This window comes from Ochotona curzoniae, unplaced genomic scaffold, assembly GCF_017591425.1.
Source record: "Ochotona curzoniae isolate NIBS_2020 unplaced genomic scaffold, NIBS_Ocur_1.0 contig_4516, whole genome shotgun sequence".
Classification (NCBI taxonomy): domain Eukaryota; kingdom Metazoa; phylum Chordata; class Mammalia; order Lagomorpha; family Ochotonidae; genus Ochotona; species Ochotona curzoniae.
The window spans coordinates 2,544,434-2,606,142 of NW_024466313.1; the positions used below are offsets into that span (position 1 = coordinate 2,544,434).

The 61,709-nt window shown below is 59.7% G+C and overlaps 1 protein-coding gene across 2 annotated transcripts; it reads right to left on the reverse strand.

Moving 5' to 3' along the window:
• Positions 1–14,421: 14,421 nt before the first annotated feature.
• PRDM15 (PR/SET domain 15) lies at positions 14,422–46,581 on the reverse strand. Of its 2 annotated transcripts, none has more exons than XM_040986649.1 (23): positions 46,532–46,581; positions 45,444–45,537; positions 43,803–43,956; positions 42,384–42,636; positions 41,077–41,178; positions 38,515–38,736; positions 36,425–36,563; positions 35,709–35,890; positions 34,898–34,992; positions 34,668–34,755; positions 32,038–32,205; positions 30,142–30,236; positions 27,432–27,563; positions 26,473–26,607; positions 25,913–26,076; positions 25,532–25,611; positions 24,844–24,963; positions 21,873–22,004; positions 21,299–21,382; positions 20,248–20,423; positions 17,817–17,897; positions 16,765–16,974; positions 14,422–15,443 (listed from the first exon to the last, which is right to left on the reverse strand). In XM_040986649.1, exons 1-23 carry the CDS (start codon positions 46,566–46,568, stop codon positions 14,946–14,948), a joined length of 3,441 nt encoding a protein of 1,146 aa, XP_040842583.1. In that variant the 5' UTR covers positions 46,569–46,581; the 3' UTR covers positions 14,422–14,945. The 2 variants fall into 2 exon arrangements, with proteins under 2 accessions (XP_040842583.1, XP_040842584.1); XM_040986650.1 differs by having other exon boundaries at positions 35,694–35,890.
• Positions 46,582–61,709: the final 15,128 nt, after the last annotated feature.

Sequence of the window (61,709 nt, forward strand, 5' to 3'; positions counted from 1 at the left end):
GGGCATCCCTCCCAGGGAGAGTAGCCAGCCGCATCCTTTGCCTCCTAACTTGGAAATTACATTAGTTTTCTGAAGGCTGGGAGTGTTGATTTGTAGCTTTGCATGTATACCAGCATTGGGGGAGTTTTGGATGAGTTGGGGTAACTGGGAAGTGAGTCCAGTATTATGTTGGGAAGGGAAGAAGTGACCCATTCACCCCCTTCCTGGGGTTCAGCGCCCCTAGTTTCCCCACTTGAGTTGACAAAGCCCCCCTTCACCAGCCAAGTAACAGACACTCCAATATCATCGTTGAATCATCTGTGTGCTTCACAGGACAAGCAGTTCTGGGGGGGAGTGTGTGCAGATCCGGTGCAGGGCTCCAGGACGGGGAGCCAGAGCTGCCTGGCTCATGTCCAAGGGGAATGGAAGGCAGCAGCTCATTTGAAATGCTCCCTGGGCCCACAAGAATGCAGTTCAAAGCCCGGGTCTCCCGTGCGATGCAGGGGCTCCAGCACCCGAGCTGTCCTCTGCTGCTTTCCCGGGTGCCTTAGCAGGGATAGGAAGTGGAGCAGCCGGGACTTGAACTGGCGTCCCAGGTGGGGGCTTCACAGGGAGCAGTCTTACCAGCTTTACCTGCCATAACACTGGGCCCCTTCCTGGCCCCTTTCCGGATCCCCCCAGATGAGTCTCCGTGGGTGACCCCCTCAGGCTCCAGCTCTTAGGGTGAGTACCTCCCCCGCAGCCCACCCAGCAGACCCACGCCTGGGATGCCACCGCCACCCCCGCCCCCGTGTGGGCACCACACCAGCCTTGCAGACGAGGAGGAGACAGTAGGAAACCCTGGTTTTGCAGCTGTCTAGCCTAGGATAACAGTAGGTGAGTTTGTCTGTCTGAAAAATGGGGAGATGGCGGCTGTGGGGCTCCACAGGAATGATCGAACTTGTGGGTGAAGGAGAGGGAGACGGAGATGGAATGAATAGATGTTTATTTTGGCGCAAAAGAAACGTAAACTGGGCCAGCACTGTGCCATGGTAGTGGAATCCTTTGCCTGCAAATGCCTGCAATCCCATATGGGCACTGAATTGTGTCCCCTCTTCCCCACCTCCCTTCCTGTTCCCTGCCCGTGGCCTGGGAAAGCAGCAGAGGACGGCCCAAAACCTCGGAACTCTGCACCGGCGTGGGAGACCCGGATGAGGCTCCTGGCTCTCAGGTTTGTCCTGGTCCAGCCCTGGCCGTCACAGCCACTTGAGGAGTGGACCAACAAATGGAGGATCTCTCTGTCTTGTTTTAAACACTGCCTTTCAAATGAAAAGTAAATGCATCTTTAGAAAGCATTTAAACTAGAAAAAAAAAAAAACCCACAGTATATAAAATGATAAAGACATTAATAACAGATCATAATAGAAACAAGAAAATAAAAGCAAAAGCATTTAAATGCACACATGTCTGCATCTTCAGTGGTTTTCATGAGCCAAGTGCGGATTCCTTGGGTATATAAATTTCCGATTATTTGGCACCAAAATAAATTTGTCTTTTAGCTTCGTTTTCCTCACGTCCGCTCCGGGTGGCATTCTTCCCTTTGTCCTCCTTAGGGTCCCTCTAAGTGAGGGACCACGGGGGCTGGTGGCCCTCTCCTGGTCCAGGGGAAGCAGCTGGGGGGGGGGGGCACCGCCTCCTGGCCACGCCCACCAGACTGGGGTGGAGCCGGCGAGGTGCCCAGCCTCCTGGGGAGACCGCCCTCCACCAGCCTCCTTTGGCCCTACAGGGGACACCTGCCAGGACTTGCACGGCTGTACTTAAGAATTCCGTGCGTGTTTTGGGTGCTGTTTGCAAAAAAAAGCATACGGCTGGTTCATGGTGGGGAGGGGAGGGCGGGGAATTCTGAAAAGTTGATTTGGGAGAGAGGAAGAAGTTAGCTTCCCAGGCCATGGGCCACCTCCGGGCTGCTGCGGTAGGGGAAGCCCCCACCAGGGCCCAATTTCCGAGGAATATTTTCTGTTTACATAAAACACTCCCTCTTCCGAGGCACCTCCTCCTTTGGCCGGCATTCGGCTTTCCCACGGTCTTCGCTCAGGGCCCCGGGGTGCGGCAAGAGCTGAAATCTCGCCCTCCTGCAGCTGGTGATTAGCGGTGGTAGGCCTGGGCGAGGCGTGTGGCAGTGGGAATAACCACGGTAAGAAGGCCGCCCCTGCACCTACAGCCTGTCTGTGTGGGGGTTCCTAGAGGCTGAACCTGGGCCCCACCCAAGACCGCTCCTTTCTGTCTGCGCCTGGCTTCCTCCACTCAGCAGAGTCCTGACTTGACCTCCCACCCCTACCCCCCAGGGTGTCCACCTGATTCTCGCTCCAGTCCCATTGAATGGGATCCTGGATTCAGCCGTCCAGGATGGTAGGAGCTGCTTCCTATTTGAAAGTTTGTTCCCACAAGATCCAGCCCTTCCTATCCGGACAGGCAGTGGCCACCCCCCCACCCTCCGCCCGACTGCATCCAGAAGAATTCCTGTCCAGCCCCTGTATTACCTGCATGTCCACCCCTGGCCCTCGAAGGTTCCCTGACCTTGGAATCCCCAGTCCTGGGCTGTCTCCCCTCTTTCCGGGCTGGCCACCTGCTGGTCAGAGCACCCAAGTGTGACCAAGAGAAAACTGTGGTAGGGCACATGTTGGGGCTCACACACCACATCGGACACACCTGCAGGCAGCCCCAGGCAATGCCTCTTGCCAAGAGGAGAGCTAGGCTGGGAGCCAGTGCAGGCTGCTGGGGTGCTTTGCCCAAGCTTCACAGGGCACCCAGGGCCCAGCTGGGACCCAGCAAGGCCCAGCAGACACATGGCTCCTTCACCTCCCTTCCTTCCAGGCGCAGCTGTGTACCCGAGCCAGCCCCAGGGCCTTGGTGGTGGCCACGCTGCGACGATGGCCTGTCTCCAGTCTGCTGCTCACACCCTGTGTGCAGAAGGGTCTGAAAGTGAAGGTCTGACCTTGTATGGCTTCTACTGCATGGAAACAGAGCCCACCTGTCTAACCTGAGCCTTAGGGGTCACTGCTGCTCCCATCCCATCCTCTAACGCCCCTTCCCCACCCAGGCTCCTCCCATGCCATCCCTCATCACCCCTTGACCCATCTTGAGGGGTTCTCCCCCAAGCCTGAGCCTTCATCACACTGCTGTGGCTGGGTGTGTCCTTGCGCTTTAGAGGATTGGTTGATCAGAGAGTGGCTGCGCCCCACGAGACCCCAGGAGCGGAGCTGGCCTCCGCCGGTCCCCACACCACTGGCTTGCTGGCCTCGGCCCCACCCTGCGCCTCCGCCTCCATTGTTCAGTCACACTGGTGGTCCTTCTTGTCTTTCCATGGCCCAGACACCCTGCAGGTGGCTCCTTCTTTCTGGCCCCGCCCTCCTGCCTCTTCCTCTGCACATTCCTCTTCCAGGTACCCCGTGCATCACAGCTGGGACATCAGCCAGACACCTGCCCTAAATCCTGCTTGCATTGCCTCCAGAGCACCCTCTCAGGAGACTGATGGATACAGCAGGTGCTCGGAGAGCTTCTCCCGGGCCTCCCATGCTCAAGGACTGGAACCACCATCCACTGCTTTCCCAGGCCACAAGCAGGGGGCTGGAAGGGAAGCAGAGCACAGGGACTTGAACCGGTATCCATATGGGACGCCAGCATCACAGGCAGAAGCTCAACTTGTCATGTCATAGCAACGACCACCATCACCTTCATTCCTATGCCCCTTATGTCCTGTGGGATGGCAGTTCCTGTTGGGTCCTGCACAAGTCCCAGTGGGGACAAGTTCCACTCTGCGACTCTCCTGTCCTACCCTGGTCGTCATGAAATAACGCTTTGTGATCACAGTCACCTCCAATCCAAAGACACACACTGTGCTGTGGCCCGGGCTGCGTGTATAACCTGCAGCTGGGCATTCACACACTTCCCAGGAGATTTTGCTAGTTCCCCCCGAATGTGGAATAGCCTGCAGAGTAGGGGTTCTGCGTGCTGCACCAACACACCCCAGCCAGGAGCCGTGACCCTTGGCTCATGCTGAGCTGACTGCCAAGTGAATTGAGGGCAAGGCCTCAACATGACCATCTAGGGGGCTGACATGCTGGCTCAACTGGCTGATCCTCTGCCTGTATGTGCCAGCATCCCGTGTGGTCACCAGCTTGAACCCCAGCTTCCCCATTTCCAACCCAGCTCGCTGCTGAAGGCCTGGGAAAGAAGTGGAGGGGAACTCAAGTGCTTAGGACCTTTCATCCAGGTAGGAGATCTGGAAGAAGTTCCTGGCTTGGGATGCAGCAGCCCCAGCCACGTGGCCATTAAGGGAGTCAACCGAGATGGGAGACATCTCTCTCCTCTGTAACTCTGCCTTTCCAAGAAAAATAAAAGACAGAGAGAAACCTGTAGGCTCGTCTCGGTCTCCGAGGCAGCCAGCCTGTGTCCCACCTGTCTACCCTGGCCAGGCGGGTGCTGTCCAGGGCATGTCGCGATGCCAGGCTTACATTTTTCTATTACAACACAAGCACGAGACAGCCGGGCACTGCTGCTCCAAAGACAGAAGAAAGAGGCACATGACCAGCTCTGGGTCATGGAGCTTGGGTGCAAAAATGAGCCCCAGGGCCCAGCGTGAGAGCCTAGCACCTAGGGTCCTCACCTTGCCCATGCCGGGATCCCATATGATCACCTGTTCGTATCCCGGCAGCTCCACTTCCCATCCAGCTCTCCCGGATGTGGCCTGGGAAAGCAGTGGAGGATGACCCAAAGCTTTGGGACCCTGCACCCATGCAGGAGATCCAGAGGAACTTCCTGCCTTTGGATTGGCACAGCTCCGGTCATTGCCGTCATCTGGGGAGTGAAGCAGCAGGCAGAAGATCTGTCTCTCCTCCTCTCTGTATATCTGACTTCCTCCCCCCGCCCCCCAAAAAAATCAGCCCCAGAAATTCCACCCAGGGCTTCCTGGGCTCTGCTCCTGGGTCCAGCTGGGGCGACAGCAGCTGGCCAGCAGCCAACAGCATCTGGGGCAGAGCGCTCAATAGGAAGCAGGCCCCCTGGGTCACAGATCCGGCCACTTCCCTGGGTTACCTTCCCTAACAGGCTGTGGCCTAGGAGCAGGCTATGAGGGCTGGTCTGTGCAGAGGAGGGGGCGGAGCCTGCCCTGTACCTTCTAAAGGGTAGAGGAGTCCCCCCAGCACTGCCCTTCCAGCCCCCAGCTTTGCAGGGGTCTATCTGGGCCTGCTTAGGGGTGAGGTTTGTAGTCAGCGAGCTGACTGACCCTTGCTGGTGTCTCTTCCCAAGGGGTGGATGTCATCTGACGGGAGTCCAAACAGCAGAGCGTGAAAGCCAGCTGACCACGGGCGTCCTTCCCACCAAGGCCTTTGACCTCTGAACAGGCTGGGCCATTAGACAGAGCAAAGCCACGGGGTGGGGTGCAGGTGGGGGGCTTGCAGCTAAGACACGGGATCCTGCACTCAGATCCACCCTGGAGCACCTGAGTTCACCTGGCAACAGCTGCCTGCTAGGCAGGAGCTAGCAGGTGACGGCTCAGGTCTGGGGTTCCTGCAGCTGTGTGGGAGACCTGGCGGGGGCTCCGGGCTTTGGCCTGGCTCCTGCTGCCATGGCACGTTCTGAGGAGTGAGGCAGCAGATGGAAGCTTGTGCTCCTCCTGCCACACTGCTCTCTCTCGAACAAATTCTAGGCATTTTTAAAAACAGAAACATTGGAGTCCTGGTGCAATGGCCCAATTGGCAGATCCTTCCCTCACAAGCACTAGCATTCCGTATGGACGCAAGTTCAAGTCCCGGCAGCTCCACGTCCCATCCAGCTCCCTGCACGTGGCCTGGGAAAGCAGTAGAGGATGGCCCAAAGGTTCCGGTTCCTGCACCCATGTGGGAGACCTGGTTTCCATCTGCCCAACACTGGTCATTTGGGAAGTGACTCAGTAGATGAAAGATCTTTCTCTCTGTCTCCCTCTCTCACTCTGTCATGTTGTCTTCCAAATAAATAATAAATCCTTAAGAAAAACAAGCAAACAACAAACAAAGCAAAACAGAAACAGGAATGTTGGCTTCCGTCGGGTCCTGAGCTTGCCAGCCGTGGGCTGTTCTGGTCCCCTCTGGTCCCTCTCCCGTGTGTGTCCCTCAGGGCCTGTCCCTCTTGGTAAGCGCATGACCCAGTGCCCTGCGCACGTGTCCCTGACATACAACAACCCGATCCCAGGACTTGCCAGTTCACAAAGGTGTGACAACAGCCATGGCACTCTCACTGTGTAAGGGGATACTCACGGGCTACCTGAGCTGTTCAGCATTTCATGATCAACTCGGCTGCGGGCAGGGTGGCTGGGAGCAGCGGGCAGGGTGGCCGGGAGCGGCGGGCAGGGTGGCCGGGAGCGGCGGGCAGGGTGGCCGGGAGCGGCGGGCAGGGTGGCTGGGAGCGACCGGCAGGGTGGCTGGGAGCGACCGGCAGGGTGGCCGGGAGCGGCGGGCAGGGTGGCCGGGAGCGACGGACCAGGCCTGGGCAAGTGCGATGCCTTCCCCGCGTTTCATTTACAGTAAGCAGGCCCTGGCGCTTGGGCGCTGCTGTGTGCCTGTCCGGTCAGTCTGTCCACTGCCTGCCTGCCCCCTTTTACAAATCTGCTATCTGCTAGTGAATATTTACCATCTATGTATTATCTGTCTACTATCCTAAAAGGATATTTATTTTCATTGATTTGAACTGCCGTTACAAGAGAGAGGGAATCTTCTAGCCCCTGGTTCAGTCCTTAGATGGCTGTAGCAGCCAGAGCTGAGCCAGGTTAAAGCCGGAAGCCGTGTTCTTCGTCCAGGTCTCCCACATGCGTGCAGGGTCCACGCACTTGGGCCATCATCCTTGGCCACTTTCCCCGGTGCATCATCACGGAGCTTTGGATCAGAAGTGGAGCAGCCAGGACTCGATCCGGCATCCTTATGGGATTCTGGCATTGCCGGCTTTACTTGCTGTGCTGCTGAGCTCAGCTATCTCTGTCACGGCCAGAGTCATCACCAAGGTAACCGGTGACTGCCTCGGGGACGGGGGCTGCAGTGGGCGCTCCCCTTGGACGGAGTCTCTGCCTTTCTGGCGTGGGAGGGCAGCAGGGGCCCATTGCTGTGCCATGCTCCCTCTCTGCCCACCACTGGCTCAGGACTCCGGACTCGGCAGGGCCTGGCAGGACTTGGAGGCTTGTGTTGCTCCTCGTACCCGGCCCGAGTCCAGCGAGGCATCGCCACACAGTGCCGTCTGCCCTCTATGCGCCGCGTTGGGAACTGCAGCTGCAGCCGGCTGAGGTCATAGCAGGTGCATAAGCCTGCTTGTCCGCTGCGGGTTTCCCCAGGACCCAGGCGTGCAGCGGGGCGCTGTGTGGGCCCACGCTGCGATCTGACTGCAGGATTTCTCCCTCCGTGAAACGAAGGAGGGAAGACTACTAATTTCGCCCCGCGGGACTTAAGTTGTGCGAGGCTTCAATACAGCGCGGCTCCCCGTGCCCTGTGTGGGGGTCAGCTTCTGCCAGCTGTTAAGCCACCACTTGCCCATTGCTGTCCTACATGGACAACTGTTGGAGTCCCAGCTGCTCCACTTCTGATCCACCTCCCTGCTACTGCACCTGGGAAAGCAGCAGAGGATGGCCCAAGGAGACCTGGACGGAGCTGTAGGCTCCTGGCTTCAACCTGGCCCAGCCCCGGCACCTGTGGGCCTTTGAGGAATGGCCGGCAGGTGGAAGTTCTCTCTCTCTCTCTCTCTCTCCCTCACTCTGACACCCTGCCTTTCAAATAAGCAAAATATATATTTTTAAAAAGAATTTCTGAACATTACCTAGTGCCAATGCTATGCTTTTGTCCACAGCTGCCTAGTACAGCCCCTTGCACCAACTCTGTCAGTTTATCTCTGCACCTTTTCCCGTGGGAACCTCAGGGACCTTCTAAGCCGGCAGGTCTTCATCTTTCGGCCATCGGCTGATCAATTTGTGATGCAGTAAAGCTTGATGCCGCGCTCCACATCTGACGGTCAGCCATTCGCCTGGCAGCTGCGCCTGAGAGCCACCCAGGAGACGCCTCCGGCTCCCAGCTGTCTCCTGCGACAGGTAACATGCTTTGCGTGCAGCACACCCGACGTGGTAATCCCGCCCCACTGGCTTCCAGTGTTACGGGAACAACCTGTCCAGTATATCCCCAGGGAGTGGGCCTGGCCACACCTGGCGGCTTTGCTGCCGTCAGCACCGACTGCCCTGCAGCTCGGCATGCTCCTCTGGCCGCACAGAGAGCTTCCGGACCGTCCGTTTAACTGCAGGGAGATGAACTTACACATACAGCCACAAGCAGCGGAGGTCAAACCCGTGTTCAAGCACAGAATCCAACAGTAAGCATTTACAAGCTTGCCCACGTCTGCTACCGCAGGAAGTCATGTGAAGTGAGTCAGAGGGTACCCGGGACCCCATCGTCCATGGGCACTGAGGCATTGTCCCTCAGCCCTCAGTAGCCTCAGCGGTGTCACCACAGTCCCACGAGACGCCAGCATGCTGCCTTGCACTGTGGGATGCCGTGATCCAGGGCAGCATCCATGTCTGTCTGTCCCTGTCAGGGCTCCATCATCTCACCATCATCTCCTGTCATCGGCTCATCCGCCCTTCTACCAATCACCTACCTGCCCCTGGTCTTCCAGCTATTGTCTGCATCCATTCACTCTTCTCTGTTTATCTACTTAATTACATATTTTAAAAGATGTGCTTGGGCCTGGCACAGTAGCCTAGTGGCTAAAATCCTCGCCTTGAATGTGCCAGGATCCCATATGGGCACTGGTTTGTGTCCAAGTGTCCCCATTTCCCATTCAGCTCCCTGCTTGTGGCCTGGGAAGGCAGTGGAGGATGGCCCAAAGCCTTGGGGCCTTGCATCCATGTGAAAGGCCCAGAAGAGGCTCCTGGCTTCGGGTTGGCTTAGCTCCAGCCATCGTGGACACTTGGGGAGTGAATCATCGGACGGAGAGCTTCCTCTGTCTTTTTTCCTCTCTGTATATTTGCCTTTCTAATAAAAATAAATCTTAAAAAAAAAAGATGTGCTTACATTTATTGGGAAAACAGACTTACAGAGACAAGAAGAGGCAGAGAGAAAGACCTTCCATCCACTGGTTCACTCCCAAAATGGCCATGATGGCCAGAGCTGAGCCGATCTGAAGCCAGGGGCCAGGAGCTGATGGCTGCCCAGGGCACTGGAGACGAGGGGCTGGTCTGCCCCTCCCCCCCCCACCGACATATCTCCTAGGCTCCAGCCTGGAACAGGAGGGGCCACAGGAGCCAGTTACCGACCTGGCGGGATTCCAGTTGACCAATGGCACACCTGAATGGACATTCCTTGCATAGTTGGGACACAGACAGCCCTTTGCCCATCCACGTGTCTAGAGGGGTATAAAACTCCTCCACACGTATCTCAGACGCCCTTTTCGCTTCCCTCTTCCTTCCCCTCTGCACGAAGGGGGCCCAGGAGCAGATTTTCCAATAAAACTTCTATCTCAACTCTGAACAACTTACCGATATTATTCCACCAGTGGGCGGGCGGGCGGGCGGGCGGTGGCCATCATCTAACAGGAGCTTCTTCCAGGTCTCTCACGCAGGTGCAGGGTCGCAAGGCCTTGGGCTGTGTTCAGTCAGTTGAGTCATCACACTGGGCCCTTAACTATGTATGTTAAACACCAACAGTCAGGAGCAGGTGTTGTGGCACTGTGGGATACGCCGCTGCTACAACAGCCATGTCTCATTTCAGAGAGCCGGTTGGAGTCCTACTAGTCTATGTTGCCTGTCCAGCATTCCACAGTTGCATCTGGGAGGCCCCACCACCCAAAAGGAAGACTAGAGGTTCCTGGCAGAAAAGTTCATGGAACAATGAATGAAAAGTTGTTTATTTTGGTACAAAGAGTTTTGAATTCCACCCACTTTTTTTTCACTATTCACATTTTCCACGAACTTAAAGAAAAAAAAGATTTAGTCAGTTAGTTGAAAGGCAGAGTTACACCAGGAGGAGAGACAGAGGCTCTGCCCTCCACTGGCTCATCCCCCGAATACCTGCGATGGATAGAGTTGGGCAGGTCCGAAGCAGTAGCCAGGATTTTCTTCTGGATCTCCTATATGGGTTCCGGGTCCAAGCACTTGAGCCATCCCCTGATGCTTTTCCAGTTGCATCAACAGGGCACTGGATCTGAAATGGGGCAGCTGGAACTTGAACTGGCATCCATATGGACAGGAGGATTAGTTTGCTATGCCTAGATTTACTAGCCCAAGACACTTTTAAAAACACACACACATATGAAGGTGGGAAGCCCAGACACACCCCCAACACACACACACACACACACACACACACACACACACGGGGCTGGTCCCGTGAGAAGCAGAGGCAGGCCTAGGATCGTGTGACTGGGGGATGACAGGGGACAAGGTAACGGCTAAGGCCATGCAGGCCATGAGCTGGCCATATTGAGATCCTTGAGCCATTATGCAGAAACAAATTGGTGAGTGGCAGAGACTCCTGACCGTGGCCAGAGCCCCCTCCACCAGAAGGCTTTGAGCAGCTTCAGGCTGCGCTGGCTGGTATCAATGCAAGGCATGACCCCTCTCTCCCTGCACCACGTCATTCAGGAGTGGAGCAGGCAGTTTGGGGGCTCTGGTTTGGCTCGCCATGCCATGCACAGACAGGGATGCCCCCACGCTGGCGAGGCACAGGCAGCAGGTGCCTCTATTGGAACCAGGGCTTTGTGCCCCACCTCCCTCTCTCCCGGAGCTGAGCTGGGCAGTGGTGGACTCCCAAATACACAGCAAGCGTTCATCCGCAGAAGACACAGGAGAAGGTGGCCCCAGAGGGAGAGGGCCGGTTGCTGTTGGCGGGTGCAGAGTGGCCTGGGACAGAAAGTGCCCCCAGCTTGCTAAACAAATGGCTGCCTCTTACTGGCAGCTGAGCCAGTTGCCACAAGGCCTATGTATGGTACGAAGGGGCTGGCGCTATGGCTAAGCCGCACTTGTGACACCCCCAATCCACACTGGGAGCACCAGTTTGAGTCCTGGCTGCTCTCCTTCCCATCCAGCTCCCTACCAATGAACTGGGAAAGCACATGGCCCAAGTGCTCGGGCCCCTGCACCCACCTGAGACACCCTGCGGGAGCTCCTGGCTTCAGCCTGGCCCAGCTCCGGCCAACGCAGCCATTCGGGGAGTGAAGCAGCAGACGGGAGATCTGGCTTTCCATCTCTCCCTCTCTATGTGACTCCGCTTTTCAAATCAATCAATTTTTTAAAAATGACAGGTAGTTGACCATGGTGATCCCAAAACACATCCCTGCACGGCCATTCCCTTCCACCAGCTAGCAAACACATCATGCCAAGCCACAGAGGTCACTCCACACGGGACCCGGTGGCCTCATGCTGGCCGCAGGGCGGGGCTGTCTGGCACACGCTCACCTAAGAACAGAATACAGGCAGGCTGTTGGCAGGCCTGGGCCCCTGGTGACATGGCCCTCATTCTAGGGCACCAGACTCCCCCTGCTCTGCCTGTAGCCAGGCTTACACACCCTCCCACAGCACACACACATGCTGCCACAGCGCACACACGAGGTCCCAGGACACACACACGCTCCCACAGTGCACACACGAGGTCCCACAGTGCACACACACGCTCCCACAGTGCACACAGGGGGTCCCAGGGCACACACACGCTCCCACAATGCACACACACGAGGTCCCACAGTGCACACACACACTCCCACAGTGCACACAGGGGGTCCCAGGGCACACACACGCTCCCACAGTGCACACACACGCTCCCACAGTGCACACACACACTCCCACAGTGCACACACACACTCCCACAGTGCACACACGAGGTCCCAGGGCACACACACGCTCCCACAGTGCACACACGAGGTCCCACACACACGCTCCCACAGTGCACCCATGAGGTCCCAGGACACACACACACTCCCACAGTGCACACACGAGTTCCCAGGGCACACACACGCTCCCACAGTGCACACACGAGGTCCCACACACACGCTCCCACAGTGCACACACAAGGTCCCAGGGCACACACTCACGCTCCCACAGTGCACACATGAGGTCCCAGGACACACACGCTCCCACAGTGCACACACGAGGTCCCAGGGCACACACACGCTCCCACAGTGCACACACGAGGTCCCACACACACGCTCCCACAGTGCACCCATGAGGTCCCAGGACACACACACACTCCCACAGTGCACACACGAGTTCCCAGGGCACACACACGCTCCCACAGTGCACACACGAGGTCCCACACACACGCTCCCACAGTGCACACACAAGGTCCCAGGGCACACACTCACGCTCCCACAGTGCACACATGAGGTCCCAGGACACACACACGCTCCCACAGTGCACACACGAGGTCCCAGGGCACACACACGCTCCCACAGTGCACACAGGGGGTCCCAGGGCACACACACGCTCCCACAGTGCACACATGAGGTCCCAGGGCACACACACGCTCCCACAGTGCACACACACGAGGTCCCAGGACACACACACGCTCCCACAGTGCACACACGAGGTCCCAGGGCACACACACGCTCCCACAGTGCACACACGAGGTCCCAGGGCACATACACGCTCCCACAGTGCACACACACGCTCCCACAGTGCACACACACGCTCCCACAGTGCACACAGGGGGTCCCAGGGCACACACACGCTCCCACAGTGCACACACACGCTCCCACAGTGCACCCATGAGGTCCCAGGGCACACACACGCTCCCACAGTGCACACACACGAGGTCCCACAGTGCACACACATGCTCCCACAGTGCACACAGGGGGTCCCAGGGCACACACATGCTCCCACAGTGCACACACACGCTCCCACAGTGCACACACACACTCCCACAGTGCACACACACACTCCCACAGTGCACACACGAGGTCCCACAGTGCACACACACGCTCCCACAGTGCACACACACGCTCCCACAGTGCACACACACGAGGTCCCACAGTGCACACACACGAGGTCCCACAGTGCACACACACACTCCCACAGTGCACACACACACTCCCACAGTGCACACACACGCTCCCACAGTGCACACACACGCTCCCACAGTGCACACACGAGGTCCCAGGGCACACACTGCCCCAGGGAGTGCAGTGACCCACACTCCCCCTTCTCCACATGCAAATACTTAGCAATGAAGACCACATTAGCTGCAGAAAATTCTGACTTTTATTCAGAATTCTCACTTATGACAAAGATGACATTTAAATAAATGGTGGGACATAGCCCAGGGCCACACCACCTCCGTTTTGTGCCTTGCCACTCCGGCACGTGGCCGACCTCTTTAAAAAAATAAACTGTGATCTCAAGGCCGTGACCTCCCGGGGAGGGGGGACGATGGTGGGCCACCCTCCAGGCCTGGGCACGACCCTCAGGCCGCCGTCCTTCATCTTCAGCAAATGCATCAAGAAACAGTGTTGATTAAAAACCAAGAACAGACAGAAAGCCCACGTCTTAGGAGCCCTGGCTGTTACGCTGAGTCCACGGGTGCCAGGACCACTTAGAAGTGCAGAATGGGGAAGGGGGTCCAATAATTCAGAAAATAAGCTTCCCTCCCTCCCTAGCTCGAGTTCATGTGACGGGGTTACGTGGAAAGGAAGTTAATTGTTCACATAAATAACACAGGAACAATTATCATAAATTAAAAACATCTAATCATCGCCCAGTGTGAATGCAGCCAATAGGAGGTACCGGGGCACGTATTGCACTGCTCCCCCACCTGCCGTCCCCAAACCTGCCACCTGGCGCAGGTGCGTGCCGAGGGGGCTGTGGGCAGCACAGCATGGCCCACCTCTAGACCCAAAGTGACCAGGGCCACAGTGAAGCACAGCTTAAAACAAAAAACAAAAACAAAAGCATGGCACCAGGAAAGAAAATTCACTTCCTGTTCCCAGGGCCTCTTGGCACTGCCAAGGTCGCGAGGTGGGAGGGGCTGGCCGGCTGGAACGACCCAGGGCAGGACAGCCCCATCCCCACACCTGAAGGATGCCTGCTGAGCACTCCCTGGGGCCATCCAATATGCACACAGGAGGACTTAACAAAGTTCATGAAAACGTCATCAAAAACATTTTGCACCAAAATAATTCCATCCCTTGCCACGCGGCTTCCCGTGGGTTCTGCCACCGACCCACACTAGCACCTGCGGTTTGCAGACCCCCTGGCGGGGGGTGCATTTTCCCTTTGGTTCAGACATGCCTCTGCTTGCCCACCATCAGGTGCCAGACACCTGCGCTTCAGTGAGCTGGTCTCCAAATGTATCCACCTTCGAGTCTCTTGCCCAACGCCTCCTCCGGAAGCTGCGGCTGAACCATGCAGCGGCCCAAGGAGGGCTGCCCGTCGCCTTCCTCCTCACAGGAACATAAAACTTCAAAAAAAAAAAAAAATCACTTGCAATAGGGTCTGGTGTGCTGTTCTCAAAAAATAAAATGGGATTCGTGATAACTCATACCCGAGCGTGCAGAGGGCTAGCGTGTCACAGGCCCCATGGTGCCACTCACATATACGTGGGACCCTGGTCTGGACCCAGCAGGACCTGACGGGAATTTCCAAGGAAGGCAGACCCCTGCTGACCTCCGGCAAGGAGCAGCCACTCTGAGCGTGGCACTGAGCGTCGCGCTGAGCTCGTGGCCACATGCGGCTGGCTTCCTGCTATGTGCTACACTCTCCAGCCCTGAGTCTATGCCCCCACACCCCCGCAGCTGTGTCAGGGCATGCGGGAACAGCCAGCCCAGGCTGTGACAGCTTGCTAAGGCGTGGAGTAGGAGCAGCGGGCGGGGGGCCATGTCCCGGACGGGCTGACCCGGTGCTGGGGGCGCAGGAGTAGATGACTCTGCCAACTTTCCTCACTAGGCCGGGCGACGGGCCCTGTCCGCGGTCCTGACCGGCGGCCAGCACAGGCTCAGTAGCTGAACATCTGTGGCTGCTGCTCTGGCTGCACCTGCGACGGGGCCGGCTGCGGCTGCGGGGCTGGCGGCGGGGGTGGTGGTGGCGGCGGCGGGGTCTGCAGGACGTCGGCCTGCGGCACGGCCCGCCACGCGAGCGGGTGCTGGTCGCTGAGCTGGTTCCCCAGGGGCGTGATGGAGTTGACCAGGGTGGTCAGGTTGATGAAGTGGGCCACCGACTGCGGGTTGGAGGCTTCGGGCTGCGGGTGGAGCTGCACGTCATTCGGCCGGTTGTGCAGCATGGCCGAGCCGCTGACGGTGTCAAAAGTCACGGTCAGGATGGAGTTGTCCAGTTGCAGCTGGCGCTCGGGGGCAGTGAGGTGGCCCACAGCCACAGGCTGCAGGTTGGTGAACTGAGTCCCGGCCGCGGTGGTGATGGGAGTCACGGTGATGTTGGTCAGGCCCACCGAGCTGGACGGAGCCGTCACACTGGGGTCCCCCAACGTCACCACCACCTGGAGAGGCACACGCCGAGATATGGTGAACCGGTGACCTTGTTGTGAGGCCTACGGTGACGCCACGTCTTGCCCGGCTGTAGGAGGGGCAAAGCCCTTAGCCCACCCAATCACCATGGGAACAGCTGCCACTGGGGTGCAAACTCTAAGGTTAAATAGGGTGGGCACGTGCTGAGGGCAAAGGTGACAGACACACTGGGAGCTGGGCAGCCCCACCCACCCCGCGTCACCCACCCCATGTCACCCACCCCATGTCACCCTATAGCATATCCTGCAAGGGTTCCAGCTCTTGGTGCCAGCGACAAAGAAAGAGGTGCACTTGGGTGGGCAGCTGCCTGCAGCAGGGGTCCTGTAGACAGGACAGAGCCCTCCTACTCCCAGCCGGGGTCTGCCCCAGGAACGTGTGACCTGTCCGGAGTGCCCCTGTGAGGCGGCCTCTGGGGACAGTGATGTCCAACACGCAACAGGACACGGGGGTCGGCCACGTCCCCGCCTGCAGAGCCCGCACTCATGTCCTGATCCCGGCTGCCTGCCCAGGTTCGTCCTAGGGGGTGGCAGGTGTGGCCCCGGTGGCAGGTCCCTGTCCCCTGCTTTGGCCTGGCTCAGTTGCTGGCATACGGGGAGTGAACCAGGGGACAGGATCTCTGTCTCTCTGTCCCTCTGTGTCTCTTTCAATTTTTTTTTTCTTATTAGTGGCATCAGGCTTTTATAGACTGAGGCTCACACAGGATGAGGAGGAGGTATTGAGGTGCTTACGTGGTTCCCATAAGCCTTTCTATGGAACCCATCAACTGTTTCCACACCCTTGTTAGAAACTGTCCTTTGTTTTGTGTGTCCAATCAGGTGTCCTCATTCAAATGATTTCCTATCGCCATCCTATGCCTGCTCTCCTGTGAGTCAGTGTCCCGCTGCAAATCCCCTTTCTGTGTGTTGTAAGTCAGGCCTCAAAGGTGTAGCTATGGAGAACATGCCCTTGGAAGAGCAGAAAATGGGGAGACAAATACATTTAAAAATATATATAAGCATAGCAAACATTATGGCACAGCAGGTTGAACTGTCACCTGCAATACCAGCAGCCAAGAGAGCAGAGGTTCGAGTTCCGGCTGCTCCACTTCCCTTCCAGCTCCCTGCCTGTGGCCTGGGAAAGCAGTCGAGGACGGCCCAAAGCCTTGGGACCCTGCACCCGCGTGGGAGACCTGGAAGAGCTCCTGGCTCCTGGTTTCAGCCTGACTTAGCCCTGGCTGTGGCCATCTGAGGAGTGAGGGTCTCTCTGGCACTGAGAGGAGCGAGGGAGGTGGTCTGCACGGGGCCCCACACGGACCTGCTGGATGCTCTGCACGGCAGAGCTGGTCTCGTCGCCCACACCGCCTGTGAACTCGGCCTCTTTCTCCGAGTACTCGCTGAAGGTCGCGTCCTCGGGTCCCGGGGCCTCGGCCTCCTCCTCCGGCTTCTGCTTCCGTTTGTGGGCGCGCTTGGAGGCCTTGCTGTGTTTGCCCTCGGCCAGCTCCTCCTGCTCCAGGCTCAGCTCGGGCTGCAGGCAAACAGGTCTCAGTGCCTGCACACACTCTTCCCCTAGAGTCCCGGGGGTGCCCGGGCAGTGCGGCCACTGACAAAAGGGGACGCAAATCGGGATTCTAAAAGCCTCGCTCTGTGCCGACACATGGTGAAGGCAGATAGAGGAAGGGTTCCAGCACCAGCGAGTGCAGGCCGACACCCCAAATTTTCAGTCGGGGCACCCAGCCCCACATCCAGAACAAGACCACTGCAGCACGTACTTCTGGGTTACAATGCGGCTGTCCACAGGCCATCCCCATGCCTCCTGCAGCGGGAGTATGGCAGGCCAGCTCACTCCTCAGCTGGTTGTCTGCCACAGGCAAGGGCACCGCTGACCACAGCCAAGCCACATAACGTGGGCAGGGTGGCTGACGAGGCTCTGAGTCCAGGTCACCACCCATCAGCCCACAGGACCTGGTGCAGGCTGTGGCACAGGCCAAGGGCAAGCCTGCCAGGGCACAGTGGCACACAGGCACAGGGCGGTTGGGGGTCCCAGGGCTGACCATAGACATCCACACGCTGGCCCCTCCTAGAACCCAGTCATGCTAGCTGGCGCTATGCTCAGCCCACAGGGACAGACACTGGCTTCTGACACAAAAAGATCCTCTTTGGTAACCAATAAATTCTTAGAGCATCCTCTTGCTAAATTTCCTCTTGGCTGGGGATCAGATTGTTCCCAGCGTGAAAGCCGCCAGCACGCGTGCGCACACACACACACACTTGAACCATGAAGAAAGGTCGCTCGCAGCAGGGAGCTCTCTAAAAGGCCCTAAGAAGCTGGGAGAACGTGGGGTGCGGCCCGCGCTGCTCGTGGCTCACCTGCACGATGCCGATGGAGGAGGCGTCAATGGTGGTGGTCTCGGGAAGGTGGTCCAAGTCATCAATCCTCACCGCTAGGACCTGCGGGGGAGGAGGTGGGAGAGAGCAAAAGGGGCAATGAGTGGGGTGCACCTGCCCGACGCCCCGTTCCCGTCCCCAACCATCAGGACCCCAGCCTGCAGGCACGCCCCGTTCCCATCCCCAACCACCCTCAGGACCCCAGCCTGCAGGCACGCCCCGTTTCCGTCCCCAATCATCAAGACCCCAGCCTGCGGGCTCACGCGGGATACACCACCCGCTGCCTGGGTATGGCCATCCACAGCCCGGAGCCGTCCTTCCTGAACGCTGTCCTGGATTACATGAGACTCTCGCACCCTGAGAGGCCCTGGGGAGTCCCTTCAGGCATGTGTCTCCGCATCTCCTGGAGTCCAGGTCCTTCCCCATCCTGGGGCTCCCATGTTGGCAGGAAAAGATGGCGGGGACACCTCCCACCAGCCCAGAGTCCACACGGGCAAAGCTGAGTGAGGGGGCATGCGGGGTGGCGAGCCTGTCCCCAGAGTCACCCAACTGAGGCCCATCCCGCAGCCCCGAGCCCTCCACGTGCAGGTCCATGTGTGTGCACACACACGCATACACACACTCCCTTCTCTCAGGTTCATGGTGAAGTGACGACCCTGCCATCCCCCTTGCAGCCATGTGAGAGACGGATCAAGATATACCAAGTGAGCTGCCACCTGCTGGTCCACTCCCCGAACGCTTTCAACGGCCTGGGGACATGAAGCCGGAAGCCAGATCTGTCTGGGCAGGGACCCTACTGCCCCTCTGAGCTGGGGACCGACTCAGGCACTCAGCCATGGGGGTGCAGCCATGGGGGTTATAGGTGGGGTCTGCAGCACCCACCCCTAGGAAGCTGACCGAGGGAAGCTCCACCCCTGCCCTCTGACTGCTTTCCCCCTCAGACACCACACTCACTGCCTGCCTCCGATGGCCCTTGCAGAACAAGCCAGGCCCTGCTTGTTCTGCACCTGCGCCCCTCAGTCCCCAGCACCCCTAACACCTCACATGGAGGTGCCGACAGGGGCAGGAGCCAGGGCTTGTTCTGCACCTGCGCCCCTCAGTCCCCAGTGCCCCTAGCACCTCACATGGAGGTGCCGACAGGGGCAGGAGCCAGGGCTGTGTCATTACTTCAGGGTACAGTTTACAGCCTCAGCAGGAAGTACACCTGAGGAGGTGATCCTACTCCTTCACTCGGTGCCCCCCGCACAGCAGGCTCTACTCAGAGGAAACAGCCTCCTGGAGATGCACAGGGTCTGCACAGCGAGGCCGGCCTGTGTGCCGGTGCGGGGGGTTTGCACAATGGAAGCATGTCCTGGAGTCCTGGACCCTCCTGGACCTCTTCTGGACCATTCCCATCACCGTCACCAACTCCATCACCAAAACCATCCTCACACCATCCTCACATCATCATCCCCATCTTCATCCCCATCACCACCATCACCACCACCACCACCATCACCACCATCACCACCATCACCACCATCATCACCATCACCACCATCATCATCATCACCACCATCACCATCACCACCATCATCACCATCACCACCATCATCATCACCACCACCACCACCATCACCACCATCACCACCATCACCATCACCACCATCATCACCATCACCACCATCATCATCACCACCATCACCATCATCACCACCATCACCACCACCATCACCACCATCACCACCATCACCATCACCATCACCACCATCACCACCATCACCACCATCACCATCATCACCATCACCACCATCATCACCATCACCACCATCACCACCATCATCATCATCACCACCATCACCACCATCACCACCATCACCATCATCACCACCATCACCATCACCATCACCATCATCACCATCACCACCATCACCACCATCACCACCATCACCACCATCATCATCACCATCACCATCATCACCATCACCACCATCACCATCATCACCACCATCACCATCACCATCACCACCATCACCACCATCACCACCATCACCATCATCACCACCATCACCATCACCATCACCACCATCACCATCATCACCATCACCATCACCACCATCACCACCATCACCATCACCACCATCACCACCATCATCATCACCATCAACACCATCACCACCATCACCACCATCATCATCACCATCACCACCATCATCATCACCATCATCACCATCATCACCATCACCATCATCATCCTCACCATCCTTATCTTCCTCACCATCACCATCATCACCACCATCATCACCCACATCACCATCATCATCATCACCAGCACCATCCTCACCATCAGCACCACCACCATCACCTCCAGCAACAGCCCAGCTACAGCGGCCCCCAGGACGCAGCGGCAGTGACTGCGGGCGCAGAGCCCTACCTCAGGGTGCTTGCGGCGCATGTGCCTGCTCATGGAGGCCCGGGTGGACACCTTGGTCCCGCACAGCTGGCAGCTCTGCGCTTCCACCTTGTCGTGCGTAAGCTGCACGTGCTTCTGCAGCATGTACTCGGTCACGTACTTCTTGTCACACACAGAACACGTCCACTGCTTGCCCACTGCTCCGACACAGGGAGGGAAGAGGGAAGGACACAGGTCAGCCCTGGGACCCCCTGCCCACTGCTCCCAGACACAGGGAGGGAAGAGGAGAGACAGGTCAGCCCCGGGACCCCGGCCCACTGCTCCGACACAGGGAGGGAGGGACACAGGTCAGCCCCGGGACCCCTGCCCACTGCTCCCAGACACAGGGAGGGAGGGACACAGGTCAGCCCCGGGACCCCTGCCCACTGCTCCGACACAGGGAGGGAAGGACACAGGTCAGCCCGGGACCCCTGCCCACTGCTCCGACACAGGGAGGGAAGGACACAGGTCAGCCCGGGACCCCTGCCCACTGCTCCGACACAGGGAGGGAGGGATGGACAGGTCAGCCCTGGGACCCCCTGCCCACTGCTCCAGGACACAGGGAGGAAAGAGGGAGAGACAGGTCAGCCCGGGACCCCTGCCCACTGCACCCGGGCACAGGGAGGGAAGAGGGAGAGACACAGGTCAGCCCTGAGATCCCATGCCCACCGCACCTGGGCACAGGGAGGAAGGGACACAGGACCCACTGCCCCTTGTTGCTGGGCATGGAGATGGAGGGAGAGGCATAAGGTGACTCCCAAGCTCCGCTGCACGCCCATGACACGTGTCTGCTGGGTCAGACCATGGAGTCAAGCATGGCCCTGAGTCGACCAGGCAGGAACAGCTGCCATACCAGGGGCCACCATCCATGCCAGTGTGCCACCCAGGATACACTCTAACACCCAAGAGGGAACAAGACTAAATAAGCCAGGGGCCACCACTAAGCCTGGACCACACTCAACATTCAGGCAACACCTTCTGACATCTGTCCTTCCCGTGCCCCTCCCTGCCCTGCAGACCACGCCTCACCTACCCGTGTGGATGAGCTTGTGGGTCTCCATGGTGTTTCTCTCACTGAAGGTCTTGCCGCACAACTCGCACATGAAGTCTTTAATCCCTGCCGGGCGGGGGAAGTGTGCTTGGTCTCACACAGCTGCTGAGGACAGGCACGCCACAGCACGTGCCACTCCTGACACCCAGGGCAGCTGGGCGGCCTCACAGGAGGCCACAGCCACGCCCAGCTCAAGACGCTCCTGCTAACGTGATGTCACGTCTCAGCAGCCAAACCCTGAGTGTGCAGGGGGCCCCTATGGAATCCACGAGCATCCTTACACCTGCGGCCTGTGCCCTCGCAGCCCTGCCAGGTCCCAGAGAGGATCTGTGCGAGACCACCAGGAGCAGGCAGTGCTCTGTGGCCCATCACCACGGACAGCAAGTCTCCCCACGCAGGTACACCGTGCCAACACACACTCACTTCATGATGGCATAGTGAGCGCTCCCCGCTCCAAGTATGAGCTTTTATCACGCAGGTCGGCACAAGCACAGTGCCCTGGGTCAGGTGTGTGTGGTGCTCTGCCCTGCCCGTGCCCGGCAGTCCCGCGGCTCACCTGTGTGCCGCTTGTAGTGTTTGAGCATGTTGACCTTCTGCGCGAACTTGCGGTGGCACTCCTTGCACTCGTACTCCTTGATGCCCTTGTGCAGCTTCATGTGGTGGCGCAGGGCGTGCTTGGTCTTCATGCCTGAGGGGGCAGAGGGGGGATGTCCACATCGGTCTGCCAGACGCCCTCCCTGCCCACCGCCCCATGTGGCACTGCCCCTGCCACGCAGACGGGAGCTTGGGGCGGGTCCAGGGACAGCAGGGGGGAGCCACATGAAACTTGGGGAACGTCTGTCTCACTGAAGCGTGACGGTGACAGCCCTGGGACAGCTGTTGGTGGACTTCTGACCTGACCACCACGACCGAGTTGGACAAACAGGAGCAGAGCGTGGTGGGGCTTCAGCAGTCACTCCCACCTCCCGGTAACCAGCTACTCCCACCCAGCCACAGGGAAAGTGCCACGCCAACCCAGCAGGGGGAGCCCAAGGGCTGTGTCGCCAGGACGCTGTGTGGCAAAGGACCACTGGGACCACTGTGGCTGCAGAACTTCCAAAGGCTTAACTCAAACAGATGCCACACATGCTCGTAGGTGGGAACTACCGGTGCTAAGCGGCTGGGGTGACTGTTGCTGTCTACAAACCGGTCCTTACCAGCACACACCAGCCTCTTCCTGGTGACCTAGGACCTGCCCTTCGGGCAACATCACCCACCTGGGACCAACTGCACATGTGGCATGGTTCCCACAGCTGACCACCTCCTGCAGGGGGCACAGGGGGCACCGACGCACACCCGACCAGCAGTGCTGCCTGTAACAGCATTCCCGGGGAACCTGTACCCCAACTGAGTACCAGGAGTCAGACCAGGCACCTGCGCCTCTACTGCATGCCAGGAGCCACATCAGGTGGGAGTCCCCAGCCCCCCAGGCTCCACTTGGGGAAGAGGTTGGTACAAACAAGCCGACAGCAGAAGAGGAGACAAGGCCAGGCAGGGGCGAGTTGAGGACATGACCCTGAGGATGCTGCTGGCCCAGCAGGTGGGGGTCCCAGGGTGGCCTCACGATGGTGGAGCCATCTGCATGGCCCGGAACACGTGTGGGAGACTGCTGTGGCAACAGCATCCCGAGCGGCAGGCACAGCAGGTGCAGAGGCTCTCAGGCCAAGGCCCTGGAGACGTGGCTCAGCAGGTCCACAGGGGACCACAGTTCCCACTTCCCTGCCAATTCCAGCTTCCTGCTCATGTGCACGCTGGGACCAAAGGCCCTGGGTTCTGACCTGCCACGCGGGAGGCTTGGATGGAGCTGGACCAGGCTGAAGCCAGAAGCTTCCTCCAGGCTTTCCACGTGTGTGCAGGGTCCCAAGGCCATCAGCAGGGAGCTGGATGGGAAGTGGAGCTGCGGGGAGTGCAGCAACGTTCCGATCTGGGATCCTGCCATCACACAGCACACACCAGCCCCACAGTAAACTTGCTCCTGCTAGGCCTGTGACCGGCCACACCACACCTGCCAATCATCTTTCTGAAAAGCTGGTGTCACACAGGTTGCTCCCAACAGCTCAAGGTGCGGGATGTGGTGCAGTGGACAGCGTCCCCCCATCGGGGCACCCACACCCCACTATGCCATGGTCAAGGCAGTGTGACCGGGACAGCAACCCTACTTGGTTAACAGTTACCCATGACGGAAGCGTATCTGGGTTCCGAAACAAAACCACGGCCACGCTGCCCTGTGGCCTGGTAACGCAGATCTCCCAGGTGCTCGCTGAAAGCAACAGAGAAGCAGGCTATGCAAGGAACGGGTTGGCACAACCTTGGTCCGCAGGCCACACATGACGAGGACAGAGGCCAACCGTGCCAGCTTGCTGAAATTCCATAATGGGCACCAGCACGCCACATCGACCATTGGCAATGCACAGAAGGAACTGCCCAGCCACATGGCGAAGTACTTGGGTGGGCATCTGCCAAGGAGGCTAGGATGCCCCCAGGGATGTCCACAGCATACTCTGGTACCTGGGTAAAGCCCCAGCTTCCCACTCGTGGCACCCTGGGGGTCAACAGGGGCTGGTGATGCACCTCCTGGGTCCCCGACACCCACACGCAAGACCTGGCTTGAGTTCAGGCTCCCGGGTTTGACCCGACCCAGTGCTGGCCACGGAAAGCATCTGGGGACCAGACCAGTGGCCTCTCTCTCTCCTCAGCAACAGAGGAAAACGTGCAGGATGGCATCAAACAAGGCTTCGAGCCCACACCTCCTGGGCCCAGGTCACTCCCTGCCCCGGCCCTCTCTGCCTGCCCCCACTGTCACCTCTTACCCTGCCCTGCTCTACACCATAGCTCCTCTGGGACTCTTGTGCGGCCAAGCCCACCTTACTTTGTACAGCCACTCCCTCTGGGGGTGACGGGGAGGCAGACACTGGTGACTGATGGCCAGAGGCAGGAGCGAGTGAGGGGCTGTAGGAGTGGTTGGTGGGGGTAGGGCCATTGCAGGAGCAGGCAAGACAGCTGGGGGGGCACAGCAACGTGCAAGGAGGCTTCCCGAGGGCAAGGGGCCTCGCGAGCCTTTCCCAGCGTGTTCTGCATGCTCTCGCAGGGCCACCCGGCAGAGGTGGGACGAGGGGCCCTGCCCAGGGACACAATGAAGCCAGTGAGGGTGGCAGGTGGATGCAGCAGAGGGTTGCAACAGGGACGTCCCCTTCTTGTCTCCTTACTGTGCATACCAACGCAGGAAGTCTTCTCAGCTCTGTTGGCGGAGGCCCAGCATCAGGTCACTGGCCTGCAGCAGCAGTTTCTGTGCCCAGGAGGCTGGCACGGCCACCCTGCAGCCAGGGCCCTTACCCGGAGCTGCACAACTGCAGGGCGTCGCTCCTGCACCCCAGACGGCCCGGTGCCTGTGTGGGGGTCCTGCCTGCTCCCCAGCTTTGCTCCTAGGTGTCCCGGCGCTCTCCCTGGGGTGCAGCTGCGGTGTCTGTCTCTGGAGCTCCAGGGCCTACCTTTCCCGCACTCGGCGCACAGGTACTCCCGGATGTTGTCGTGCACCCGCATGTGCTCCTTGAGCATGTCCTTCCTGGCGAATGACTTCCCGCACTGCTCACAGGCGTGGCTCTTCACACCTGCCCACGCACACGCAGCTGCTCAATGCCAGGGCCCTGGGGGCGGGGCTCCGGGGGCAGGACTGCGTGGGGGCGGGGCTCGGGGGCGGGGCTCCGGGGACAGGACTGCGTGGGGGCGGGGCTCCGGGGGCAGGACTTCATGGGGTGGGATCCTGGGGTGGGACTTCAGCGGGGGATGGGGCTCTGGGGGCGGGGCTTCAGTGGGGCGGGGCTCTGGTGGGCAGGGCTGGCTCTGGTGGGCGGGGCTCCAGCAGGGGGCAGGGCTCTGGCCCTGGTGGGGGTTGAGCTCTGGCTCTGATGGGTTGGGGCCTTACTCTGGTGGGGGCGGGACCTGGCTCTGAAGGGGTGGGCCGTACTCTGGTGGGGGCAGGGCTCTGGCTTTGGTGGGGGCGGGGCTCCAGTGGGGTGGGGCCTGGCTCCGATGGGGGCGGGCCCTGGCTCTGGTGGGTGGGGCTCCGATAGGGGTTGGCCCTGGTGGGGGCGGGGCTCTGGCCCAGGTGGGTGGGAACTGGCTCTGGTGGGTGGGGCTCCGACAGGGGGCAGGCCCTGGCCCTAACGGGCACCCCACCTGTGTGGATGAGCTTGTGGCGCTCCAGGTTGCCGATGCTGTTGAAGATCCGCCCGCAGATCTCACACGGGTGGATGTACCTGCACGCAGAGAGCCACGGTCAGCGGCAGCCCAGGCGGGGATGGAGGAGGAGGCAGGCCCGGGGCTGCCGGGCACCAGGCGTGCAGGGCTGGAGTGGCCCGGAAGGAGGCCGACAAGGACACACACACAGGGAGGGCCTGGTGGCCTGGCTGAGCCCTCCACGCAGCCACCGAGGGTCTCCCGCCAGACAGACCACGTGGGCAGAGTCCACGCAGGGTGCAGCCAAGAGGGTGAGGAGCGAGCGTGGGAGCAGGCGTGGAGCAGCTGGCCCTGGCGCCCCACGTGGACGGCCTCACTCACTTCTGCACGTTGGGGTCGGGCAGGTTCTCGCGGTGGATGACCATGTGGGCGTGGTAGGTGGCCTTGAGCGCGAAGCGGCGGTTGCAGATGCTGCAGCCGTGGCCCTTCTCCTTGTGCACCTCCATGATGTGCCTCAGATACTCCTTGCCGCGGCCGAAGGTGAGCTGCGGGGCAGGCAGGCCACTGCTAACGTCCGCCCGGCCCCTGCACCCAGGGCTGCCTGGGGGAGGAGGACTGGGGTGCAGCCCCGCAGAAGCTAACCCACCCCTGAGCGGCCAGTCCCCACACAGCGGGACCATGGGGGCTTCAGCTCAGGGCCTCACACAAGACCCAGACTGCCAGGGTCAGCACAGGCACGAATGTGGGCTCCCAGCCCCAGGATGGCAGTGGCCAGGAAGCCCTGGGCCAGGCAGGGGGGAGGAGCCTCTTCGGGCCCCGCCTAGGGAGGGAGGAGCCTTTCCAGGTCACGCCCAGGGAGGGAGGAGCCTCTCCTGGCCCCACCCAGGGAGGGAGGAGCCTCTCGGGCCACACCTCCAGGCCACCCCCATCCCAGCGGGTACCTGGCAGCGCTTGCAGCTGTACTTGTGCGGCTCGGAGCCGGCGCTCTCATCAGAGTTGTCGTCATTCTCCTCTGAGGAGATCCCAATCTTGCCGATAAACTCTTCCCGCTGGTGGTCGTCCATGAGGGCGATGTCCTAGGGAGACAGGTCTATGCTGGACATCATCTACACAGCCTGCACTGACCCGTCCACATGGCCTGCTCTGATATCGTCTATACCGCCTGCACTGACCCCGTCACCACAGCCTGCACTGACACCATCTATACTGCCTGCACTGACCCCGTCACCACAGCCTGCACTGACACCATCTATACCGCCTACACTGACCTCGTCCCCACAGCCTGCACTGACCCCGTCACCACAGCCTGCACTGACCCCGTCTCCACGGCCTGCACTGACCCCGTCTCCACGGCCTGCACTGACCCCGTCTCCACGGCCTGCACTGACCCCGTCTCCACGGCCTGCACTGACCCCGTCTCCACGGCCTGCACTGACACCGTCTATACCACCTGCACTGACCCCGTCTCCACGGCCTGCACAGACCCCGTCTCCACGGCCTGCACTGACCCCGTCTCCACGGCCTGCACTGACCCTGTCTCCACGGCCTGCGCTGACCCCGTCTCCACGGCCTGCACTGACCCCGTCTCCACGGCCTGCACTGACCCCGTCTCCACGGCCTGCGCTGACCCCGTCTCCACGGCCTGCACTGACCCCGTCTCCACGGCCTGCACTGACCCCGTCTCCACGGCCTGCGCTGACCCCGTCTCCACGGCCTGCGCTGACCCCGTCTCCACAGCCTGCACTGACCCCGTCTCCACGGCCTGCACTGACCCCGTCTCCACGGCCTGCACTGACCCCGTCTCCACAGCCTGCACTGACCCTGTCTCCACAGCTGCACTGACCCCGTCTCCACGGCCTGCGCTGACCCATGACCCCTGACCCATGGCCCTGACCGACACCTTGAAGTGGACGTGGATGTGGTCCCTGAGCACGTCCACACGGAAGAACCTGCGCCCGCAGATCTCACAGGTGTACTTCTTGTCGCCATGGGTCAGCAGGTGCTTGTTCATGTTGCTGCGGCAGGAGAAGACCTGTGGGCAGAGTGTGGCGGCTGAGGGCTGTGGGGGACATGAGCCTGCCCCTGCCCGGGCCCCACTGGGCGAGCCCCGGCAGGCGCTGAGGCCCTGGGAGATGCCCGAGCCGCAACGCCAACGCTCGACCGACTGCTCGGCCATTCCAGCCTTCGCATGACAGGCGGCCCCACTCGCAGAGGACACACGCGAGGGGACTTCGCGACATGAGCTCATCTCCGCTCCATTCTCCGTGGACCTTTTTAAGGTCCAACTCTAGGAATGAGTCCCTCCAGGCTTTGCCATGTCACTCAGCTCAATCCTTAGCTCGCCTAACTACTCCACTAGGACAGGAGCCACAGAAGCCCCTGCTATCCTCTAACGCCGGTGACACAGGAGGCGACCCGCGGGCTGCAGGGGGCCCAGGCATGTTCACAACACCCCTCAGCTTCTGGATTTTTCCCAGCCCAGGAGCTGGACTGGCACTCACTCCCCACAAGCACGTGGCTGGGGCTAGGACAAGGCGGGCAGCTGAGAGTGCCACCAGGGCGCCAGGAGCCACCCACTGTTAGCAGGGGTCTCCGGGTGGAGCCCACCTTCACGTGTAGGTCACCAAGAGCTCAGCTGGTGGCCCGTCTGCCAACAGAGAGCTTGAGAGAAGCCGAGACAGACAGAGGGCTAACACATATGGGGCTGTCTTGGTCCCAGATTTGCCCCCCAGTACCTCGACCACCACCTAGGGATTCCGGCAGGTGGCAGGGTCAGCAGGTGGCAGCACACAGCACCCTCGCTATAGTTTCACTTTTCATGGTGTCTGCAACCAGAAGTCCACCATGGTCTAAAAAACACCAGCGGGAGAATCCCACGGACGCCTGCCCTGCAGTGTAGTGCCACCTGAGCAGCACGGTGGACTGGCCCCTGCCAGCTCCAGGCCATCTCAGGCATAAGGAAGAAGTGGGTGTGCGTGGGGCCAAGGGCTCAGCACTGCCCCTGCACACGGGGGCTGTACTCCCATGACGTCACAGGCCCGAGAGGGAGGCACCTGGCAAGAGCTCAGAATCCGAGGCTGAAACGCACTGGGTCCCACAGCCCGCCTGGACCTGGCAGAGCCAGTCCACCAACACGCGTGGTGAGATGCACCTAAGTGCTGGCCCTCGGGCCATCCAACGTTCTCCCTGGGGACCACAGGAGCGCCACACACAGAGTACACAGGCTGTGTGTCCACCTGTGCCCGGGGACCAGGCCAGCAGGCTCACCCTAGTGTCCCCCTGGCAACCCTGTGCACTCCCCACCTTGGCCCGTGGCGGAGCTCCACGCCCCATGCCATGTGGCCAACCTGCTTCCTTTCGGTGCACTCTCGGTTGGGAGGAAAAAGAAAATTGAAGGAAACTCCACGGGAAGGTGCAGCTTTCCATCGCCTCCCACACCCCTTGCCTGGGCCAGGGCAGGGGCACCCAGAGTGCAGCACTGCTCCCATCCATACCACCACGGGTGGCACGTGAGGCAATGCCCCCTCCAGCTGAGGCCAGGCAAGGGACCTTGGCTTGCAGTGCATGGTCCAGCTGCCCATTCTCAGCCTCAGAGTTGAGGCTGAGGAACAAGGGACAGCACTCCCAGCGGAGGCCAGCGGGCCAGCTGGCACACTGTCCCTGCCCCCCAGCAGGCCAGGTTAGGCTGCCGTGGGCCAGCCCCCCAGAGGCCTTGTGTCCCCTCCCTACCAGGACAAGGTTGCAGACACCTGCAAGCAGAGTGTGATCCCGAGAGGGGCTGCTGGCATGCCTGGTCCCTGGGGAACAGCACCCTCCTTCCTCACTGGCTTGCTCTGCTCCCTCCCTGTGAGGAAGTATGGAACAACAGCTGACATGGGCAAGACAACTAACTCTGGGGCAGGACAGCCAACGTGGGGCAGGACAGCCAACTTCAGGGAAGGACAGTCAACACCGGGGCAGGACAGCTGACATGGGGCAAGACAGCCAATGCCAGTGCTGGATAGCCAACATGGGGCAGGACAGCCAACCCCGGGACAGGACAGTCAACCCCAGGACAGGACAGCCAACCCCGGGGCAGGACAGCCAACATGGGACAGGACAGTCAACCCTGGGGCAGGACAGCCAACATGGGGCAGGACAGTCAACCCTGGGGCAGGACAGCCAATGCCAGTGCTGGATAGCCAACATGGGGCAGGACAGCCAACCTGACACCAGGGCAGGGTGCAGTGTGAGGAGACCTGAGCTAAAACCTCAATATGCAGGGGATGGTGCTGTGGTACAGCAGCCTAAACTCCCACCTGTGATGCTAACATTCCATGTGAGTGCTGGTTCCAGTCCTGGCTGCTCTACTTCCCTCCCAGCTCCCTATTAATGCAATGCTGGGAAGGCAATGAAAGACAGCGCCAGTGTTTGGGCCCCGGCACCCACCCACGTGGGAGACCCAGATGAAGCTCCTGTGGCCATCTGGGGAAGCAAACCAGCAGATGGCCACTCTTTCCCTATCTCTCTCTCTCTCTGCACCTCTGCCTTTCAAATAAGTACATAAATATATGAGGCAGGAAATGATATGCTTTCTGTCCCGGCTTCCCGCCTCAGTCTTGGGGCTTTACCTTGCCACACACAGGACATCCAGAAGGTTCCTTCTTGTAGCGGACCAAGCTCTCCCCGCTGGCCTCCAGGTCTTCCCGCTTCACCCGGCGCACCCCTGAAACAACAATCCCCCCGACCCCCAGGCAGAGTGAGGACACGGTGATGGCTCAGTCTGGCCAGCCCCTCCCACGTGGCGGGGTCGGCGCTGCACGGTCACTCCCCAGCGCCGTCCCAGCTGAGGAAGGAGGCTGTGAGCAGCCCTGGGCTGGGGTCCCAGGCTGGGGTCCCGGGCTGGGGTCCTGCAGCACCCGCAGCTGCCGCGTTTGGAAACCCAAGGACACGCAGCAAGACACTTCACAGCCTGTAAGACCCTGCTTTCACTTCATCCAGAAGCTTGAGACCACATGAGGATTCCTTCTGGAATTATCTTTTTAATTAAAGCAGAACCCTGGCCAAGGTGAGCCTCAGCAGGTGCTCAGGCACCAAAACCTGCAGGCGGGCGGGCACAGGCTGCACATCTTCCTGGAGGCCGCGGAAGGTCAGCGCAGGGGGACACGGAGGAGCACGGCCCAGTGCATAGCACCGCGGCTCTGCAGGGACAGGCCCACTTCACAAACAGCTCGGCTTGCCTAGTCACGTCTCCCTTCCAACAAGCATACACCCAGCTGGGTCATGTTCTCCCCAAGGCTGGCACTGTGCTGCAGTGGGTTCAGCCACTGCTTGCTATGCTGGCAGCCCACCCTGGGGCGCCTCTCAAGTCCCAGCTGCTCTGTTCCTGACCCAACTTTCTATGAACGCTTCCGGGAGGCAGCAGGTGACAGCCCAATGTGCTTTTGCCCCCGCCCCCTGTGTGGGAGACCAGGATGGTGCTTCTGGCTCCAGGCTTCGGACTGGCTCAGCCCTGGCTACTGCGGCCATCCCCTGCCCCTGTGCAGGAGACCAGGATGGAGCTCCTGGCTCCGGGCTTCGGACTGGCTCAGCCCTGGCTACTGCGGCCATCCCCTGCCCCTGTGCGGGAGACCAGGATGGAGCTCCTGGCTCCGGGCTTCGGACTGGCTCAGCCCTGGCTACTGCGGCCATCCCCTGCCCCTGTGCGGGAGACCAGGATGGAGCTCCTGGCTCCGGGCTTCGGACTGGCTCAGCCCTGGCTACTGCGGCCATCCCCTGCCCCTGTGCGGGAGACCAGGATGGAGCTCCTGGCTCCGGGCTTCGGACTGGCTCAGCCCTGGCTACTGCGGCCATCCCCTGCCCCTGTGCAGGAGACCAGGATGGAGCTCCTGGCTCCGGGCTTCGGACTGGCTCAGCCCTGGCTACTGCGGCCATCCCCTGCCCCTGTGCGGGAGACCAGGATGGAGCTCCTGGCTCCGGGCTTCGGACTGGCTCAGCCCTGACTGTTGCGGCCATCTGGGGGAGTGAACCAGTGGATGGGAAGTTGCTCTTTCTTCCCTTTGCTTTTGTTCTTTCAATGAAATCAATCCATCTTTAAGAAAATGCCTGGCAGTACGTGGGCCACGAAGTGCTGCCCATTTGAGGCTGGCCAGTGACACGGAAGCCGTTCATCACCAGAACAAAAACTCTGACCTAAGGGATGACATCATCCCGAAATCCGAGAGGGACCAGCATTCTGGTAAAGCATGTTAAGCTGCCATCTGCAACCCCAAGTATCCTAGAAGGGCACCAGTCCCACCTCTGGCTGCTCCACTTCAGATCTGGCTCCCTACTAACAAATCTGGGAGAGCAGCAGGGGATGGCGCATAGGGCTGGGGCCCCTGCAGCCACATGGGAGACCCAGAGGAAGCTCTTGGCTCCTGGCGTGGGCCAGCTGCAGCTGTGTGGAAGGTGAGCCGGTGGGTGGGATCTGTGTCTTCCTCTCTCCCTGTGTCATCCCTCTGGCCCGAGGCCAGCTGGGGGCTCACCCTCCAGGTGGCGCCGCTGGTGGTCCAGCATCACGTCCTTGCGGTAGAACATCTTGCTGCAGACCTGGCAGGCGAACTTCTTGTCGCCGTGCTTCTTCTTGTGCTTGGACAGGTTGCTGTTGGTGGAGAAGAACCGGGAGCACATCTCGCACTGGAACGTCTTGTCGTCTGCAGAGAGCAGCATACGCGCATGCACACAGAGGGCGGCGTGCCGTCAGCACAGGGACCCGGCCCGCTCGGCTGCCGCAGCAGCACGGGGCCATGACACAGCCAGCCACCGCCCGCCACCCCCACACCCAGCACCTCCAAAGCTCCCCTATCATTCAGCAAACAGGGCTGTGACCGGGTGTTCCCCAGTGGACAAGCACGAACCCCACACCCTGTACTCGGCTGTGACTCCACACACCTCACCTCTGCTCCCTCCTGCAGCCAACCGAGCACCCAGGCAGCACCCGAGCTGCGCCACACACCTGCTTTCCCAGATACCTGGGAACCCCCTGCTCACCCCCAGGCCTCCTGGCACTCACCAGGGGCCTTGTCGGCCAGGTATGAACGCACAGGGAAAGTGATGGATGTGGGAGGTACCAGTGTGGTGGCACAGGTACAATGCCCTCCCCAGGGGACAGCTGGCGCTGTATTCCCGCCTGGGCTGTCGTGGGCTCTGAGATGCGGTCAGCGTATGCACAACGCACAGATCCATGCAGCACAGGCTGTACCCTGCTTGCCAGGAACCTGCCTTCCCTGCAGGGCCAGCCCACACCGTCTCAGGACCCCTTTCTGGTCTCTCACGGCTAGCCTCCAGGGAAGGGGACCCTGTCTGTGTTGGGGAGCTGCTGGGCCTCCCCTGCCAGAGTCAGCTGGAGGCACGGAGCTAGCCCCATCTTTCCAGGCCGTGGTCCACCTGCCAGGCCTGGGGCTCAGCTGGCTGGTCATTTCACTCTAGGGACCCTGATCTGTGGCCAGGGGTTGAGCTGGGGACTGAGGAGCCATGAGGCCACAGGCAGGCCCCCAAGCACCACAGCCAGATACCCTCAGCACGGCAGGACAGGGCATGGCAGTGGGACCCCGGCCCTGAACCTCCCTGGACTGTGAGGTCACCAGCTACAGTCTGTCGAGCCCCCAAGCTTGCCTCCTGCTCAAACACACCTCTTCTCTAATTCCACCCTTGCTTTCTTCCTGTCCGGGCCCCACCGCAGGGCAGGTATCCCGTTGCCGGGGGTAGCGTTTTCATCAGCCTCTCTCTGGCTACCCCACCTGCTCTCGGCACACCCCTATCTTCCTTAGCACTGTCTGGTGCAGTAGGCGATGTAGCCACATGACCTGGGAGGTGTGTTGCTGTGACAGCTTTCACGCGGTGCTCCGTGGGGAGCACTGTGGCTCTGCTGGCACCCCAACCCTGCCCATGAATCTGGGCGCCTGTGCATTTCAGCTTCCTTCTCCACGTCCGTCTGCATGGAGAAATGGCTGGGAGCCCACTGGAGGCCTTCCCTTCCCCCGCCTGCCGCACTCCTGCATGGGACGCAGGGCCCGTCTGTCAGCATGCCCTGCGCCCAAGGGAAATGGGGCTGCACCCCAAGGTTCTTGGAAATGGAGACACTTGCAGCACACCCCAAGTTCCTCCACAAGTTTCCGAGGAGGTTGCTTCCTGCCATGCCTGCTGCACAGAACTACTGTGCCACGGGAGCAAGGCCACGTGGTGGACACAGGTGGGAGCAGTCCCAGCCTCCACTAGGGGACCTCGGGGCGAACAGGCCGATCACCAAGGACGGCACTGCAGACGTGGGCCTGTGCCACACCAGCCTTCGGTCAGCACAGGGTCAGTCTGGAACAGAACAGAACAGGCCCCGGGGGCGAGGAAGACATGTGACAGACCTCACAAGAATAGGGGGTGGCATCGAAGGCTCACCCAGTGCGTCATTAAGCCAGCTGCCATGGGGTCCCCCGCCTAGTCTGCTGTGAACCCTGGAGGCAGCAATGCAGAGACCCTGTGATGTCCCCAACCCCGCTCTTGCTCAGTAACTGCCACAAGAAGCAGCGGGGAACGGGGAGGGCCCCCTGAGGCCATGCAGAAAACTGCAGCCAACAGGCAGGGCAGTCTGGTCAGGCCTCTGTGCTGGGGGGATTCATGCCATGCACACGTTTCTGTAACTAGAGACCTGCTGGCTGCCCAGCACAGCCCACGGGCCAGACAAAGCCCAAGCAGAGTTCTCTGTCACCTCTGTACTTGGGTGGACCAAGAGAAACAGTCCCCGCCAGGCAGCATCAGCCCCTGACCTGGGTGCTGGCAGGTGCAACAGGGAAGGACAGATGGCTCACAGGTGGGTGTGTGGGGACGGAGAAAGTCTGTAATTTGCCCTTCTAGTGGAGCACAGTCCCCTACCCCATTGTCGCCTCCTCGGGCAGGTTCCCACACCCTCCCCGCGCACAGCACTTCCCAGGGCCTCAGACCCCGGAGATGGAAGAAGTCAGCAGACATGCCTTCTGGCCTACGCGCATCTGCTAGAGCGAGCAGCAGCTGCTGGGGGCAAGGCGGGCAGTGGGCTGAGCGCTCTGGCCCACGCCCTGCATCCCTGAAGCTCCGCCCCGTCCCTGCCCCTCTGGCTGCTGCCAGGACGCCAAGCGCACCTCACCTGTCCTGCAGTTGTGGAACTCGAGCGCGCTCTCGATGCGGAAGGTCTTCTCGCAGGTGCCGCAACGGTACCGGAACTCACTGTCGACCTGGTGGGACGGCCTGGCGGTGAACGGACGCCTGGCCCTGACCCCACCGGGAGTGGGCATCCGCATGGCACGCCCACGGCGCGCAGCCAGCGCCCCCTCCTGACTCCCCAGCACGCAGTCGCGGGGTCAGGCGCCCACACACCTCGTTGCGGCTGTGCTTGTAGGACACGTGCTGCTTCAGGCTCTCCTTGCGGCTGAAGAGCTTCGCGCACTCCTCACACTTGAACAGCTTGTCACCTGCGGGGGCGACGCAGACAGGTGCGTCAGGCAGGTGCGTCAACGCAGGGCGGGGCGCCCCGCAGGGGGTGGGGGCGCCCTGCTGGGTGTGGGGGCGCCCTGCTGGGTGTGGGGGCGCCCTGCTGGGTGTGGGGGCGTCCCGCTGGGGGGGGCGTCCCGCAGGGGGTGGGGGCGTCCCGCTGGGGGTGGGGGCGCCCCGCAGGGGGTGGGGGCGTCCTGCTGAGGGGGGCGTCCCGCTGGGGGTGGGGGCCCCGCAGGGGGTGGGGGCGCCCTGCTGGGTGTGGGGGCGTCCCGCTGGGGGGGGCGTCCTGCTGGGGGGGGCGTCCCGCAGGGTGTGGGGGCGTCCCGCTGGGGGTGGGGGCGCCCCGCTGGGTGTGGGGGCGTCCCGCAGGGGGTGGGGGCGTCCCGCAGGGGGTGGGGGCGTCCTGCTGAGGGGGGGCGTCCTGCTGGGGGTGGGGGCGCCCCGCAGGGGGTGGGGACGTCCTGCTGAGGGGGGGCGTCCCACAGGGGGTGGGGGCGTCCCGCAGGGGGTGGGGGCGTCCTGCTGGGGGTGGGGGCGTCCCGCAGGGGGTGGGGGCGTCCTGCTGAGGGGGGGCATCCTGCTGGGGGTGGTGGCGCCCTGCAGGGGGTGGGGACGTCCTGCTGAGGGGGGGCGTCCCGCAGGGGGTGGGGGCGTCCCGCAGGGGGCCGGCTGGGGGCGCCCCACAGGCCCTCACCGTGCGAGCGCACGTGCCGGCTTAGGTTACTGCTATTCTGGAAGACCTTGCTGCAGGCCCCACACTGGTACACGCGCTGGTGCCCCGCTAGCTGCTTGCTCAGCTTGCGCCGCAGGCCGTGTCTGTTGGACAGGATGAGGCTCCGCTTGAGGGCCATGGTGCTGCTCGGGTGGTGGCTGAACCTGCGACAGGTCAACAAGGAAGCTGGAGAGAACGGCAAAGCCGTACAGCAGCGAAACCCGCCATCTCAAACGGCGGCAAAATGGGTGCTGGTTCGCGTCCTCGTTGCCCCACTTCCCAGCCAGCCCCCTGCTTGTGGCCTGGGAAGGCAGCGGAGGACGGCCCAAAGACCCGGCACCCGTGTGGGAGACCTGGTTTTAGCCTGCCTGACCCAGCCCGGCCTGGGCAATGCAGCCATGAGGGGGAGTGAACCAAAGGAGAGAAAAATCTCTTTCAAATAATTAAATAAATCTTAAAAATAAATAAATAAAAATACACGGCAAATTATATCTTGCACGCATTTCACCAGAATAAGCAAACTTGATGTTCACATACATTTAACTCCTGAGTTCCGGAAGCTTCCTGCTTGCCCAGCATGTGTGTCCAGCCACAGGAGATGAAGCGACCGTCCCGTCCTGCTGCAGGCCTGGGCAGTGCCTCATTCCCGGAGGGCTTGGCGGCTACCATGGGGCACCGGGCTGCCAGGAGGGACTTACTTTGGCACCGTGCTGACGTCACTCGTGGTGGTGGTGGTGGCGGCAAACTTCCCGAATACCAGCTCCATGATGCGCTCGTCCGGCGTAGCGGCTGCAGGCTCATCCGGGGGCACCTCGGTGACAATCTCTGCCACCCGCTCTGTGACAAGAGGACACGACAAGGCAAGTCACTGGGGGGGGGGAGGGTTGTGACAAGTCCCCCCAGGGGGACACAGCACACCAAACCACTGGGGCAGCAGCATCAAAGCTGCAGATGCAATCGTTAAAACGAACGTGGAGACACCCTAACCTGCACACACAGAAAGCCACAGGGATGCCCACACTCCCGAGGGTCTCATGACCTCAACTTCTCTTCGGCCCAATGACAGGGGTGGCATGCTTTCACCTAGCGCTAACCCTGAGAGCCACTGAGAAGAACTTCTTTTGGAACTGGCACAGTGACCTAGGAGGCGCCGGGATCCCATACAGGCACCAGTTTGTGTCCCGGCTGCCCAATGCACTTCCCATCTAGCTCCCTGCTTGTGACCTGAGGAAGCAGTTGAGGATGGCCCAAAGCCTTGGGACCCTGCACCCATGTTGGAGACCCAGAAGCTCCTGCCTCCTGGCTGCAGATCAGCTCAGCTCTAGCCATTGGCAGCCACTTGGGGAGTGACCCAATAGCTGGAAAATCTGTCTCTATCTGTGACTCTTTCAAAAAAAGACTGACTCATGTTTAGAAAAAGGAGGCTCTAAAAAAAGAAAAAGAAAAAGGCTCTGACAGCGGTCATCCTTTTGTGCAAGGGCCCGGGATCTGCCAGCCAGTCACAGCCCACGGGGCCAGCGCTGTGAGCACCCAAGGGACCCAGTCACCGCTTCCTGTGGCTCTGCCCCTCAACAGTCCACCTGCCAGTGACCTCAGGGGGACAGCCACGTCCAAGCCCCTCTGCCCCCCACTGCCCAGAGGAGAGAAAAGGTGGGAGCTGAGCCCCTCTCCTAAGGTCTCCCTTGGGATCCTGGGCAGGATGAGAGATGGCATCTCACTCTCTCAGCCAGTGTCTGCACAGCACGGCATAAAAACCCCGGCATAGCCCCACCTCCAGACGGCAGAGAGCCACAACTGAGGCCACTGCACAACGGGTCCCGGGGAACAGCCACACACTGCACAGCGAGGCCTGGGACAGCCACACACTGCACACTGCACAGCACAGCCCCAGGACAGCCACACTGCACAGCGAGGCCTGGGACAGCCACACACTGCACACTGCACAGCAGGGCCCCAGGACAGCCACACACTGCACAGCAGGGCCCCAGGACAGCCACACACTGCACAGCAGGGCCCCGGGACAGCCACACACTGCACAGTGGGGCCCCTAGACAGCCACACACTGCACAGCGGGGGCCCCGGGACAGCCACACACTGTACACTGCACAGTGGGGCCCCAGGACAGCCACACACTGCACGGTGGGACCCTCTGGGGACAGCCACACACTGCACAGCGGGGCCCCAGGACAGCCACACACTGCACAGCAGGGCCCCGGGACAGCCACACACTGCACACTGCACAGCGGGGCCCCAGGACAGCCACACACTGCACGGTGGGACCCTCCGGGGACAGCCACACACTGCACAGTGGGGCCCCAGGACAGCCACACACTGCACAGCAGGGCCCCAGGACAGCCACACACTGCACAGCAGGGCCCCGGGACAGCCACACACTGCACAGTGGGACCCTCCGGGGACAGCCACACACTGTACACTGCACAGCAGAGCCCCAGGACAGCCACACACTGCACAGCAGGGCCCCAGGACAGCCACACACTGCACAGCAGGGCCCCGGGACAGCCACACACTGCACAGTGGGACCCTCCGGGGACAGCCACACACTGCACACTGCACAGTAGAGCCCCAGGACAGCCACACACTGCACAGCAGGGCCCCCTGGGACAGCTACACCACATTGGCCCCCACAACCGAGAATCCCGGGGTGAGGTCTCCTTCGCTAATCCCAACGGGCCCCGGACTCCGCAGGGGTCTCTGGTGGGCAGTGAGCACAGAGTCCCGGCCTAGCAGAATCTGTGTCCACCACACTGCCCCGGAGCCCAGCCCCTACCTGTCGGCTCCTTGTCTTCAGCCGGGCCTGGAGGCTGCTCGCCCCGGGCTGCCTTGGGTTTTCTGCCCCGCCGGGGCTTCCTCTTCCGCTCTGCCAAACTCCGGGCTTCAGGCACCATGGCAGCTTCCCCCCGGGGGGCATCCGTCTCCTTCTCGGGTGCCACCTCACTCTGGCCACCTGCTGAAAGGCTTCTGGCATGCTCCAAGTGGCCCAGGAGATGCTCTGCAGGGGAGACGAGCAGTGCCACAGTGAAGCTGTTCCCTCCTCCCTTGGTTTGTTAGTTTTCAATCAGCTAATGATACACCCTGTCACTGGGTGTGCGAACTGGACACACACTGTTCCTGAAAATAAAACCATGTCCACTGCACCAAAGCCAGCCACAGGCCACCTCCCTTGTGCACACGCCTGCACCAATGGGCTCTGGGGCTGGGAGCTTCCAAATCCCGGCGCGGTTTTACAGGCTGAGCATCCACAGCCCCACAGCCCAAATCTGAAATGCTCCCAAACCCTGAACTTCACAACAGCAGGTTGAGGAGGATCGTGGAACAACCTGTTCACTTACGGATCGGGGACTTTATGAACTGCTTCAACACTTTCTTTCCTTTATTTCAAGGCAAAGGGAGAGGGGCTGACGGCCTGTAGTCTCTCCTCTGCTGGTTCACTGCCCAGATCCCTGTAACAGCCAGCAGCCAGAAGCGGGCAACTCGGGGCAGGCATGGCCACCACCTGCCATCCCCGTGGGGAGCTTGGGTCAGGAGCAGAGCCAGGACTGGACCCCAGGCCCTCCAGGAGGAGACACGGCTGACCTAAGGGGCAACGTTCATCGCCAAGCCAAGGCCCGCCCCTGGACTCTGTGACAAAGGAACGTGGGTGACAAGGGCAGGGGAGACAGCATGAAGGTGGCTGCAGGGAGACTAAACACGACCACATACACACACCTGCAAGGAAAGACCCCAGAACACTTCAGAACGCCAATGCGCTTCCCTCCAAAGAATCACATTACAAGCAATTTTGATTTCCTACTTTAATCTTAATTATATTTTCTAATTTTCTGTAGTAAATTGGTAATAACTACACACACACACACTCATATAAAGATTTATTTAATTGATGGGGCCAGCATGGTGGCAGAGCCAGCTAATCTCCCACTTGCAAGCATCAGCGCCCCAAAAGGGCACCAGTTCATGTCTGGGCTGCTCCACGTCCCATGCAGCTCCCAGCTTACAGCCTGGGCAAGCAGCAGAGGACGGCCCGAGGGCCTGCGACCCTGCACCCACACAGAAAACTCGGATGAATTGGCTCAGCTCCGGCCACTGTGGTCATTTGGGGAGTGAGCCAGAGACTTGAAGAGCTCTCTGTGAAATCTGCCTTTCAAATAAAATAAGCCTTAAAAAACAAAAAGATCTTTGCTTCAATTTCAACAGAAGAAAAGTTCAGAGACCACCTAGGAACAAGAGCAAGCAAACACAGGGAGCCAGGGATGGGGTGTGGGTCTGCTCCTTCACACCCCATCTCCTCCAGGGTTCCCGCAGAGTGCAGGACTGCCCGGGCTGCTCAGGGCTCCCCATAGTCCACACCACACAGCACTGGGCTCCCCTTAGCTTGCCCAGCTCCCAAAGGGGTGCCACCGACACGCCAGCAGGCGCTGGGAGAATCCCTGGGCCAACACACGTGGCTCCCCAACAGGTACCAAGTATGCACTGGTCTGACTGCACGCGGGGTGCGCAAACTCGCCACCTTCTCACACTGACCACAAGCAAGAATTCCAGGACTTGTCACAGCGGGGAACATGAGGATACAACCTGCACAAAACAGGGGCTTCCTGGCCTGTGGGCTGAATGGCCACTGTGAGACGCTGGGTGTGCCCTTCACAGACATGGCAGCCTACCCGCTGCTTACAGCACAGCGACCAGCACAGGACACACTTACCAAGCAGAGGACAGACTGACACATCCGTCCACACATCACAGCTGAGATCGGGAGGACACCCCAGGGACGTGGCCTGAAAAGGACCCACCTGACCTGTGACAGAGCTGTCTCCAAGGAATACTCCACTTTGTCTTACTCAAGCTTATCCAGGAAGAACCAGAACACTGTGACCACTGGCCTGGTGCCATGTGCCAGAGCTGGGTGTGCTAGCCACCCAACAGTCCCCTGGGTCACATGCTCATTACCATGTTGAGACCCTGTCCAGGGCACATCCTGCACTCGGCTGAGGTCACGACTCCCTGTGCTGGGGAGTCACATTCGTCTGCACCCCATCAGAACAGGCACATGGAAAGCAACTCCCCAAGTGTGGGACAGAGTCCCCAGGGCACTGGGTGAAGGGACCTGGGGGGCCAAAGCTAAGCTCCCTCCCACCTCAGATGAGCGGTGACTGGCACCCAGCGTGGCCAGCAGAGTGAACGCGGAGGGAGGCCTGGAGCTGCCCACGGCAGACCCCGCAGCCTCTGGTCCTAGTCATGTCTCTGTGGGGAGATCGGGCCACTGTGGGGGCCAAGGCTGGGGCGCCCTGGCAGCCCAGCCTGGCCGCCCATCCCTGCTCCACACCCGGCCACTCACCATTCAGGAGCTGCAGCTCTGGGAAGGCAGCCGAGCACACCTTGCAGACCCACTGGCTGGGCTCGGGCTCTGCCAGGGCGTTGTTCTCTGGGGTGCCCGCAGCTTTAAGACACAAGCGAGAGGGGATCGTAGAGCCCAGTGAGGCTACAGCTGACGGGCTCCCAGGCACCACCTGCGCCGGCTCACTGGGCCCCCGCAACTGTCGCCACTTCCCACGTGAGGGCTGCACACAGGGACCTGGCCCCGGGGCCCCCTGCTGCAGGCTCTGTCCTGGGCTCAGACGCAAAGACCGCAGGGGACCGCAGCACTTTAAGAATGTACATAGTGCAGATCTCCTCAAGGGGTACACACCGACACAGCAGTTGGACCCCGTGCCAGGCGTGGCTGGCCGCAGCCTGGCACTAGGTGTCAGAACTCCATGCTCTGTAACAAGATGACCACCATGCAAACCCATGCAAAAGGAAAGAGGCGGCCAGACTGCAGGTCAACACAGTGGCCACGTGGGGAGGACAGAGCCCACAGCTGTGCTAACTGACCCCCGTCCCCCCGCCCGTCCCCGCCAGCATACAGATCACAGCCGTCCACAGTGCTGGGCCACACGCCAGCCAGGTGTGCAGAATCACACGGGAGACCAGCCCTGCACACAGCACACCTGGGAACCGGTCAGTCACACAGACCAGCCCTCCACACCGGCACCTCGCCCCTGCTCTTGTCATCAACTGGGGCAGAGCTTCTAAGCAGCAGGCCAGAGCGGGCTGTGACACGCGGCTTGCAGCTGGGGAGGAGCCGAACACACGCCCTACAGATCCCGTTCACTGTGCCCTGACTCGTAGAAAGGGTGGGTGGGTGGGCACACATGTGCCTGGTCACAGACACACACACCTGTGTACCCACAAGCACACGGGTGCGTGTGAATACATACATGTACCTACACACACATAAGCCCCTACAGATGAGTGCTCACGGTGTACACACACAAGGCCCACCGAGCCCTCTGCAGAAGCACACGCCACGGAGTCGTGCATGTGAATACACACACTGATCACGTGTGCTCTCTCACATACGCAGGAGGAGGAGGCTGCTCTCCGGTGGCCAGCCGCCCTTTCGCTCCAGATTCTGCTGCCCCGTGACCACAGGCACGCTCCTCGGCCCGCTGAGCTGCTTGCTCCGCCCCACCCCAGGCTCAGCCACTGGACCGGCGCCCCAGAAACAGACCCTGCCCATGTATTCCCAACCAGGCCTGGCTGGGACGGGGGGTGGGGGGGCTCTCGCCCGCAGCGCCCCCGCAGGGCCCGGGCTCAGCGTACCGTGGGCACTGGCGCAGGCCTGCCTCAGCATGGGCTTGTCCATCTTCTTGGCGTAGAAGGCCGCGTACCAGACCCGCAGCTCGGTGCCGGCGGGGATGTCCCGCGAGGTGGTGAAGAACACGTCGCCGCCCTGCTGGTAGGCCGTGAGGTTCTGGTGCTCGGCCTCGGCCGCAGGCCGCACCAGCATCATCCAGTTGCAGTCGTCCTCATTGGAGGTGTCAAAGCACACGGGGTGCCCGTCTTTCTGGAACACCTGGTGGTGGGCGGGCGGGACGGGTTCCTCAGCAGCTCCCACGGCATGGCTGGGAGGACCCTGGGGTGGCCAACTGTGTGGCATCTCCACAGGGGTCTCAGTCCCCGAGAGAGTGGCCGCAGCAGCCGTGTGCGCAGGCAGCCCTCGGCCAGCCGTCTCCCACAGGCCAGGACACGGCCAGGGCAAAGTGGGGTTCACGCGGCCCCCTCACTTTCCTCCATTGGTTGGCTTGTCTGTCAGCAGACCAAGTGCCCTCGCTCTGCTCCTGTGTCAGTGGGCCAAGGCCGCGTGCTGACGGGAGAGCTGCCCTTCACCTGTCCTTCACAGAGCTCTCCGCCGCCCCTTCACAGGGTGGGGGTGCCAGTGGACACGGGGGGCCTGCCTGGCCTGGAGGGGCTTCCACAGGGGCCTCCCCCACTCGGTGCCTTCCCTGCTGGGGCTTGGAGAGCTGCCTGACATACCATCACACGGCAGGTGTGGCTATGTGAAGCCTAAGCATGCGCACAGTGCCCTCCAGTGGGCACACACACAAGACACCACTGGCCATCACGCAAAGCCTGCAGCGTCAGCCAGGGCGCAGGGGACATGAGGGCCCAGGGCTCCTCCCGCACACCACTCAACCACGCACTCTCCTGACCGTTCTGCAAAAACTGATCACCACAAACTTCCCTTGCACGCTTGTGTGACACAAAAACGAGGGGGAAATAAACAGAATAAACAGATATGTCTGTGAAAATGAAGCAGGACTGCACGCAGTGGCTCAGCTAGGTCTTCTTGTCAGCACCAGCACCCTATAAGGGCATGTCCCACCTGCTCCACTTCCCACCCAGCTCCCTGCCTGCGGCCTGGGAAAGCAGCAGAAGACGGCCCAGAGCCTAGAGACCCTGCACCTGCATGGGAGACCCGGAAGAAGCTCCTGGCTTCAGGTTGGCGCAGCTGCAGCCATCGTGGCCACTTGGGGAATGAACGAGGATAAACCGTTCTCTGTGTAAATCTGCCTTTCCAATTAACATAAATAAATCTTGCAAAACTGGAGCAAGTCTATGGCGCTCAGGTTCCTCCCTGCCCCGCCCTGGCACTGCTGGCCCTGACACTCAGTACCCTAACTCCCGGTCACACGGCCACCCGAGCAAAGCCACACGCACCGCCCTGGTGGCTGGCCTCACCTTGAGTGGAAAGGCAGACTCCTTCTCCCACTTGGCGACCCTCCGGGACTCGAAGGGGCCAAACTGCGTGCGCTTGACGAGCTGTGTGACGGCGAACACGCCTTCAGCGCCATCCTCCAGGCGCCGGATCTCCAAGTTGGAAGGCAAGGATGACCTGGAAGTGAACAAGGTGCCACGGACGGCGCTGGCTCACAGCTGCTCCAGCTGGGACGGACGGACAGATGGATGGCCGAGGATGTCCGTGAACCAGGGGCTCTCACAGGCCACCAAGCCACCAGACCCATGGTTCTCAGAGGGGACACAGGAAGAGCTGAGCCTGGGCAGGAGGACTCCCTGGGGCATGGTCACCTGCCCCAGGCGCCTCAGCCCTACACCTACCACCGGGTGCTGCCAAGACCCAGCTGGGCATGCAGCAGTGGGTATGCACTAAAGGACGCACGGAGCTGTCCAGGCTAGGCCAGAGTTCACCTGTGTGTTACAGGGACATGGCGAGCATGCCACAAGGAGGGAGCAGGCGGCAGGAAGCCACCAGCCATTCCACAAGACCTCAGCTGGCTGAGGTGGGCTGCTGCCACCAAGCTGGGAGACTGGACAGGGTGGGGGATGTGAGTGGGCAACTCCACATGGGCTGAGGCTTGGGCTGGTGGCCAACACAGTGGCACAGTGGTTTAAGCCACTATCTGGGGTGCCAGCATTGGTATGGGTGCAGACTAGTTCCCAACCTCGCAGCCCCGCTTCCCATCCAACACCCTGCTTGTGGCCTGGGAGCAGCCAAGGACAGCCCAAAGCCTTGGGACCCTGCACCCGCGTGCGAGACCTGGAAGAAATTTCTAGCTTCAAGATGGCCCAGCTTCAACTGTTGCGACCATCTGGAGAGTGAACCAGCAGATGGAAGATTTTTCTGTAAGTGAGCCTTTCAAATGAATAAGTAAGCTTGTTTACACAGAGTCACTCAAAAGCGAAGGCAGACACCAGGGTACGGGCCCCCGGCGACAGCAGGGCAGATACCAGGGTGTGCGGGCCCCCGGTGACAACAGGGCAGACACCAGGGTGTGGGCCCCCGGTGACAGCAGGGAGACAGGAGGCCACACCTGGAGGGCTGTGGCCATGCGGACAGTGGCTTGGGAAGAAGAGAGCTGACCAGCTCCTAACTGGGGGCAAAATCATTCATCTCGTTGTTTCTGAGTAACACTGTAACTCACACTGAGAAAAAACTTCTGGGGCAAGGGTAGGGGTTCATGGGCTGGGGGCTCCAGCAGAGAGACCCCTGGAACGACACCACTGCTCAGTGACCCCGCTGAGCATGCCCCAGGGCGTCAGGCACCATCGCACAGCAGCTCTGCACACACTGCAGCTGGATGGCAGGGGGAGCTCAGCAGGAAGACCCCCTCCTCCAGGCAGCCAGCTCCTTCAGGGAGCTGTCCTCCCTGTGAGACCTCATGACTCGGGGCCCCCAGCCCCAGGCCATGTGCACCTGCTGGGCCACGTGTGTGCCCACAGGAATGGTTCCCAAGGAGCCTGGACAGACCTGGCTCACTCTGAAGCTACAAGGGGCCCCCACACCCCAGGGGACCCCACGTGGTGTGCAGCTTCCCATCTTCCCCCATCCTGAGTCATAAAGACACAGCTGTGGCCACTCACCTTGCCCTGCTCAGCACGAAGGAGTCTTTCACCGTGACCACGGGGCCCAGCTCGGGACACTCAGAGTCGTGGTACTGGCTGCAGTCCTCGCACCCTGTAAGCAGACATCGGGGCGCGGAGGGTGGGGGGGGCGGGCATCAGGCGATGGGGCACCAACTGGGAGTCAGGGAGGAAGGCCCAGCAGCGTTGGAGACAGCTGGGCAGCCACCAGCTCTCTGCACTCCGCCACACTGCACAGCCCTTCAGTGAGGGCACGGGCACCCCAACACGTACCCCTGTAGAGAACTGGGCATCTCAACAAATACTTGTGTGGGGAGACACTACAGAAACCAGAGTTAGACACAAGTACTCCAACAAATACTCAGGTTACAACAGGAGCGCTCCTACTAACCCCAGCCAACTCAAGTAAGACAGGAGTACTCCGACAAGTACCATCTGGACACGTGAGGAGTGCTTCAACAAGAACTCAAGTGGGGCCACCAGGAACACCTCAAGTAAGCACCCATGTGGAAACATAAGGGGCACTTCAGCAAGTACCCATCTGGAAACATGAGAGGTGCTTCAACAAGCACCCACAAGGAGACCCAGGGGTACCAAGACCAGCACCACTGGAGACCCCAATGATCTAAGACAAGTGCCCATATGGAGACCCAGGGTACTAAGACAAGCACCCAAGTGGAGTCATGAGAAATCCTGAAGCAACAGCCCATGTGGAACCCATCTCAGGGAGAAGACCTTGCTGCCGGCACACTTCCAGCCCCATGGGTCACATCCTTGGTGGCAAAGAACAAACTCCACCTCAAGATGGCCGGCTCACTCCAGTTCACACCAGTTCACACCAGCCACCACCCCTCCTTCCCAGCGCTACCTCAGCTGATGGTTCAGACCAGACCTACCCCCTGCTACAGCTCCGAGAGAAATGACCATATTGAAACCACACCCGCAGCACGGGCTGCTCCCGCCATCAGCGTGCATGTGGAAGCAAGACATGGCTGTGCCTCGGCCCAGCCACCAGGCACCACGCCCGCCAGCTGCCACGACGGCAAGGCAGCCCTCACAGGTGCACGGCAGGTGCACGGGTCACTTACAGATGAACATGATCTCCTCACTGCCATCTTCAGCCATCCCTGACACCTGTTGGGACACGAAAGGGCCTCATTAGTGATGCTCTGGCCAGGACAAAATTTTCAAGCCAGTTCCTCTGGTGGGGCTCTCCCGGGCTGGGAAGAGACACTGCATGGTGTCGGAAACAGGCAGTGGGACCTTCTCTGGTGGGCGGTCAGGGGGCAATGTCTCAGATGAGAGCAGTGGACCTGAAGGGCCCCTGCTAAGATGACAGGGGCGTCAGGAGGTTCACCTTCGCGCCAGCCATCAGCGTCTGCTGGGAAAACTGCAGCAACCCGGAACTTTTTAAGGTACATTTTTGCTGTGGCACCTGCTTGCTGCTTTATGGAGGAGTAGTCCTCAAGGCCAGCCTGGCTGAGCGCAACTTCATTTTTGGTCTTTTAAATTTTATTTTATTTTATTTTTATTAGAAATGCAGATTTACAGAGAGAAGGAGACACAGAAAGAAAGATCCTCTGTCTGCTGGTTCACTCCCCAAGTGACCGCAACGGCTGGAGCTGAGCCGAGAGCCGACGCCAGGAGCCTCTCCCAGGTCTCCCATGCGGGTGCAGGGTTCCAAGGCTTTGGGCCGTCCTTGACTGCTTTCCTAGGCCACAAGCAGGGAGCTGGATGGGAAGTGGAGCCGCCTGGATTAGAGCCACTGGCCATATGGGATCCTGGCACTTGTAGGTCCCATTCTGTTTTTCAAACACATGGATAAATTAAAAACAAAAGTCTGGGGCCCAGTGCAATAGCATAGTGGTTAAAGTCCTTACCTTGAATGTACCAGGATCCCATGTAGGCACTGGTTCTAATCCCAGCTGCCCCACTACCCATCCAGCTCCCTGCTTGTTGCCTGGGAAAGCAGTCAGGGACGGCCCAAAGCTTTGGGACCCTGCACCCATGTGGGAGACCCAGAAGAGGCTCCTGGCTTTGGATTGGCTCAGCTCTCGTCATTAGTCATTACGGTTACTTAGGGCATGAATCATCAGGTGGAAGGCCTTCCTCTCTGTCTCTTCTCTCTGTATATCTGTTCAGACTCTTTTGAGAGAGTAGTCACTCGACTCCTGTTACGGCATCTGTTGCCCTCAGTCCTGTCACTAACCTGTCACTGTGCGGATGGGAACCCACACGGCCTGCACAGGGCTCACCCCTGGGGGTCTGGGGACGGCCGCCTGACCAGGGGCTGCTTCCCGTGGTAGCGGGGTGTCCCAGTCCGGCCAGAGGACGGCCAGGCCAGGCAGCAGCCCGCACTGTCCCACCCAGTACAGCCACGAGGGCAGACTTGTCCAACTGACATCATCACCCAGAGTACAGACCCCCTTTCCCCATCATCTCCCGACCCTTCTTCCACTCCCTCCAGCAAAGCAGTCTCGGGCACGTGCCAAGTTCTGCGAGCAGCTCGGCTGTGCTGGACACAGGCTCTGCTGTCCCCGATGTGGGCCTCTTCCTCGGTGGCCTCCTCAGGGCCTGCTCCCTCTCTTCTGGCCCTCAACGCACACACCCCAGGCTCTCTGCACAGCCACGTGTGTGTGTGCATACACCTGACCTCGCTAACACTGAATCCCTCCACGTGTCAAGGGTCATGCAAGCAATGAACACTCGGCCTGACACACAGCACCTGCGTAGGACACAGGACAGTCCTTGAGGACAGAACCCACCAGGCCCAGTGTGCTCCTGAGGCCACGCCCCCAGCCACACCTGGACCCCTCCACGCCGGCCAGCATCCCCCCGTCATAGACCAAATCCCACCACCCTTCCAACATGGCCCCGCTTCACCTCCCAAACACCTTCCTCCGCTGCCCCCACAAGCCCCAGACTGGGCTACCTCCCCACGCGATGGCGCTCTCAGTGCCTGCCATCAAGTACAGGACTGACGCTGCCACACTCTCAACCACCAGAGACAGGCTTGAAACTGGCCTTCCCACTCACTCCCCTCCTCTGCTTCTTAGGGACTTAGCGCTCATTACCCCCAGCGGGGAGCTCCGAGCAGCCTTCCCTCGGCCCCTCCCACTGCACACTGTTGACTTGCGCCAGGGCGGCCAGCAAGCTCACACCTGTCCTTAGGCTTAGCAGCAAGACCTGCAAGAAAACTGCCCGTTCTGAATAGAAAGTGACTGTGGATATTTCTGTCACTTATGTTCGGATACTGATGGTGCACTGATAGGAACAGGGTCCAGGGCCACCCAGGGTGACCTGGGCAATTTGAGGAGGCAGCCCCTCCAGCCCTTCCCTGTGCAAAGCAGCCCTCACACTGAGGCTTCCCGCCCTCCATTCCCATCACCACCCCAGGGCCTCCCTAGGGATGTGCGCCTGCCTGGCCTTGCCTGGCCCAGGGCCCCACCTTCCCACCCTCCAACACAAAGGTTTCTGGCTACACAGACCCTGAGCAGAAACATGGGGCTGTGGTGCAGTGCATTAGATGGCTGCTTGGAACACCTGCATCCCATGTGGGTGCCTAGCTGAGCCCCCACAACCCTGCTTCCAATCCAGCTTCCTGTTAGTGCCTCCTGGGAGGCAGTGAAGGATGGCTTAACTAGACAATCGCCAGCCATACACGTGGGAAACCCAGATGCGCTTTCCAATCCTGGTGTGAGCCTGGCCAACTGGAGAGCAAGGCAGTGAGTGGACGATTTCTCCCCATCCTCCCCCTCCCCCGTTACTCTGGCTTTCAAATAAAGAAGGAGGCAGGTAAGAGGGAGGGAGGGGCCATAGCTCAACAGGCCAATGCTCTACCTTCAAGCCCTGGGATCCACATGGGTGCCGGTTCGTTTCCTGGCTACTCCACTTCCCTTCCAGCTCCCTGTTTGTGGCCTGGGAAATCAGTGGAGAGCAGCCCAGGGCCTTGGGACCCTGCACTCGCAGGGGAGACTTGGAGGAGGCTCCTGGCTCCTGGCTTCGGATCTACTCAGCTCTCATTGTAATGGTTTGGGGAGTGAACCAGCGAATGAAGATCTTTCCCTCTCTGTCTCTTCTTCTTTCTGTAAATCTGCCTTTCCGATAAAAATAAATAAATCTTAAAAAAATGAAAACTCAAATATCATTTTTAAAAATGAAAAAACAGGGGCTGTGGGGACAGGCCCTAAACCCAGCAGCCACTGGGGAGCTCGGCGAGGATCTGAATCCTGACTTCTGAGTGGGACTGAGATACGGAGCGTGACTTTCCTAGTACAATCCCAAAGGCACGACCACCGCAGTGCTTACCAAGACGCACAAGCGGCCTAATCAATGGAGAAGTGGACTCTCAGGTGCCAAGGCCACAGCTTCTGGGGTGGATAGCACCCCAACAGCACCTCTGCCCTTGGTGTTTTAAGAAGGCTGGCTAGGGCCCAGCGCAGTAGCCTAGCGGCTTAAGTCCTCACCTTGAACACGCCTGGATCCCATATGGGCACTGGTTTGTGTCCCAGCAGCCCCGTTTCCCATCCAGCTCCCTGCTTGTGGCCTGGGAAAGCAATGGAGGACGGCCCAAAGCCTTGGGACCCTGCACCCGTGCGGGAGACCTGGAAGAAGCTCCTGGGTCCTGGCTCCGGATTGGCTCAGCTCCAGCCATTGTAGTTGCATGGGGAATGAACCATCGGATGGAACATCTTCCTCTCTGTCTCTTCTCTCTGTATATCTGCCTTTCCAATTAAAAAAAAAAAAAAAGGCTGGCTAAAAGAAAGGCCCAGGAAGGCTTGCCCAAAGGATCCCCCTCCACTCCAAGGGTGTTCCTACTCACTCCTCCCATCAAGCAGGGTAATTCTTAGCTAATCAACAGAGACAGAGACCGCCTATCAAGTGGACTGCTCTGCCACGGCAGCCAGGGCACCCAGCTGGAGAGCAGGGACTCAAACCAGGGCTCCCTTGTGGATCGGCTTGTGCTATCGCCTGCTGCCTGCCCCCCAGGCTGTGCGTGAGCAGGGAGCCGTGGAGGGTGGGACCTGAAGCCCAGAGCCTCAGCACAGCACCACTGCGCCGGCTGCCCACTCCAAGCCAGTTCCGCTGAGAAACCATCAGGCGTCCAACACACAGTCCTGAAATGGCTCTTCTGACTTCTTTTTGTTTTCTAATCTTTAAGGGGTGTCCGTTTCCTTCAAGTTGTAATGTAAAATGCCTGCACTGCTCCGTTACATCCGGGAAGGTCCAGGTGGCTGCTACCCTAATTTGCCAACATCTTCAGCTCCGTGGGGTTTATGTTGAGAAACAAAGTTTGAATTTTATCTGTTCATTCCATTTCCCACAAACTTTCTCAAGTTCTTTCCCATATTCCTAAACACATCCAGGTATGCAGATCTATTAAAAAGATTTATATCTTCAAGGAATCACACAAACAAAGAGAGCTTCCATCTTGTGGTCACAATGGCCAGAGCTGAGCTGACCCGAAGCCAGGATCCAGGAGCTTCCTCGGCGTCCCCCACGTGGGTGCAGGGACGCAAGCACTGGGCCGTCCTCTGCTGCTCTCCCGGCGCATTAGCAGAGTGCTGCATCAGAAGTGGAGCAGCCAGGACTCAAACCGGCGCCCATACGGGTGTACCGGTGTAGCAGGCAGAAGTCTTATCCGTGACACAACAGTGCCACCCCAGTTTGCAGATTTTAAAGCAGGCTTTCTGCCCTGAGTCCCGTTTACTCACACCTGCCTAGACTCCACGATCAGGCAGCTTTGTGTCTCGAGTCTGTGTGTGTCTGTGTGTGTGCGTGTGTGCGTCGGTCTTTACTCAAGCTTCAACAAATGAAACACAGTTCCTCACTCTTCCCCCTCCTCCAATCCCAACATAACTTCAGGTACTTTGATGAATAAAATATTACAAACCTGATAGTACAAATGTATTAATACTTGAGCACATTTCTTTTCTCACGGACTTGTCCGTAAGTACCGGTTACAGCTCATTACAGCTCACGGTCCTTAGTTCCCAGCTGCCTGAGGACTTTGTTAGGCTGCTGTGCCTGCGGTGTGCACAGGTCTGGGGCGTCAGTGTTGCCGCATGCACCTGCTTGTTACTCTGTGTCAAGCAGAGGGTCGGCTCTGCACAGCGGGTGCTATGTATGTGTATACAGAGGGTTCTACACAGCACAGAGTTCTGTGTGGGGCAGCTGAGGGTGTGGGTGCCTCCTCCGTGCACTGCAGTTGTGTTGTGGAGAGACGTGTTTTGTATATGTGTGTGAGTGCTGTGTGTGTAGGTTGTGAGGGTGACTGTGGGTGTGTTGTGGGTGTAGGTGTGCAGTGCTGTTACAGGTGTGGATGTGCAGTGCTGTGTGTGTGGTGCTGTGGGGGGACGTAGGGGTGTCTGGTCATGCACAGGGGTGCTGCATGTGGAGTGTTCCTAGGTATGGGGGTGTGTTATATATGTGCTGGGGTGTTGCATGTGGAGTGTCGCGATGATGTGTAGGATACAGAGGGGGACTGTGTAGGGTGTTGAGGGGAGTTGTGCTCAGTGCTGTGTGGGGAGGTCGTGTGGGGTGCTGTGGGGGGGGGTCGTGTGGGGTGCTGTGTGTGTGGGAGGGAGGTCGTGTGGGCTGCTGTGTGTGGGGTGCTATGGGGGAGCTGTATAAGGTGCTGTGGGGGAGGCTGTGTAAGGTGTTGTAGATGTGTTCATGTATGCAGATTCTGCCACTGTCTGGTGGGGGGTGGTATAGGGAAGGGAGGCCTGCCCCCTTGTTTTGGTCTCGATACTTGGCACCCATGGTCTGTCCCCGGACAGGGTGTGGGTCCCTCAGGAGGGTGACCTCACTCCTGCTGACTGCCCTGGGGCTTGGCCAGTCACCCAGAACCTTGGGTGTCAGAGGCAGGAGCCTGGTGGCCAGCCCTGTTGCTAGTGATGCTGTGTGTGTCGGCCCAGCCTGGCCAGCCAGCCTGGCACTCCTGCCCTCAGCCCTCATGCTGCCCTACGCTACTTCCTTTAGATTTTTTCTCTGCCTTCTCTCAGCCCACGTGGGCACCAGCTCGAGGCCCAGCTGCTCCACTTCTGACCCAGCTCCCTGCTCCTGTACCTGGGAAGGCAGCAGAGGACGGCCCAAGGCTTTGAGCTGTGCCCATGCAGACAATCCCAATGAAGCCCCTGGCTCCTGGCTTCAGTCTGGCCCAGCCCTGCCTTAGGAGCACTTGAAGAGTGAACCAACAGGTATAAGATCTCTCTGTGTCTCGAATAAATATATTTTAACACAGAAAAGTGGTCAGGGGCAGGTACTGTGGTGTTGTGAGTAAAACCACTGTATGCAGTGCCAGCACCCCCATATTCATGCAGGTTTGTGATCTAGCTGCTCCACTGCCCACCTAGCTCCTTGTTGATGCACCTGGGAAAACAGCAGAAGATGGCCCAGGGGAGTGGACAACCTGCACCCACACCCACGTGGGAGAGCTGGAGGCCCCTGGCTTCAGCCTGGCCCAGCCCTGGACATCACAGCCGTTTAGGGAGTAGACCAGCAGACAGGAGACTTCTTTCCTCTTCCTCCCCTTCTCCCTAAATCAGCCTTTCAAATACGTAACTCTTTAAAACAACACCACCATTTCCGCACAAGGATAAGGGACCTTCCAGCCTACTAGCTGTTTCACGCCCTGCACTGGCAGGAAGAGCAAGCGCCAGGACCCTCCAGGGTCCAAGCACTGCCCCTAGCACCCCACCTGACAGCCCCGGGGCTCCCATGCCAAAGGCCACAGCCCACCCGCCCCGGGACTGCACACAGGCAGCTGGACCGGGCATGGCCACCAGGGTACCACAGGGCACAGGCGCCCACTCCCTCTAACCTACAGCAAGGCTACTCCTGAGTTCTAGAAACCAGCTCTCCCATCTTTTTTTTTTAACATTATTTATTCATTTTATTTGAAAGCTGGAGTTACAAAGAAAGGGAGATGTCCATTTGCTGGTTTACTATCCAAATGCCCATAGCTGCTGGGGCTGGACCCTGCTGAAGCCAGGAGCCTGGGACCCCAGCCAGGTCCCCACCGGGGAGCAGGGGCCCAAGCACTTGGGCATCCTCACTGCTTTCCCAGGCACATCAGCTCAGAGCTGGAAGGGAACAGCCCTTCTGTAGGATGTTGGTGCCTCAGGCAGGCTATTCCTGGGACCCCGCCCCTTCTACACCCCGCAGGGTGAGGTGGGGGATAAGGGGTCACCTGGAAGACACAGACCTTGCCCCATCCTTGCCCCCAGCAGCAGTGTTCAGAAGACAAACATGGTGGGAGTCCGCTCCTCCCTCTCCCCTGCCTTTCCCAGCTCCAGCCACCCACCTCCAGCAGGCCAGGCCAGCGGGCCCTCTGCAGCACTGGGGACACCACAGGTCAACCGTGGGTACTCCCCCATTGAGCCATGGCTGGCCAAGCGGAGGCAGTGGGCACGAAGGCACCCTGGATGGGCGTCGCCCTCACTGTGCCCCAGGCGTTGGGAGCCCTGCCTCGCCCTCAGGTGTGAAACACAACACCCAGGTGAGGTGGGGGCCGCACTGCACTCTCCAGCGTGCCCATGGCAAGCTTTGTGTTTTTTCATCCGTAGAATTTTCCACAAGGAGCCAAGCTGGCCAGTGCGGGGGTCCTGACCTAAGGCTTAATTGAGCCCGTGTAGCTTCCAGGGACTTGGGGGTGGAGGGGAGAGCAGTCTGGATGGCACAGGTGCAATCCATCTTGTGGAAGGACTTCTGGGGCTCCGTGGGTGGGGCAAAGGGGAAACTGCCCTATTATTTGAAGGCTCCGCAAGGGGGGACTGGGCCATACCTGTAGTTTACCAGGTGGGCCGTTACCTCTCTCCACTCCTGCCCACCCCTCAGACCCCATTTGTCAGCCGCACTCCCCAAATCTGACGGTCACCGACCAACCCTGGAGGTCACACGTGGGGCTTCACCACAGCACCCCGCGCCGGTCCCCCCACCCGCGGACCGACACGCGTCCCCCTGCGGCCGCCTCGAGGCCTTTCACCGCCACAAGGGCGCCCACCGCCCAGTCAGAGCGGACGGGGGTCATCCAGGGGCGGGAGGGCCTCGGGCCCCGGGGCCAGCGCAGGGGCCGTGGGCGGCGGGGACCCCCACCGCACCCCCGGGGCCGCGCCCCGCAGCCCCCGCGGGGCCTGGAGCCGGCGGCTGGGCCTGGCGCCCGGGGCCCGGCAGGGAGGGATGGGCGGTGGCCCGCGGCGGCGGGACCGGGCGGGCGCGCGGGGCGATCCCGGAGCGGCTCCGCGAAATCCAGCCGGGTTTTGACTCCGATCGCCGGCGGCGCCGCGGCCGGCGAATGTAACAAAGAACAGTCGGCATGGCGGCTGGACCGGGGCGGCGCGGGCGGGCGGGCGGACGGGCGGGCGCGGGGCCCGGGACGCGGGGCGCGGGGCGCGGGGCGGCGGGGCGCGGGGCGGCGAGGCGCGGGGCGCGGGGCGGCGGGCGCGGGCCGGGGGCTTTACCTGCCTTGGGACTGTGCGGAGGGGGACTCGGATCCGGACTCCGGGTTGCGATCCGCTCCGGAAACTGCGCAGCACCGGAAGCCGGGGGGCGGTGACGGGGCATCGTGGGAGCTGTAGTTCGCGGGGCGCGCGGGGCTGCGGGGGGACGGGAGCGCGTGCCCCCCACACACACCCCGCACGCCACCCGCGCCTCCCGAGGCTGCGGAGCCACCCCCACCCCCAGTGTCTTAGGAGATGCGTGGGGCGCAGGTCAGATCTCGTCTGCAGCAGGTGCCCAACCCGGGTTTCCGCATTTAGCTAGTTGCCTGGTTGTTGGGGTCCGTGCAGTGGATGTGGGGGACACGAAGGTGTGAAGAGTATTGTTCCGTTGCAGGCAGGGCCGCAAGGAACTTCCCGCTGTTTGGCAGGGCCCGGGGATGTCTCTACGACCACCTGAACTTGACTCCACCTCCCTTTGCATGGACACTGGACCACCCTGCAGAAGAACTCTAATCCATCCAGGCATTGTTTGCTGCTGTGAGGCTGGCCTTTTACTCAGTGTGAGCTGGAGGTCAATGTCAATAATAACGTCTTACAAAAGGGCCTTCTATTATTCCTACTGTCTTGGCTGTCCCCATGGACCTTATGCTAATCAAGGGACCTGTATTTAGGCTTTCATTCTTTCCTCATTCTTTAGATTCTCCTTTTCTTTGTGATACAAGATTGAGTAGTAGAATAAGAATTGTAGCAGGAACTTGTACAGTTTTTAGGTGAAACAAACAGCAGAATTATCAGAATTATCCTTAGAAACACTCACTTGACCATGATGTAAAAAATCTGAGCCAGAGTTTGAGTGATTTTGTATAAATAAAGCAACAGCTTTCTTGCATTGTCCACGAATATCATGGAATCGTAGTGGTCCATCTCTCTCTCTCTCTTTTTTTTTTAAGATTTATTTTATTTTTACTGGAAAGGCGGATATACAGAGAGGAGAGACAGAGAGGAAGATCTTCCGTCTGATGATTCACTCCCCAAGTGAGTGCAATGGCCGATGCTATGCCGATCCGAAGCCAGGAGCTTCTTGCGGGTCTCCCACATGGGTGCAGGGTCCCAAAGCTTTGGGCCGTCCTCGACTGCTTTCCCAGGCCACAAGCAGGGAGCTGCATGGGAAGCAGGGCCGCTGGGATTAGAACCAGTGCCCATATGGGATCCTGGGCGTGCAAGGCGAGGACCTTAACCACTTGCGCCACTGTGCCGGTCCGCATCTCTCTCTCTTAATGCCTCATCCACGCACCCTTCTTGAGGTCCGAGCTCTGCTGGAGCTGGACTCCGGCACCTGGTCATCACTAATTATCCCTCCTTCTTTTCCTCAGGGGTCCCCAGAGAGGGGAGAGGTTGAAGAGGGTCCTAAGTCCATGAGTCAGCCGTGGAGGGGGCCAGGACGCCGCCGTCGCTGCTGGCTGCAGGTGCTTCTGCTAGTAAGTCAGGGTCCAGTGCCCTGGGGCAAGTGGCTGCTGGGCACCAGGGCAGCTCGGGTCCCTCGAATGTCCGCTCCACGGAGGTCCCGAGTACCCTGAGCCACACCAGAGCCCAGGAGAGAAGGGTCATTCCACAGGGTCGGAGTTAGGACACAGGAGACAAGGCCCAGAGCTGTGTCACAGTCGGTAAGCCAACACCTGCAGCTACAGCATCCAATAGAGACGTGGGTTCAAGTCCCAGCTGCTCCATTTTGGATCCAACTCCTTGCTCATGCTCCTGGGAAAGCAGTGGAGGATGGCCCAATGTTTGGGTCCTGCACCCACATGGGACAGAAGCCCCTGGCTCCTGGCTTCAGCCTGGCCCAGCCCTGGTCAGTGTGGGCATGTGGGGAGTGAACCAGCAGACAGGAGAGCTGTGTGTGAGTCTCTCACTTTCTCTATATGTAGCTCTACCTTTCCGATAAATAAAATCGTTTCTTAACAAGACTACAGAGAAGCAGGCTCCGTCGGTGGCTGCTGGGAGGAGAGCAGCTTGTGGGGTGGCTATAGAACAGGTGCGTGGCCTTGAACCCAACGATGGCATACACCATTGAGCCTGCATGGGGAGCTGCAGGTGTGTGTCCCAGACTAGCCACGTCACAGGGCTGTGCGAATGGAACATACTCAGCAGGGACCTGCAGCGTCTGGCCGGTAGCACAGGGGTCCAGTGCTGCCTGGCCATGGCCCAGCAAGCATAGCCCCATTGTGCACCATGGGATGTGGTGCTGCCCAGTGTGGGCCTCCAGTGGGCCACGGGACCCAAGGCCCTTTTTGACTGATTGTGCCTGCAGGTGGCTTACAGCCCCATCCTGAGGCAGGGGGGCTATGACATCAGAAAGGCTGCTCACCAACTAACCACCACTGCCCCCTCCCTGGCCCTCCAATGGCACCACTCACCACCCCAGCATGCCCAAGTGGCTGTTACTCTAAGGCCCCAGACGCTTGGACAAAAGCAGGTGACGCCAGTAACCCCATGACTGTCTCAGACCCAGCTGCTCTTTCTTCTATTTTTTTTTTTAAGATTTATTTATTTATTGGAAAGGCAGATATACAGAGAGGAGGAGAGACAGAGAGGAAGATCTTCCATCCAATGATTCACTCCCCAAGTGAGCGCAACGGCCGATGCTACGCCGATCTGAAGCCAGTATCCAGGAACTTCTTCCGGGTCTCCCACACGGGTGCAGGGTCCCAAAGCTTTGGGCCGTCCTCGACTGCTTTCCCAGGCCACAAGCAGGGAGCTGGATGGGAAATGGAGCTGCCGGGACTAGAACCAGTGCCCATATGGGATCCCAGGGCGTTCAAGGTGAGAACTGTAGCCGCTAGGCCACGCCACCAGGCCCTTCTATTTTTTTTTTTTTTAAGATTTATATACTTTGTATTTCAAAGACAGATTTATAAGGCAAAAGGAGATACCCACAGAGGCAGAATCTCCCATCCAATGGTTCACAGATGACAACAAATGACAACAGCTGGAGCTGGGCCAGTCTGAAGCAAGGAGCCAGAAGCTTTTCCAGGTCTCCCACATGGGTATGGGACCCAAGCATGTGGGCCATCTTCTGCTGCATTCCCAGGTATGTTTACAGGGAGCTGGATGAGAAGTGGAACAGCCGGGACTTGAACCGACGTCCATATGGGCTGCCAGCGCTGCAGGTGGAAGATTAGCTTGCTGTGCTGCTTCTGCTGTAGCTCCCTGCTGGTGCTCCTGGCTCCTGGGATGGCATGCCCAGCTCCTGCCTCGGGCCTGGTGCGGCCCAGCGCCTGCCTCGGGCCTGGTGCGGCCCAGCTGCTTGCACATCCCCTGTTGGACTCTCCAGCTGTCAGATCAATCGCCAGCAGAAGTCGAGGTAAGCTGTCTACTTACCGAGCTGAGTGGCTGCCCACCTGCTCCTCTGCATGTCTGAGCAGGACAGCTGGGTCACAGTGACACTTCACAGTGGTCAGCACATGTCCAGGACGCTCACGGTGCATAGCGTAACATGTCGACAAGACAGGAAAAGGCTGGCACAGGGCACTGTGTTGGCCCTCCACCAGCTGTGCCAGCATCCCATGAGGGCACTGGCTCATGTCCCAGCTGCTCCACTTCCTGTCCAGCTCTCTGCCTGTGGCCTGGCAAATCAGTGGAGGACAAACCAAGTACTTGGGCCCCTGCACCCGTGTGGGAGACCTGGAAGAAGCTCCTGGCTTTAACGTGGCCTGGCTCTGATCATTGCAGCCATTTGGGGAATGAACTAACAGATGGAAGATCTCTGTCTCTGCTTTCCTCTGTAAAATCTACCTTCTAAATAAAAATAAAGAAATCTTAAAAAAAGAAGTGGGAAGGGGGAGAAATTACACCTTTGAAGGCGGATTACATCCTAAAGATGCTCAAGTCGGGGAAGCAATGTCTGTCTGAAGTGTCACACTTCGATTTTGGACGATGAATGCAACGTATGATTCGACTAAATCCCAGGCAGAGAGAACGGAAAAAGCAAGTCTGCAGGATGGACCTGAGACACGCAGGGGCCGCTGAGGGCGGCCCCGCCTCACGGCATCCACATGACACTTCCCAGGTGCTGTGCTAAATACATGGTAATGGAGTGCCATCCCTTCGCTCCCCGCAAAAGGGACTTAAGCGATCCCAGCATTGTGTTGTAGCACGTTAAGCCACTACTTGTGACACCAGCATCCTATATGAAAGTCAGTTCAAATCCCAACAACTCCACTTCCAGTGCAGCTCCGGGCTAATGCCTGGTCCCCTGCCGTGCACACTGGACACCCCGTGGAGCTCCCAGCTCCTGGCTTCGGCCTGACCCAGCCCTGGCTGTCGCAGCCAGCAGGTAGGAGTTCTCCATCTCACTCTGCCACCTTGCTTTCCAAATAAACAAATCTTTTAAAAAAAGAAAAAAGCCAAAAACAATAACCTCCAAAATGTAGACGAAGCGGATAGGGCAAAACTTTGTTCCGAAGGTTTGATGTTCATGATATTCATCTAGAAGTGAGAGGAGGATGGTGCGTCAGCCACGCGCCATGCCTTCGACGTCACCCTGACTGCAATGGGGCGGCCCTGAGAAGGCCGGGTCCTGCAGGGCAGAGGCAGGCTGGGGCGGGGCGGACGGGTGAGTACACACTGGGACTTTGAGAACAAAGGGCGAATTCCTCTGTCCTCAGAGCCAGGACACTCCCCTTTGTGACCTAGGAACTCCAGGACTCAGACCAGCACCCCAGGGTCCTCAGGCCTTCACCCCCACACCCTCAGCTTGCCTAGGAAGGCAGCAGAGGATCACCCATCCTTGGATTCCTGCCTCACAGGAGGGAGAACACAACAGAGCCCCTGGCTCCTGCCTCCGGCCTGGCTTAGACCTGGCTATTACAGTCACCTGGGGAGTGAACCAGTGAATGGAAGATTCTCTCTTTCTATTTATTTGAAAGTCAGAATTATAAAGAGAGAGAGAGAGAGAGATCTTCCATCCCCTACTTCACTCTATCCAGCCTTCCAAATAAATACACATTTTAAAAAAAAAGGGCCCTTGCCCAATCACCGTGCAGCTCCTAGCCCTGGCCACGCCCGAGAGCTACGCTTTTCCAGCTAGCATGTCTCAACAGCTCTGCCTCTTGATGTCATTGGTACATAGGACTTCTGCGGGTGGGCGGTGTGGCCCAGCCGGTTACACCGCCACATCCCAGGTCAGCATGCCAGTTTCAGACCTGATTACTTGGTTTGGGCTCAGCTCCCTGCTAACGCACCTCAGGAGCAGTCGAGTGGCTCCAGCAGCCCACAGGGACAGAGTTCACCTGGCTCCTGCCTTCAGTCTGGCCCACCCCTGGGCTGTTTCAGGCATCTGTGGAGTGAGCCAGCAGGTGAGAGATCTCTCCCCTTGCCCTGCCTCATTCTGCCCTTCAGGCCAATCAGTCTTTAAAGGGAGTTCCCGGGGTGCCTTCCAGCTCTGCCGATGCAGACCCTGGGGGACAGGGGCGTTGGCCCAGTGCTTGGGGCCCTGCCACTCACGAAGGAGACCTGGATTACATTCCAAGCTCTGCTTTGCCCTGGCCCAGCCGCCCCAGCTGTTACTGGCATCTAGGAGTAAACCACCAAATGAAAAAGCCCTGTCTCTCTCTGTCCCTTCACCTTCCAAATAAAATGAAAACTCATTAGTTAAAAACATGGAGAAGGGGCTGGCATTGAGCCACAGCAGGTTAACTTGCCACGTGTTTTGGCAGCACCCCATAGTGGAATCCTCTCTGCTTTGTTTCCAATCTACTTCCTGCCCACGGGCCTGGGAAGCAGCAGAAGATGGTCCAAATGTGTGAGCCTCTGCCGCACACTAGCAAATGGGAAATTCTTTGTTTATTTGAAAGGTATCGTTTGACAGAGAGAGACGGAGGAGAGAGATCTTACATCTGCTGGTTCACTCATCAATGGCCACAACGACCAGAGCTGGGCCAGACCCAAGCCAGGAGCCAGGAGTTTCTATAGGTCTCCCACAGAGTGCAGGGACTTGAGCCACATTCTGCTGCCTTCCCAGGCATATTAGCAAGCAGCTGGATCAGAAGTGGAGCAGCCGGGACTTGAACCAGTAACATTATCGGATGCCACATACGGCAGGTTCACCTGCTCCATAGAAGGCAGCACGTGCCTCCTGCCACCTCTCCACTTGTGGCTTCTACCTGTTAGTCTGAGCAGTCTGACCAGAGGAGATCTAATCAGCAAGTGCATGCCAAGGCCAGCTCCACACAGCTCCCCAGTGGGAAGGCCCCGGCCCCAGTGTCAACCCCCGTGACTCGGACACAGCTGGAGACTTGGGCTGGCATCGGGAGCTCCTGCACAGCCTGGTGCCAAATGTGGTCTTGCCACGTCTCAGTTACGTGACCCTGGCAGGTGGCATAAGCTCTGAGTTCCTCTAACTGAGCAGACACAAGTCCCTCCACATGAGGACATGCAGAGGCCAGTGGTGAGGTGTAGCCAAGTCCTGGCTGCCCTGCTTCCGACCCAGCTCCCTGCTAGTGTGCCTAGGAAAGCAGTGGACGATGGCCCAAAGCCTTGGGTCCCTGTTCTCCACACAGGAGACCTGGCCGGGAGTCTAGGGGCTTTTTCTGCATCTCCCCGTGTGCAGGGGCCCAAGCACTTGGGTCATCCTTTGTTACTTTCCTAGGTGCATTAGCAGGGAGCAGGATCAAAAGTTGAGTAGCCAGGACTTGAACCGGTGGCAATACTGAGACAACCTACTATGCCGCAGAGCTGGCTCTGGGAAAGTGGTTCTTGCAAGGGCACTGGAGCCACATTCAGCCTCAGTTTCCTGTCTCACCATGCCCTCCCTCTGCCCCACCAG

Excerpts from the sequence above, each read along its gene's own strand:
- PRDM15 (XM_040986650.1), bottom strand. The coding sequence starts at position 46,568 with ATGGCTGAAGATGGCAGTGAGGAGATCATGTTCATCT. Across the intron at positions 38,737-41,076 it reads AGAGCTGCAGCTCCTGAATG|AGCATCTCCTGGGCCACTTG; the intron begins GTGAGTGGCCGG and ends TCTCCCCTGCAG. Across the intron at positions 36,564-38,514 it reads TGAAGACAAGGAGCCGACAG|AGCGGGTGGCAGAGATTGTC; the intron begins GTAGGGGCTGGG and ends CTCTTGTCACAG.